Here is a 72,089-nt window from a genome sequence, read left to right as displayed (position 1 = left end):
GAAATATCTCTGCTTAGTAAAATGAAGAGGAATGGTGACATATATGTCCATACACAGAGACAAGAACGACTTTATTTTCAAAGATGTTGCTGTCAATAGTTTGTCTTTGCATGCTGCATCCTTTTTGCTCTAGAATAGGATAGGACCTTTTTCATAGGTACAAACAGCCATGACAGCCACAGGGCTGCCATCACGGAATGAGAGAAGTCCAGGAAGTAGGTCACTGAATGGCACAAGGCCTTACCTGCAGAGGGTTGTTCCAGTGGGAACTTTGAGATTTGCCACCAGTGGCAGAGCCAGCGATACTGAAAACTTGAATCTGAAGGGAGATGTGAGAATGTTTTCGCTGCTTCATAGTCACATTTGTTCAGACAGCCAGAGACAGCAAAGATGAGGGACTCATCTAGAGGATTTGTCTTATCTGAGGCCCGGAATGTAACTGTCCCAGATTTTATTCATACATATGTTTTTTAAAAGATTCAACCTTCCCAAATAGCTGTACCCAAATGCTGAAACAGCTTATATTGAAAATAGGAGCTGCACCATGGAAAGGGGACCCAACAAAAGATCACAAATTAGGTAAGAATCTGCTATTAACTGCCTTGTAGGCAGCAGTGAGTTGGTAAATGCTCCATGGAAGGATGATGTGCACCGGTGGATCTCTGCAGTGAGCTTCAAGGACAGGGGGAGCTCAGAACATGGCCTGAAGGTGTTTGCTGGGGCTGTGCTCTTCCTAGTAGGGAACAGTAGACCAGAGACTGTGACTGAGAGGTCACTGATGCCCAAGCCATCATCTGATGAGTGAGGACATGGGTTGGACATGAACAGCCGATGAAGGGAAGAAGACTCTTGCATGTTTGATTTGGTAGAGATGAGGAGGGTCTTTTTCCCTCAGCAAAATTTAATGCTCCCTCAAATGCGCAGCAGACCAGGGCCTGCCACTGTTTGCTGTTTTAAATTATATTCTTCCTTTTGGCTAAAAAGAACCATGAAAAGCATCCTACTCCAAAATGTAGCTGTAAATTCAGCATTAATAGTGCAAGAGAATAGGAGAAGGATATTTTTTCCTTGCTGAAGTAACAGGATATGTAAATCTCCAGTGCAATTGAAGCAGGACTGAAAGGAGGACTCTATAAATGGGATTAAAGAAGTAGATAAATGCAAAATATAAAGAAAGGAAATCAGACATTTATGCACAGAAAAATGAAAATGTCTAAAGCAGAACAGCCTGGGGGAAGTGATTCTAGTTTCACATAGGTGTGGATGAGAACAAAACAGTGGTGAAAGGAAACGCCCTACAAGGTGACATGCATATTTACTGAGAAAATTAGTTGGGCTATGGGGTTTATGGGTCTAATTTTGCATTGTTCACAAAATTTGCAAAACTTTTTGCCTCTAACCATCCCTGCACAATTAATTGATCCCTGCCTTCTCTTTCTGAAGAAAGCTTAATTCTTGTTTCCTCATTGTGAAATATAGGTTTGATATTAACGAAAGTTTTGAGAGAGAACACGATGTTCATCAATATTATCTTTCATGGAAATTACTGAAAATCCCCTCCGTGCTTTTGGTCAGGTGAAGCCACTTTGTTCTGGCTGCTCATTTGGATGCTGATAGTGGTGCTCTGGAAGGTACACATGCAAATGGCAACATAAAACAAAGTGTCTTCTCTCAGCCCAGTGCCCAACTAAATTCTCTTTGGTATTCCCAAAGTTTGTGGGTGTTTTCTACTCCACCACTTTCAAAATGTCAACTGCTTATTCTGTTTTGGGATGAAAGGAAAGTCTGAAATGTTAAGCCTGATATTTGTTCATGTGTGTGCAGCAGAGGTAAAGAGTAATCAAAGCTTAAAATTTTCTTTGGTTGGACATTGTGTGTGGACATTATTTTAATAATAAGATTCTGTGGCATGGTTGAAAACATTCTTTCACAGCTGTTGAAGTGTTAATCCAACATGGAGAAGAGAAAACTGAAAAGACATTTCAGCCATAGGGTTTATATTTATACATAAAATTAGAATACCATTAAAGCTGACAGCATGTTTACATCTGGATCCTGTATGATAGCAGCTGATACATTTAATCTGGCATGTGGCATAAAACAGGATTAGATAAGGTTTTCTGCTTAGCCATGCTTCTCTTGTGCAAAAGAATATTTATAACAATGTTCTCAACAAATCACATTGTAATGCTGAATACTGTGTTGAAATGCAGTGTGCATCAGCAGTATTTTCCAAAGGTTATGTCCCTGTGATTTTTGCTAATTAGCAATGAATTGATTTTGGGGTAGAAGATACGCTCAGGAGGATTTTTGGAGGTTTGATTTCAAAAGCCCAAACCAACCCAGACCATTCCCCACGTCAGCTTGTGTGAACGCGTCTGAAAAAATAGGCTGAAGCAGGACCTCACATAAGATTGATCATTTGGAGTTTGATTATGCAGAACTGAATAAAAAAAACATGTTAAAATTTTGGAAAAGACTGGACTCAAAATTCTAGGTAAGGGTCCAGGTGCTATTTTATTATTCGACATTTCTTATCCAAATGATTCAGTCTTCAAGTCCTCCAGAATGTGAAACTGCACTGACACCTATTTGCACAGTCCTTAATGGCTGGTGATTTCTGTGTGCTTTCCTTCTCATCTCCTCAGCTCCTACAGCCCTATCCTCCCAAAACTGAACACACAGATCCTGAGCAGGCATTTTTATGAAAAGCCTAACTAAATGGTAACCATGTGTTCAGAGGAAACCTTCTCCGTCATACTTTAGTGCAGAGCATCTCTGTGCATGTCACTAAAATACCTGGCAGTATGTACTGGAGGCTGGAGTGCCTGGTACTGTGGTCCCCAGACAAACAGGAAAACCCACAGTGAATATGTGAACCAAAGGTAGCTGTAGTGTGTAGTACTGATCACTGTCCACTGGAACTCGCTACCCAATACCTAGAAGTGCTGAGTGAGGGGAATGGACACTAAATATACTTTCCACCTGCCAGTCAACAAGAGTGATGCCTGAACATGTACTTCAAGTACATATTCAAATCCACTTCTAAGTAACAGAGACATAAATGTAGTTAAAATACATAGGGATACCGTTCTGCTGGTAATTGTCTAGGCTATAGGTACAACACAGGGTGATGTTTGATGCTGTCAAAAAAAATTTAATTCACAACCTAGAGAAAAAATGTAGCTGTGTTTTCATATAAGTCTATTACAGACTGGAAAGATATGTGATTGATTTCTGTAACCAGTAGAAAGCACTATGAGCATTACTCTGAATAAGAACAAACACTAAACATTATGAATATAGAAATAATGAAATACAAAAGGATTTTTATTTTGAGAGAAAAACAGCTTATTTCACTACGTATATTGAGTGCATATATAAGTCATGTAGTCTAAATGATGAGAGAATTTAAGCACCAGAGACAGGTAATAAATAAAGCCCTAAAAATGCCTGCTCTGGCCTGTGCATCTCTATCATGATACAGAATCATTCAGTAGAGAGAAAAGTTGACCAGACACTGACAGGAAATAATGAGCTTATCTGTTAAAGGAGTGGAGATGATGTAATATTTAATATGACATTCCTGATAACTAGTCAGGTATATCTACCTGTGACAGACTTCCAAGGCTATTTGTAATTGAATGTAACTGAATATCATTACAAAGCAATGTAAAAGGAAAGGAAGTCCTGCAATTCTTTGTCAGGTGCAGAACACCTTCAAGTCTGAAGATACAGTCTCCATCTTGAAGAGCTTACAGGTCCCAATTTAGGACTAATTTAGATTAAGCAAGTAGCTAAGTATTTCTCAGGGAGAGGGCAGTTCATTTTCCTGACACTGAGAAGGGCAGGTATCTTCCAGTCCTTCCTGTCTCTGGATCTCTGCCCCTGCTCACAGCTATCACTCTCACCCATGGCTGTGCCTGAGCACTAGCACCTGTCTGACTCCAAACTGAGCTGATATAGTGCAAGGCAGCTGCACAAAACTAGTTCTTTTTTTTCCTCTATATTCCTTGTTTGTGGGCTTAATGAGCTGGGTTGTCCTGTAGTTCATTTCTCAGCTGTTAGAGGGCTGGAAATTGCAGCTCTTGGTAGGTAAGTTCTTAGTCCTCAGTGCACAGTAGTGGCCACTGGATGTATGGGGAAGACAGGGATGGCAGGGTTTCTTATAGTGATATAACAATGTGATTTCTGACATGTTGAATGATTGTTTTCTTCCTTAGTGTAGGCTCAGATTCCCCACATCTGCACTAGAGCAGTATCTGTTGGTTTTGGTGCAGTTGGTGTAGGGCTAACAGAAAAATTAAGATGATGATGTTTGAATCTTTCATGGAAGACCTCTGGGGCATTCACATATGTGTAAAATAAAAAAACATCTCTTTTTCTGTTCTTGCCAATTTTTTTTTCCTCCATAATTCCAGCAAAGATGGAGTTTCTCCAAAAAAAGAGCATCCATTTCTTAATCCTGGATTTATTTAGAAAAGATATATAGAACAAGTAAATTGGCAGTAGGTGGCATGTAAACATTTAGGGATGCAGACTAAACTGTGGTATTGATTTTTACTTATTTTATTTTTCCAAATATGTCTTGGTTCCTGAAGCTGAAGGGAAGTATATTTTGGGCACTATTACAGGGTAGATGTGTAAAAGTAGCATTTTGTCTGCAACAAGTAGAGCTATGGTGCTTCTCTTTTTCATTTACAGATACTTTCTGTGGCTGCTCAGTCTTGGACGTCCAGTCTTCCCATAATTTATTAATTTATTTTTTAAAAATTGCAGTAGCCCTACAGTTCCAAATCCAGCTTTATCCCCAGCCCTAGTCCTTGTCTGGGGCTCAGGCTGGTCACTCCCCCAGCCAGGGACCAGAGGATAAGCTCATATAGGAACAAGTCTTTGGGCAGCATGGCCTCTCCCTTCATAACCTCCATCCTGCAGTAGTCCAACCCAGGGCCAGGCTTTGTCTGTCTCCCAAGCCCATCTCTAACTCTAATGGGATAAGAGCAGTGAAGGCCCAGTGGGATCACAGCCGTCTCAGAAGGCAGCACGCACGGCAGCCAGGATGGGGAAATCTGCACCTTCCTGCCCACGTCTTTTGTCTCACAGTTGAATTACCATCTCTCTCCCTAGGAAGAAGATGACTAGAGCTGTCCATCTGTTCGTTTGCCACCAGTCAGGCCTAGCTCCAGCATGTCAGCTTTATTTTCTTTGCTCCCACTGTCTTGCTCCTCCTGTTTACCAGGGAAGTTCTTTAGACTAGTCCAAGCTTATGAGTTTTGTTCAGTGAGGCTTTATTTCTGCCCTTTGCATTGTGTTGGATTTTTGCAGCCACAGTGGAGGCTGAGCTGGTCCTCAGTTACTGGCTCTGTGAGGAGCAAAGACCCCCACACTGAGCATAGCTGGCTCCTTGCCACCTGCTCCTGTGATAGAGGATGGGTGTCAGAACAAAGCTGGCGGCATGAATTGGCATGATGAGGTGAGAAAGTAGGGTGCACGGTGCTCCAGCTGATGCTTGCCAATGTAATTGCCCTTCAGGCAATAATTCTTGCCAGTGTGATGGCCTCCAGGGACTTTCTGCAAGCCAGCATAAGCCAGAGCCACTTCTGCTTCCCCATCACTCAGCTGCCATGAGTGTTAACCTTATATTAATTCAAGACTGAACTCCTAGCTTCACATTAGTCAGTTTTTCATAATAACAAGTTGAGAGAAATTGCTTCTTCTTTTAAAATGCTTAAAGTGGAAGGAAAAGAAAGCACTAGCAAGGCTTGGAAGGATGATTTTGGGAGAAAAATCTTTTGCATTGGTGCACAGTATAAACACCACGAGGAAGGTGTACTCATCTGGTTCTTGCAGCCTGCTTGGCACTTGCTATAGTAAATTGGTTATTCTTAAATGAGCAGAAGCAGTTCTCAAAGCCTCTTTCCCAATGTGTTACTAAAAATGACTGGGAATGTCAGTCAGTTTACGGCAACAAAAACAGGAAAGCAAGAACTACTGTAAACTTAAAGCAGAAAATAACACAGAGACAAGACCTGAAAAGAGCTAAGTCAGCTCCCTCAGTTGTCTGCGATGAAAAAAAATATCTTTAATCTTGGATTCCAAGAGACAGTCAGATCCTCACAGTAACAGTTAGCTCTAGCAGGTTAGAGCTGGTTGTATCCATAGAGAATTTTAAACCTTTCCGTCTCCAGAGCTTCACGTTTCACAAATGTTTGAGTCCCAGGACACTGCAAAGACCTCATCCGCTCCCTTCTGAAGAGCTGGGGGGTTGAATACCAAGGAATAACTAACTTGTCATTACACTTTCAAATTGCTCTCAAATAATCTTCTCAGTTGATTCTGTTTTGTGAGCGTTTTTATACTACTGTGTTCCTTAGCTCTGTATAACTGCTATTAGACAAATAAGTTGGGTTGGGTCACGAAATGTACCTCCTTTCTTTGTAGTTCCCCCTCTAAATTGAAATTTGGAGGTCCCCAGAGTCTAGCCAGACTGAATAGCAGGTAGAAGGTCCATCACCTAGAGGGATGAGCAAGAAGGTCCCTTGTGTAGTGGCCAATAGGGAGCATCACTGGGATGGATGGGGCAGATGGGTCGTGAAGCACCTGGGTTGGGGGCACAGTGCCATTGTGGGGACCTCCCCACAATGCTGCCCTGTGCTAAACTTCTAGCCTGAATCCTGGTTTGATTGGAAAAAGCCTGGTCATTTTTAACCAGCTTTCCAAGCACTACTGCTGACTGTTTAAATTGTTGAATGTTTAAAAAGCCCACAGCCAGGAAGTACTGGTTCCTACCAGTGCAGCCTGTGGGATGTGGCAGTACTTCTGTAGGATTTCCAGCACATTTTCAGACCCGCAACACATTCAAAGCATAAATCTCATCAATTTGCATCAACCATTCCCCTTTGCAGTTTACGGCTCTGTAAATGCCTTTAATAAAAACCCTACCACAGGAAACGTCTTAAGACAACCGCTATTTCACAGCTTCACTACAGGTTCCTAATGTAAGTTAATAAGGCAAACACAATACCTGACGTTTGCAATGATAATTGCACAGGCCTCACCATGAGTGATGGCTAAATCCGATTGTGCGTGACTTCCATTGCGGAGCGTCTGAATTACAGCGTAGGCTGAGGCCTGAAAAATCAATGGCTGCTATAATCACTCAATTAAAGCCTTTGAAAATCATTAGCAATTTGGTAAATTTAAAATACTTAACCATACATCAGTTTTAAACAAAAAGTGCCAGACCAGCACAACTCCATTTGTTACACCGGGGAACTGCTGCCGGAGGGGTAAACAGGAACAGCATTAGTGCTCTATGGCTGAGTAGGCAAGTGTATCACCGGGGCTGAAAGGCTGAGAAAGACACAAGTCACCTCTGTGAGCTTTACCTGATTTACAAAGCTGAGCTCACCCTTCGAGTGGCCAAATGCAAGTCAAAAGCCAGGAAAAGCCTTGCTGGTTTACAGAGCAGTAGTCCCCCACAACTGCCACAGGTTTGGAGAACTCTGAGACCTGAGCAGCAGAACGGACCATGCAAAGGAGAAAGGAAGCAGAGCCATCAGAGTCCTTTGTTACCAAGAGAAAATCGTTGGACCGCAAAGCCAGCTTTCTGAGTGGGACTCATGAATGAATCCAGTCTATAAGAAGAGGAAAAACAACTTATTGGTGCCAGGAGCCTAATATTTAATCTCATAAAGAAACCAGAAACTGAACATGATATTTTACTCCATCTGGACTAAATCTACCCATCTGCAAACATTTAACTTTGAAAGATAGTTGAAAATATCTCTTCTTAACTTGCATATTTGTTTTCCTTAACAGCCTGTTCTTCGGAATCAGTGGCATCTAAGAGCAGCACCGCTATTCTAAATATATGGTCTCTCTTTCTGAGATAAAAAGAGGCACTCGAAGACGATGAGCAAACTGAAAGACACTGGCCGCTGCACCAACGCCTCCTGTCCCTCTAGGGCTGTTGGACTTTGTAAGTGCTATTTAACTTTGGGAGCTTAGTGAACTGGGGAGAGATGGAGTGTGGGGCTGGGAGCAGCTATTTCAGTTATCCGTTGCAGCTTCTCATTTTTAACAATTTGGGGGGAAAAAACCCACATTTTAAAGCGAGTTGCCCGTCCTTAGAGTGCAACGCAGCGGCTGTGGAGCAGAAAGGCAGCAAGTCCTCCCGCTGGCATCCATCCCCACGGGCCGCGGGGTTTCTCCCTCCTGTACCCGGGGTGACGGTGTAGGAGGACGCCCGAGGGCTGTGTGACCCTGTGGCGGCCCCGCTGGGGTCCCGGTGCCCGCAGCGCCGGCCGTGCCCGGGGCCGTGCCGGGTCGCGGCGCCCCCGCCCGCGCAGCGCGACCCCGCCACCGCCGCCACCGCCACCGCCACCGCCACCGCCACCGCCACCGCCACCGCCACCGCCACCGCCACCGCGGGGCTCGGCCGTGCCCGGTGCGGCAGCGACACCTCGCGGCGCCCGCGCCGCCCCGTCAGGGAAAGCCCGCCCGGGAGGAACCCTCTCACAGCGCTTATCAGAAAGGCCAGCGTTTGGCTTGATTTGTCCTAGCTTTAGTTTTTCTTTACGGCAAAGTTCAGACACTGGTGTTTCCAATAAGGATAGTTCAGGTAACTTTACAGTAAAAATATCAGTTCTATCACCGAATGAGGCTTAAACGATACCTTAATGTTTTTAGTTCTTCGTTAAACCTGTACTTTTGAAAAAAAAAAGTAATTTGGAAACAGTAATGTGTAACAGTGAATAGAATAAAAATGTCGCTTATATGGAATAACTGACCATTCCAGTGAAACAGCAGCACACCAGCTTCCCAGCTAAGAGGGAAACCAAGGCAACAGCAGAAGAGCATGGAGTGTATTAATATTTCCCCTCAGAAACAGATTGCAAGTTCAAAATAATCTGTCACTCTAATTCCACTGCCTATAGATTAGGAACCCTAGCTACTGGGAACCTTTTTTCAATATGTAGTCACAGAATCACGGAATATCCTGAGTTGGAAGGGACTCATAAGGATCATCAAGTTTGGCTCCTAAGTGAATGTATGGGGATCGAACTGCAGCCTTGGCGATATTAGCTCCAACCTACTGAGCTAATCAAGAAAGTCCCAGCTTAGTTCAAATTTTCAAAAATGTATACTTAAAATGCTGGAATACACAAACACAAGCCTAGATTTCTGTGCTTGCAAGAAGCTGCCTTCCTCAGTGTAAGAATTGCTATCACACACCACTGTACATCAACAGTAGCTTTATTTCACTCCCATTTGTCACTTCTGCATTTCCAGCCCCACTGTTGCTGCCTGGCTCAGTGAACACACGCTAGACTGCAGATTTCCAACCCAATTGTATCCTTCAGAGATACATCCAATTGCTATGTTCCGAGGAATGGTCTCCCACAAGATTTGTGATTCATCCCTGTCTACTTGTATGATATCCCAGAAAACTAATCTCCAGGATGACAGCTCATTCAGCACTCTGGAAATTTACCCACGCTGAGCTCCTCTTTAAATAATGACCTGACATTTGTTCTGTAGAGGGAGACAAAGCCCAGACTGATGAAAACAGCTGGCAGCTCCTTTCATTTGTGCCATTCAGAAGCCAAATGATAATTTGTCCTTGGGGACCCATCACTTCTTGGCAGACAGGACATGTCCACTGCACTTTGCTATTACTTTTGCCGTTACCTCCCACCCCCGGTGCATGCAGCACACAGAGAGTCAATATTCAAAGGCAGACTAAACTAAAGCTGACTGTCAGGAGTCGTGAAGGATTTCATGATACTGAGAACTGGGAGGTAAGATCACAGATGAATTTGGTGCTGATAAATACAAAGCAGTTGATATTGGGAAAGACAAATTTGTCAGACCTACAGAAAAGTTTAAATTACCTATTGCTCAGAAAAAATGTTCCAGTCTCTCTGAACACAGCTTAATGAAGACATTAGCTATGCAATAATGGCCAAAAAGGCAGATCATTCCAAACTAATAGGGAAGCACAAGAAATCAGAAAACATTATTCTAGATGAATTGTGAGTTCACCTTTTGCATACAGTGTGGAGTTCTCATTCCTTTAAATTAGCTAGAGCAGAATTATGAAATGTACAGAAAAGGGTGTCCAGGATAATCAGAGCATCCTCCATACAGGCAGAGATCAAACAAATGAAGATGATCCAGCCTGGAAAAAGGAGGTTACTAGGAGCTGATAACAATGATGGTACATAAAATCCTAAATGGGATCAAGGAGAACAGATGTAATTATTCATTATTTCTCACAGTACAAAACTAGAAGACAGAAAACGAAGTGCTTACATAGCAGGTTGCATGAAATAATCTCCTAACAAAGTATTTTTTTCACACAGCCAATACTTAACCTGTAGCATTTACTGTCAAAGGGTGTTATGAATGGTAACAATTTAGAATGTTTAAAGATATATTTACCTTGAACAAAAAAGTTACAAAATGCTTCCCAATACTTGGAAACACTACATAAAAGGATAGGGCTGTCCACACCTTAGCTGTGGAAGACCAGTAGCAACAACAGTGAAACAGAGACAACTCTGTGTATTTATATTCATGCATGTGGTCCCATCACATCTTACACCTCTCTAGGTGCAGAGCCTCTGGTCGCCAAGAGGGTAGAAGATATGTGTATTTTTCATACCGTGCCTCTTATTCTGTGTTCCTGGCAGTTTTTATTTCTGTAGATATCTCAAATTGTTGCTACTATGTTGGATGCCATTTATTCTACCCAGCAACAGAGGTAGTCATAGCTGCACTCCAGAGACATGCACGCAGAGAGGTGGGGAGAGACAAGCTGAAGCTGGTTTCTCTCTTCAAGGATAAAAAAGCAAAAGCCCCCCTTTTGCTGCAAATGTTTCAGCATTATCTTCCAAGTGCACTATCTGCTCTGGTACCTAAGCTGAATGCATGGAACAGTTGAACATCTCCAGTTCTCATGGACACTGGCAAGGCCAGGCAGCAGTACAAGCACCCATGGTGTTGTTTCAGTTCTTCCTTTAGAATAGGTGCTCCTGTTGTCCTGGGACCCTCTGCAGCCACTTTCAGTCTGGGTTGGTTAGTGAAGGAAAGGGAGCTGTGGTTCAGCCTTGGAAGTTACAGTGCAATACAAATGCAAGTGGTGCCACCAAGGAGAAGTCAAAGGGACACTACACAAAGCAGCACCAAGTTCTCAAATGCATCTGTTTCCCTGGCTATAGCACCGACTGCAGAAACACAATGCTGGTTTATGGCTGAATCAAATCTCCTTTTAGTCACGCTACTGTCATTGTCCTTTGAAGTTATTTTAGTTCAGGATGCCTGCATAAGCCTTCCTTCTTTCACATAAATATCCAGTGCTGACTTTTGCTGAAGAAAACGCAAGATCTTGGATTTCACTCGTCAGCCTGGAGTCAGGAGTCCTTGCTGCTTGTGCCCATGCAGATGAAACCACAGGGGTAGAAGACCACAAGATCAATGTAGAAGCTGCTGTGGGCTCAGCTTCCTCCCCACAGTGCTGTAGTGACCTGGGCAGGGCCATGGGGAAGCCGTGCAGCCGAGGCTGCCCTGCGGCTCAGAGCTGCACCCAGCCAGAATCAAGCCCCTCAGCCAGAGCCCTGCAGCTCTCCTGTCATGGTGCAGGCAAGTGAGAACACCACTGCGAGGCCACAAACCTGGGTCCCACAGATGAAGAAAGGAAGAAGCTTGGTCTCACCGTCTGCAATACCCATGGCCACAAATAGGTTGGTATAGAGCAGGAACTGGTGTGCCACAAAGTGTGGAAGAGTTTCCTCTTCCCCCAAGAGGCAGGGAGGGAGCAGAGCACCAACCAGACCTGGTTCAGTTGTTGTTTTCCTTATGAGGCTGTGCAAGCCTAGCTCGTGGCCTGGGTTACCCTACAGTCTTGCCTTCTATGACTCCCTTCCCTTCCTGGCTGTAGACTTCGAACAATCACTAGTCAACATTGATCAGTGAGACTGTAAGGTGCACCACACATCACTAATTCACCACAGAACATGAAGCAGCTCACCAAGAACACGTTAGCACAGAAATAACAAGGCTAATATATATTTGCCTTTCTGTTGTATGAAATACATTTATTTTTAATAGACTTACATTTACTTATCCCTTCTCACTTGATAGGACAAAGTATTTGCTCTGAATGTAGCCACCGCTTGGCTGAAAAGGTGTTTGCCCCTCTCTGTTCCTCAGCAGTGTCACAGCTCAAAGGCTGGGACAGCCAGTTCCCACATGAGATCTCCTTATGCCAGATCATTGTGGAAACCAGCTTGGGCAGCTTCCCAGACAGGTGCATGTGTTTCCCCCACAAATCCCAAAGACAACAGAAGACGAAATGTCCATCCAAAATGGAGAGGAAGAGGGGATGCGCAGTATCTTCAGCTGGTCTTTTCACAGAAATGTCAGTTCACTTTTTCCCAAATAGAGAGCCCAGTGACTGGTGATAATAAGATAGAACAAAAAATTAAAACTATACAAGAGGATCAGTGCCATGCTTTGGTAGTGTCCAGTATTCACCCCAGTACAGCCAGGAAGGAAATAGTTTGAAACACCAGATGCTCTTTGCAACTGGTATTTTGGATATATTTCCAGCAGGGATTTCTTCCCTCCCCATGAAAACAGACACACATTCTCATTTAACAACTAATTGATTTATTTAACAATACAAATTTCTTTCTACTGCATGGTTTAGCAGAGAGAACTTGAGAAACAAAATTAGCTTCTTTTCTTTTTTTTTAAAGTTTAAATGTTTACACAAAAACAACCTTTACTTCAGTAAATATAAAATTTACACACAAAAAACTACATTAAAAAAGAACATAATCATGACAAACCAACAAAAAGAAAAAAAGGATGGGAATTCAGTGTAAAGGATCCAATTGCAAGGAAGGCAAGATGGGGCAACACTAACAAGGCATCCCATTTGTACACCTAGGTATCTGAAGTTGTAGGTACAATACAAAACCAAAATACATTAAGATTAGAATTAAAACCTGTATTTTTATACCATAATATATTATGATATAAATATCTGTAAATTCTGTAGGCAACACAGTTAATGTGTGAAATACATAGTTTGCTCTCCACTGGAAGGTCACTGGAGTGCTGTAGGAGCACCGTGTCATCCACGAGTGCACTAATGGTCAGCAGTGAGCAGACTTTGACGTCCAGCCCGGCTGTGATAGCCCCTTGTTTCTTTGCCAATCTGTGCTATTTCTCACACATCCAATGACATGATGAGAAACTCTGGTCACCTTCAGCAGTGATTTCCAGCACTTCATCTCCTGGCATTAGTGTGTTACCTGACTTAGGCATATTCACCTGCCAGATCCCATTTCTCATTCCCTTTTGCACTTTATAACCTGAACTCTAAAGCTATCTTGTAGCTACCAAGAGAGACTGGCTTCTAGGTTGAGATATTTGGGATATACAGTTCTTCAAGCCACCTTTAGGAATCTGTAGAAATATTTAAAGTAGGGTGGACAATTCATGGTCAAAGGTTATGTGATACAAAAACAAGGGACCTGTATAGTGATGGTTAACTTTAGACCTAAATCTTTAGCATTTTTTCTATTGCTTTAATATTTAAACTTAACATTCGGTTTTCATATATTAATTGAGCAGAGCATCTTATTGATGGAAGTGCTACATTATCTCCAAAACCACCACGTAGTCAGGGAGACTGTAAAGTTTAAAATTAAGTGTAAGTTTAAAAATCATTTAAAGAAATCAAGTCTCTTTCTTTTTTATAATCAATATTGTGACTGGTAACCTATAAAAGCTTAAATTATAAAACTATTAGTGACTCTACTTTTTAAACTGTATGTACTATAAAGCTGTATTTTTGTTACTTACAGATGTTAAAAAATTTCCAAGCCAGAAAGTGAAGGGGGAGAAAAGTAGTCTAAAATAGTTTTGCAGATTTTGTTTTTACTAACAAAGGTTTGTTTCCCCCCAAACTGTTTTTGTGTCATAAAAATCTGATTAAATTTATTCTACTCCTCTCTTTTCTGGGCAGATGATACAGTGTTCAATCATGCTTTGGAAGACCTTTTTCAATGGATAACTGTAGTTCTCTAGATCAGTAAGTCTAACTTGCTTTACTCAGAAACAAAAGCACCAAACTATCTCTAAACCTGGCCCTTGTCCTGCAAAAAAACTTTGTAGCAAGACTGAGGCAGTCTGTTCTGAGAGCAAGACTGGCCCTGAAGCAACCAGCTACATTAACTTCTGGAGCAAGCATATGCAATGCTCTCATTTCAACTTAAGAAAAACCTGAATAGTACTAAATTTAAGAAAATTGTGGAAATTTCACTTGTTCTGTTAAAAACAAAACAGGGAAAACTTAAACAATCCACAGGTGTGCATTAAACATTTAATAGCAAACCCTTGCTTATGTATATTAATTTAAAGATTATCCACAGGGATCTGTGATACATTGGCCCTGCCTTGTTATTATAATTAAATTTATTAAAATATTAATTTAAAATAGGAAAACAAAGAAACTACTCCATGGGGAACATGTTTATTGTGTTTGAGATGATACACTGGGTGCTCTCTGAGCTACAAAGGGAAAAAGGAAATCCTTTCATTACAAACTGACAAAGGTAAAAGTTAAAACAGTTTTCACAACAGCATGTACCACATATTGGAAATAGATCTGGGTTTAATACAAATGACATAATTCCTAGTAATCTACAGCTACCTTTAATAACTTCATACAGATAATGAATTAGGCTAAAATGCACTATAATATTTGGTTGACTTCAGGAACAGTATCCTTAGTACATCACAAAATACATTTTGATATCCCAAAGAAGCAAGACTTGCAAGTAGGCATTTTAAACATAACTAATCTACAGCTACAAACTTCTACTCTTGATAGCATTTACCTTTTTGGGGGGGGCAGTATCCCAGTCTTCAAAAGGATAAAAGCAGAGTAGAATCAGTATAACATATACACAGAAGTCCGTATTGTAAAGGCTATAAAGATTTGTTGCACACTGCAAAGTTGCCTTCTGCACCTTCACACTGCACAAGTAGTTTGTCATTTATGTTGCATATCTCTTGGTCCACTGTCTGGCTATCCTGTCATGTTCTGCTCTGTTGGTCAGGTACTGAGTGGCTATGCTTCCAACCAGAGGGTCAGCTGCAAAAGGCAGGAGAAAATGCATCAGAAACCATTAAACAACTAAAACAAAAAAACGAAAGCAAAATGAACACATGATTTGAAATACAGCATCCTTTCCAAAATATAGTGTTTGTTAGATCAGAAAATGCTGTGAGATATAGTGGAGCTCTTATCATATGACATTTCCAAGAAAGCACAAGAGGGACAATGAACAGAGAAAGAAAACAGCAAAATCTGTTGTGGTTATGTGCATAGGAATGAATCTTGCCCCAGCCAGGTGCTCTGCCTTCACTCCTGTGGAAGGGCCGCTGCGTGCAGGGGACATTCAGCGAGTGCTGCCTGGTGTACTCCTGTCATAGACTTGTACAGGAGTGTGTGAGGGCATCAGGCCTGCAGCACCACACCGAGGGGACACAGTTTGCTTCAAAAGTCATCAGACCTTTGTGCCAAAGAAGCTCATCCATTTCTCCCTGACTATGACCACTTTCTATAAATGAATTGTCACCTCAGCACTCTTGCTCGGTTCCTGCCCTGACTGCAGACAATTAGCATTCCTTGTGTAATGACACTGGTGGCACAGTTGTTGCTGAGAAACTGTACTGCTACCAGAGGAGTTCCATCCCTCCCAACAGGAATAAGGAATTCTCTTTGAAAAAGGGAGAAATCTCTCTGAACACCACCTCCCTTGTACTTGCAAGATAAAACATTTTAATTGCTGTCTTAAGAGAAGAGACTTCCTATGGCCCCTTCTGACATGCAGGATTTACGATTTTTTAACTCAAGAGAATGTTGTTGCTTTCCTGGATTGACCACTCACTTGCTGGAGCTCCTGCAATACAGACCTTCAATGACATCAGCTTATTTTCTCCATCAAACCTTTGGAAAAAAAAGACTTAATGCTATTCACATTCTGTTGGGCTATTGGAGTGAAAAGCACCATTAAATGTGGGACACCACATCCAATCAGGAGTGTTTAATCCTAAATTTAAAAAATACTAAATTTTATTTAATCTGCATGCAATCAAGTAGGCAAATTACATTCCACAGCAATGGAGTCAAACAACTAAGAGCAGACACCCAGTGAACTATCAGCTCCTTACCTGGGTTGCAGTCTGTCAGAAGAGAACAAATAGACAGAAGAACCTTTGAAATAGTCAAAGCAGGGCTCCAGTTGTCTTTCAGGATGTCCAGACAGATGACTCCTTGACTGTTGATGTTGCAGTGATAAATCCTGGTACGGAAAGTAACCTGGAATCAGAGCATGAGAGACAGGGAGAGAGTCATTCAGTGCTGCCTAGGGATGGTGCCCCTTGGCTCTGAGCAGCCACAGCACCCACGGTGCTCCCAGTTCTGCAGAACTGCTGTGGAGGCAGCTCCACTCTGCTCATCTTCTAAACCACAACTGTTTGAAAGAGGAGTGAGCATTGACTGCAGCCATGGCTGCCTTGAAGGAACCTACCATTAAGAGATTAGGTGCATAAACTGCTTTCACACAGGCCCTCTCTCTGGTACCCACAAAAAATTTAGGACCTACTTTATAGTACTGTAGGTATTTAACAAACACACTGGCATGTCAGGAATGTTCTGATCACAAATGTAAATTTATTGTGGTTTCTGAAGGTGAAGATATTGACAGAATTTGTATGCATGTGCAGTATTAGTTGATCTTTTTCTTTCTTTAAAAATCATAAATACAGACCATGAAAATATTTAAAGAATAACATTTAAAACTCAAGTATAGTATTTTTCTTGTTAAATTAGCAATGAAATATTTGTCTTACCCTTCATTAGGCAGGATATAATATACAGCCAAAACAATGCTATTACAGTAACTAAATCCATCCTGTTTTTAAATTATTTCAGACTAATATCGATAAAGCATGTGAGCATTATTCTGCACAAACAATTATTTGAGTGTTTTAATTACATAAAGCACAAGAAGATAAGGAAATTTTTCTTTTTCAAACTGATGCAGTGGGGGAAATCCACAATGTTTCCTGAAAATTCAAAAATTATCATGCTCTAAAAAAACCACCAAACTTCAAGATTTGACTGAGGAATTTGTCTAAAACTCTGCATCACTTCATTATAACATTCTTATGTCAGAACATATTAAATGGTGTGGGTTTCAGAGACGTGTGAGATACATGGAGTGTATATTATTCTTTATGCTGTAATCGCTCTGGGAATGAAAAAAGGTATTTGATTTATAACAATGTTAGAGCCACAAAAAACATTAAATTGTACAATATTGTGTGGTAGAATGTATTTAGTTTTGTGAGTGTCAGCAGTGTTTTTTCTGGTGACTCAGTCAAGAATTGTAATTCAGCAGTAAGGAAGGGGAGAAAGGAAAACTTTTAACTTCTTTGATATCCATTAATAAATTATAATTTGTTAAGTGTCCATACTATTTCTGAGCAAGGAATTGACATTTTAGTTTAAGTTAGGATTAGTTTAATTTAATAAAAAGAGCTTTTGCTTAAAAATATTATCAAACAAGGGTGCTGATCTTAGCAGTAGTAAATAGACATTTTATAATAATGGAAATCATCATAGCAATTTACCCAATTTGAAGTCACAATATAACACTCTAGTTGTCTATGTAAACTGATTTTAGCTTTTTAATATTTTGCTAAAAATTACATGACAATATTTAATATAGAATCTGGCTTATAACATAAAGACTTTATTATACATATATTTTAGTAGCTGGAATGAGAAGAAGCAAGAATAAGTAGGTGTTGTGTTGTTTTCTACTACAATTAAAATTTCTTGAATCTTACCTCTTGATCAGAATTATCATCTCATTTATCACTTGGTGAAGCTTGGAAACAGACTGCGGTAATGAGGAAATAAATTAGATAGAATTTTTCTGAGACTGCAAGCCAAGATTTTGGACCTTGTAGTTTTCAAGGGACCATAAACAAATCTGATATTCGGAAAGCGATGTGCACTCACTTGGCTGCAAGTTACATTCTCCTCATCTGTGAAAAAATGGTAAACACAGCAAAAACCTTACCCTTACCTTTGGTGGTTTGAATGGATAGTCAGATGAAAATGTGATATCCAGGAAAAAAACGCCTCCTTCATATACAGAACCTGGAGGTCCAAGTATAGTAGATCTCCATTCATAAATGTTATCTCCTTTAGGACCGGCACTGCGTAAAGAACAAAGAGGAGAGAAAAATAAAGTCAGATGTATCTCAGTGAGAGGTATTTTATGGATTTTCTTCTCCATTCCATTTTGTTTTATAAAAAACACCTGCCTATCTTTCACATCTGCCTAATTTCCAGCTGGTTTCAGTAGGCTCGGTGTTTTACACTTGCACAAAAGCTGAGTACACTGCAATCCCTTTGGAGATACAGTAATGAAACGGACTGATTGTGATCTACTGGATTTTCACTGCCTGAAACAGATCCCCAGATCTGCTTTCTTGAGTATGTGGTTGCTCTGAGGTTCTACATCATACCCTTCCAGTGACATAATACTCATACACAAAGGAGTTGTACATCTTGACCACATTCATCTTCTCCAAGCATTTAACAGATCACACTTTCATAAAAAATGGAACTTTCAAGTATATTGATACACATTTATTGTCACTTGTTTCATAGGCCAGAGTGAAATGTTACACCCTTGGGCAGCAACACCAGGGAAGGGAGAGAGAATCAAGTAACATGGAATTGAGCTTCTTACAGCACTCAATTTGTCATTCCAAATAACAGTTTTCTTCAGGATATATTTGTGTTATGCCTCTGGGCAACCGGCAATGAGATGAAGAGCCAAAAATAGTTTATTTTAAGAAGTACAATACTGAATGTGCTTCTCACTAGGGGAAGGGTTATTGCATAATTAATTATTAAAGTAAAGCTTTGAAAGAAAGGATAATGAACCAGCATTTTCTTGACTTATGAGTTATCATTAAGGTTATTATCACACAGTAACCATCTAACCTTCTTGCAAAAAAAAACAAAACAAAACAAAAAAATCAAATATGTAAGCAAGTCTGGGTAGAAACTAACCTAACCTTCCACAAAAGGGCCTAAATTCAACATCCTGAGATCCAATACTGACTGCTACGGAAAACAACACAGCTGAGCTCACACAGACATGGTAGATTCATCACATCTATGCAAGTAAGTCAGTAACATAGCACTGTAAAAGATCCTTTCAATTCTCCCCTCCTCAGCATCTTCCCAGGCACCACCTACATCACATAGACAAGTGGTGAATCGTCCTCATCCTTCCCCCTCTGTGCTCCCAAGGAACAGGCACAGAGGACTGTCATATGTGATTGCACATGAAGCAAGTGACAGGGCACGGCACCACACTGTAGCCTGGGAGTTTCTGGATTATGGAATTGCTCAATACTCAGAGGAGCCTCCCTGCAAGCCCTCCAAGTATTAAGGCTCCTCCTATGTAAGTCACCTCACATATTTGTCATACATATGTTTGCAGTCTGTAACACGGCATGTTGGACATTCATCCTTACTGTGTAGTCAAATGTGGAGACAATCATCACAGACAAGGAATATGAGCAGTCTGCATTATGCATCTGCAATCCCCACACCAAAAATTTAGCTATTTTTACTTTAAAATCATATTTGAGAAAAAAACCAAAAGCTGAATTTGATTACAAATTCCCTTTCAATTCATAATTTTCCAAGATAGTTTTTATCTTGTAGACATTTCATGTATCAGGCCTTTCATAAACAGGACAAAATAATCATGGAATTTGGCTGACATCCTATTTAATTAAAAACAAAAAATTATTTGATGAAGCAGTAGCTATTTTCCTGTTGCCAGAATGAAAGTGGGTAATAATGGAGTGCTGGCCTCCAGAGCACAGCTAGGAAAGAATAACTACAAGTGATGTCAAAATAAAGTTTGGAGCTAAAATCACTCATCCTACCTTTCTATTTGCAATGCATGCATACAAGTGGAAGAAAGATATTTGATAATTTTTAGGAAAAAAAAGGGAAATCCAGAAATAAAGAGGTCCATTTTTGGTGATATAATGAACCATTTGTACCCTCAGTCGCTCCAAAAGATAATTTTATTCATGCTCCCTAAAAAGCAATTAGTGTAAGAACTGAAAATATTGGGGCAATAATGACAATATTTAAAACCCACACAGGCCACTGAAATATTTCAATTAATTTTTGACACTCATCAAGCTTACAGCTAATTAGTATTGTGCTTGAAAACCAAATTTCTATGGAGCAATTCAATTTCAGCATTATATGTCCTAATAGTTTAATGCAGAGTTTAATGCTCTTGCCCTGTGTGTCAGGTACCTTTCTTTCATATACCTCTAACAGCTGGATGCAATTCAATCAGATTAATGAAATAGATTACTTAAATCAGTGATATATTTCAGCCCAGTGAATCACTCACAATTAAGTGTGGTACCAGTCCAGTGCCAAACTATCTGGTAATCACTTGCCAAGTCAGAGCAGGGGCATCTATCAGCTGGTAGCCACAAGCTAAGTGCAGTGGCTCTCTGCCTGCTGCTATCTGCTGTCCCCTTCCACTACCACTAGCAACGCATAAAAGGATTGGGCCATAACACAAGAAAGGTAACAAGGTCTCAATCTTGTAAGAGGAAGAAAACGCTGTGTTTGAAACCCATCCTAACTGCTGAGGAAGAATTTCTGCAATGTCACAGAAACATAAAACTATAACAGTAACCACACTCAGGTACAGGAGAAAATTTTAAACATTAAATCATTACATCTGAATGAGGTTTGTGAAATTTCTATTTAACAGTTGGTGTCTCGCTGTCAGTGGTGTAAAAGGTACCCCTGCTTCGTTAGCAGCCTGAAAATCACTGCAATTACTACATTATTGGTGTGAGAAGACACACACAAGACATCACAGTTGGCTCCTACAACCTGTGTATTTCCACTAGGGATCATCCTCAGCCAGCCATACTCGACTTTGTCTTCTGTATACATATCAAGGTAATCTCTTTTGGAAGTAAACAAACCCACACTCTGCAACTCAGCAGAAGATACCAGACCTATGCATTGCAGTCTTAACCTCTGCAGTGATTTCCACGAGGACAGGACAGTGGGGTTACACTCACTTGGATGACTGTAGGCAGAGCGGAAAAGTGCAGTCCTGCCTCGGTTGAGCACAGAGCTGCAAGAGTGTCACTGCCTTGACTCTCCTGACACCCAGCAGAAATACTGTCCTCTTGTTGGGCACTAAAGAGGCTGGTATAGGAGACACTTCTAGAGGCTGTACTTGAGCTCTTCATTCCCAGAAGCTCTCCTGATGTTCAAGACATTCACTGTCCTATTGCAAGCACAGGCTTCAAGCATCTCACCTTAAACCCTGAAAACTATGAGTGACAGCCTAGGACTCTTTCTCACTGTCTGCCACACTGGATAGAACACCCCAGGCAGAGCATTACAGTGGGGAGCTTACATGGGTTTTTTCCCCCTTCTTCTTTCGCCATGAAAAGACGCAGCTCCTTATGACTTCCCCCATGGAATCCATATGGACACAAAATTATCTCCTAAACACAAAATCTTGATGGAGCAAGATCATTGTCTGATGACAACCTCAGTGGTTCGGCCACACAGCATACCTGTGCAGCACACTGTTAACAGCCAGCTGTCCTACATTAGCTTACAGGACATCACAAATTCGGTAAAGGCACCAGCAGTATATTCTCAATAAAAAACCCACTTGCTTAATTTTTTTACAATATGCACTAAAAAATCTCAGACAAAATAACAAAGCAATTTAATTGAAATGAAAAAATATTATTTGCAAAATTAGGGGGATTTACTTCATACATTAAAGCTGGATTGATTTTTAAAAATAGATAAAGTTAACTGGTTGCATCTGCTTCCTAAGTAAATATTCATTATGCCACTTTACTGAGGGATATATACCTGATCCAGATAAGACAAAGGATTTATAACCATGCCCTAGGCAAGCTAGTCCACTGAACAGATTTAATTTACAAGTGTGACTTCAGATTGTGAATTTGAAAAGGCATGAGGTTAAACTTGAGAAGCCCGTGGGTTCACACCAGGTCCTTCAAATCTAACTCTGCTGAACCCTGGCTCTCAAGTTTCATGAAGATGAAGAACAGCTTTTCCAGTACAGTGTAATGAGCATTCACACGGATGCAGCGGCATTCACACCAGAAAGAAGCCTGTTAAAAGCCCTGATGCAGAGGTTACAGAAATCCAAATTCAGCTTTTGTTACAATTCATTAAATCGAAATGCATTGAAGCTGCCCATATGGAACTAGCTGCAGGATGAGAAACTAGGACAAGAAATTTCCAATCTACATGATGCTAGTAGCATGTTGCTTTCTGCACTTGCTAAATTTGCTTCTGTCAACAGCACTCCTCTGAAACACGGGGCTCTAAATTTGGCAACAGAATGAAACTTCACAGTACTGAGACTGCGATAATTAAGAAGAAAAAGGGCGAAGGAAAATGTAATTTAGCTAGATTTGATGTTAACTCTGTGTTATGCTTTATTATGATAAAGAATATGGGTCTGTAATAGGGTACAATTGGGGGGGTGGGTGTGTTTGTTTTTTAGGAAGCTTCTGATAGTGAACTCTGTCAGACCCTAAAACAGTCTCATGTCATTGGTACCACAAAACTAAAGTACTAGTCTACATCTCAAGAAAATCATCGGAGTGCCTATATAGCACAGATTAAAGTGGTGGAACATTTTCCCACATTCTCCTCTCAAAAGCTCTGCCCTTAGGTCTGATACCCAGGCAGGCAGAATAATAGAACCACAAAGGCTGGAAAAGACCTCTAAGACCATCACAAAGGCAGCAGCTAACAAACCAAATGAGGCACCTGGAGTGAGAGTTAGGTAGGAAAGAGCTCCCTCCATCCTTCCCAAACGTTTATCTCAAAATGAGATTTAGCAAAAGTAAAATCCCTGAAGCTCTTCACAGTCTGCTCAATCACAACAACTCTGTCACAATAGTATAATTATAATTTTTACAGCAATCTTACAGTGCTTTAAGAGAGGAGAAAGATTTTTTTTATATTTTTCTTATTTCAACTGAAGATACTAAGGAAAGGAAGAAGGAATGCCCTCAGGTACGATCCACAACCTCGTGCTTCATAATGCTACATAGTGAAGTTCTGCAAAATCCACAACACAGCTTCAGAAACTGACTTTTACAAATCCTACCATAAAAAAGCACTCAGAACGTTACCAGCACAAAAAGTTTTGTTTTGGACAGCAATGTCTCAGCTAAAGCTGTTGGATGATGTTCTAGTTCAGTACCACACCACTAGAGACTAATGGGCCTGCAACAGATTCTGTCAGCATGTACAATTTAGACAAATACACAGATCCCATGTGTAGTGAGTCTGTATACCTCACCATCTAAGCTTCTGAGCTTGATGGACTCATTTCCAGTGAAAGGAGAATGCCTCAGGTAACTCCAGCTTATCACAGAGGTGGAGATTCATATCTACCATGCAGGATATCTAGTGTAGATGCTAATGCTTGCACCTCAGACTTCCCAGACAATCTGGATAGAGATCAGTGACTCTGCAGCACAAGGAACATCTAAGTACTCTCTACAACCAAGGTTCACCATCTCCCTCTGGTGACACCTACTTTTTGCTGATTGCATGGGGAGCCTGGCTCCTAACTCAAGTCACTAAGCTCAGTACTAGAGAAAATCCTCCTCACCCTCTATGCAGTGAGAAAAGGTTGTCTAGTTCTGTTTTCACACACTATCTTGTAGTACACTAGCCTTTTATCTAGCTACAGATACACACTGTCATGATGTTGGTAATTAAAGAACAAAAAATAATCTCACCAAAGGATCTCTGTCTGGTGCAAGCTGTCTGAGAGTTATTCAGTGAAGCCTGGAGAGAGCAAAAATCACTTACCACTAGTCGTAGTTTAATGTTAAACATGGGAAAAGAAAGATGCTCAGATTATTTTCTTGCTTTGATATTTTCAATATCTTCTAGAAAATTTGTCCACTACCCTTTTTTACTTAATTCTCCTTTTCCAAGTGTGGAGGTATTCTTGTATTTTTGGTTACAGAGTGCAAAAAAGAAAATGAACATTAACTAAAAGGCATAAGTTTGTGGGTGGCTTTCAGCTCTGTGACCTGTGTCAAGCATGCACAGAAATTTCCATTTTCTTTATTTTTCAACACCTTGTTTACAGGGCTCTCTGGAGTACTTATTCTTAGTGTTCATATTATCAGCACCAGTGCCTAAGCTCCTCTGCTTACAGAATCTGGATAGTACATCCTCTAGACACAGAAACCATACTGGTTTCACTGGCAAGAGCTACAAGTATAGCAATAGTTTTAGGACTACAGCATTTTTCTAAGGTTGGACACGTGGGTTGTCTGTAGCAATTTATCAAAACCATGTTGAAACGCTGTTTGATATGGTGCTCACTATTATTAAGGTTTACAGGTTACGTGCAATCTTTTACAAAGAAAAAATTTCAGTCTATTGTGTTCTTCATATAGCTACAACTGTTCTTATTTTACCTGCCACTGAACTACCTGCTACATCTGTTTGCCGAAAAAGGTTATTTACTGCTTCTAGCAGATCCACACAGGCTCTGTGGAAATGAGGACACACAGAGTCTAGTTCGCTCTAGAAATCTTTTCTTCTGTCACTTCCCTAAGGTCTATCATGCCCTTAAGATTGAAATCTAGAAATTACTGTTTAAAAAAAAATAAAACCTATTTTTTACTCATGGATCCCCTGACACTTCAGCTGGTTGTAAAGCAGTGCAGGACTTCTGCCTGAGGACATGGTTCACTGCAAAGCAAATCCAACTTAAGAGCTCCTCCTGCCAGATCAAAAGCACCGTGGCTACTCAAAGCAAAGTGCTGATCCAACCTAAACTAACTTGGCCAAACTGTACACATTTGAAAAACATCAACGGATTAGCTTTGTGCTTAATCACGTACCAGTTGCTCTCGTGCAGTCAGCGTAGGGCATAAACCTTAGACTGTGTGCTCTTAGAAATGTAATCATGTTGCCTCTTTGGTTCACATCAAATTGTGCCATGAGGGGAATCTGACTGAGAGCAGATCTGCTACTGGTCATGCTACAGAGAAAGACATGTTTTAGAACCTTCAGTGCTAAACTTGCCATTAGCAGAAGAATATACACTGTTGTTACCAAACGAAGCTGAGTAACAAATCATTTGCTAATTCCATCAAAGGTGTAATATGTAGATAACCCAAGTTATGTAGTTTAGAATGCTGTCAGTTTTTCCACTGCCAAAAGCCCCATTAAATTAGTTCATTGCTACAATAGCTCAGCATTACTTTCCTCCTTGTAGCTCAGCATTACTTTCCTCCTTGTACTCCTGCTAGTTCCTAGGACTTTTCTTGCTACTCTTAAAAGTCTGCTCAGTTTCTTTCCATTTTCCAGAACAACTCTAGCCAATTATGGAGGCAGAATTCTTGTAATTTTTATTTTGAAAAATAACTAATCCCAGAACACAGTTTGCTAAATTAAAATAGGAACACTGAATTTAAACCATGTAACAAAATGTATTAGATTGCTTCTGTCTATGCTCTTGACAGAGGAGTTGTACCCAGGCAATACACAAAAAAGTTTACCAAACATGAGTTGTTTATCAAAACAGAAATCTCAGGATTCACAGGCATGAAGAAAGTTCCTGCTGAACATTTGGTTTATTTTAAGTAACTTGAAATCTGCATACAAGTCCCTCTCACGTCTACACAAGAGAAATTATCCATTAAAACACAGAGCAGGACAGCCAGTAAAGGGAAACATTTCCTGCTACTTTGCCATGTGTTTATAAGAACAAAGCTGTAATTTAGCATAAAATAAAAGATCAGCTCCCTGTAATCAGTGCTGAAACACCAATGGTACTAGTCCCAAAACGTACTATTTTCTTGCTGTTGGTATAAAGCTCAATTTGCACTAAGGCCAAATCACTCTCTTGAAGAAATGTGACTAGCAGCTACACAGTTCTGAACTCCCTAACATAAACCAAACTCATTTGGGATACAGGTATATTTTATTCTTCAATGTTTAGCTTCCATAGCGATTCTTGCAATTCATACTGAAAGAATCACACCACACCTGAGAAATTGTGCAGCCTTAGTTTAAGGCTTCTGTCCACAAACACAAAACAGAGGCGCTCAGACACAAGATCATTTGCCTAATGCCACCCAGAAAATGTGTGCTGTGGAGTGTGACTGCAATGTAAATCTCCCAAATCCCAGGCCACCACTTTACCCACTGGACTCAAGATTACATTATTAGTAGATCATTCAACGGGTCTGTGGCATCCACGTGTTTTAGACACCAGTCATCTCCATCATTCACTGCAAAATCTTCAGGTCAGAAAGCTAAGTGACACTGAGAAATCCAGTTTAGGATTTTGTACCAATATTTTCAATGACACCTTTAATGACAACAAAGAAAACTTATTACTCCCAACATCCTTTAAGCACACCCTTCAGATGCAGGAAGAAAGAACAGTCAAAAGAATTTCACTAAAGGCTCTAATTAATCTAAAAATACAACTGACTCTAAAAATGTAGTAAACTTGTAAATACTCATGCCTAGGAACAATAACTCGGCAATTTTCAACAGACTAAGCCTGGAACTTAACTAAGGTTGTTCAAATGAAATCCCCTGCTATCAATCTACCCCAAACATCTAAACATTAGGCAATTTCAAATTCAAAAAATCTTCTACTGCTCTGCAGATTATGTTTTTTTTTCTAAGGAAGGTACCTTCATCCAAAAATTGAAAGGAACACCTCTGAACAGTGCTTTTCAAGATAGAAAGCACATTAGTAATTTAGTGAATCACCACCATCTGACAATTCAAACCTAAAGGCAGAGTCTGTGATTAAACTTGTGAACACTGTTAATGTTGTGGAAAAACTTTTTTCTGATATCATAAAAGGATAAAGTGCAATTTACAGAACACAATTTATTCAGGTACTTCATGAAGGACCAAGAAATACAGAATAGCTGAGAAGTCTCCTTCACTGAAATGTGGGTGTATCCACCTGTCAAGAAGATGAACACCCAACATGCCTGGTGCTCCCACAGCGGCACCTCCTCCGCCGCCTCCAGGATGTCAGGGATTGGGCTTCTCCTTCACTTCACAGCAGTGGAGTTAGAAGTTGCCTTTTCCCCTCTCCTCTAAAAATATCAGCTTTCAAGTTCAGCAAAAAAGTTCCAGCTTGCCCACAAAAAAGTAGATGAAAGACAAAACCAGCCAGACAGATAGCCTGCTTGCATTACCACACATTAATAGCCTGAATAAGAAGCAGCTACTTAGGGATTTAATGACCTTTAATATATGCATATTAGTTTTGTACTTTTAGTTGTTTCATACTAACTTCCCGAATGTTAACCCGTAGCAATCACTGAATATTTTCCTTCAAAGGAAGTCTGTATTTTCATCATCAAAGTTCTTGGTTCAGCCTTCCTAACCTTCTAGCACAGGTTTTCTCCCAAATGTAATTCTATCATTACTTTTAAATACTTCCTCCCTCTTGCCTTTATCCATTTCCACATCAGGCTGTACAGACTAACAAACCAGAAAATGCTGTGCCATAGCTCCCTGTGTCAGATGACTAACTTGACACCATAAAAGCCTAATGGAAATCTCTGTAACTATTAAAAGGCTATATTTCTCAAAAAAACCAAAACAGTCCTTTCCCAGTTCGTACACCAAGGTCTTCCCTACATCACGGATACTTCCTCAAGTCTGGCTCCATTCCAAACATGCTTGGGGTCACTATGTGGACTACTGAAATTGAAAGCAGTTACCAGTTTTGAAGGGGCATGAATCTGATTAGCCAAAAAACAAGAACTCTGTTCAACACAACAGTCAAATGTTTAGAAGGTCTTTAGTCTGGTTTCCACCACTGGTTAACAAAATTTCCTACATTGAGGGTTGATTAAATGAGGTTTTCACTTTTTCCCCCCACAAGATTTGTGCTCTAAAATGAACATCAGAATTCTGGCTACGGGCTTTAAACTCTGCTTAAAGCAAAATGATTACAAGCTTTACATTCAATGTTGGGCAAGAGTTTATCATTGTTAACAATTTTTATATATTTAATCTATTACTTGATATTAGGTGGTTTCTTTTTTACCTTTGTACTTTCAACAAAACAATTCTGCAAATAGGCTTTTGTCAATCTGAATATATTAAAGCAAATCTCTGGGGTATAAACATTCCAGGAGACCTGAGTGCATGGTGACTGGTGCTGTCCCACAACCAATTAACCCCAACAAAACCAGTCCCCTCCCTTGACACCTGTAGTGGTGCTTGTGAAATCCCATTCCAAATTGCTCTGTGTGCTAAGTGGGTTGAGAAGTAATCCATGACTGCTGCCAGGACGCCTGGAAGCAGCAGCTGGCTGCAGACTGGCATGGATACCATCAGCACAAGAACTGCTGCAGTGGAGAGTAGGGCAGAAGTGGGCGATCCGCAGCAGCTCAACCTGAATTGGCCTAAAACATGCTGGAATTACTCTGCAAGTGCAATTCTGCATCTGCAGTGTTCTATTTATAAAGTAGAGGCTCAGGATCCTCTCTCTAATTCTTCACCATCCTACTCTGTTCATGTGGTAGGTAAGTCGTAGAGTGACCCAACACCGTGAGCAGTAACCATCCTGTACCAAGCATAGGGCAGGCTTGACTGGGGTGCTAAAACATTAGCCCAGCAGTGTACACTTCACTGAATATGATTATTTGGAAAGTTTCAAAACAAAAGCAGTTGGGGATAGGAATCTGTTTTGTATAATGCAGAACTAGGCACAGCTGAAGAAACGCTCGGTACAGAGAATATATAAATGTAATTTGTGGATAAAAAAGCATTAAAAACCCCTGTGAATACCAGTTTTAGTTCCAGAAGCATAGCAATTCAAAGGAATAGAGAAAGCATCATGCATACAAATACACAGAAATCAATGTCTGATATGAGTTCATTTTATTCCACAAAGGTGTACTACACTAAAGAAAAATGTGAAAATGATAATCATTTAAGGGAAAAAAAAGTCAATAAACATCTAAGTGAAACAAGTCTCACTCAGTAAAATCTGTTTATTGAAAAGCCAGATCCAGCCTAACTACTGCTCTCTCTAACAATATTAATTTAATGAGTATTCAAAGCAAATATTCTCTGTGGAGTGTTCGGAGCAGAGGCTGTTTGGGTTAGCCTTCGGAGAAGGGCTTTGCGCCCCTCCTCTAAGGGAGCTGCCACTGCTCAGGACAAGCTAAGGAATTTGTGACCTGCACAGAACTCTGCTGTAGACCTTGGACCACTGGTACCACTGGACTAAGATATGCTTCAACTTCATTCCAAGAAAAGTAATTTTCTCCCACAGCCCAGATTCCAGGCAGCTGCTTGGAGAGTGGCCGTTTACCTCCTGCAGTAGGATACAGCAATTCAGACCTGGGGCAAATCAAAAGCACATGGACAGCACTGACCCTGGGCGCAAAATCCTTCTCTCCCACGGCTCAGGTTGCAGTACCAGTTGCGCTGCATTCAGGAATCAAATAACGCTACAACACGGCCACGGAATGACTGTGATCTTAAGAAGAAAAGGCTCAAAGTGTGTATGGTTTTTATTTGAGGCTATAACCATGATTTATCAGTGGAAAGTATACATTTAATGTCTACCATTGCAAAGTTCATCAGTTATATACTAATTAAGTATAATCTCTTCCAACATGTCCTAATATTATATATTGATACATAACTCCACTTCCTTCATATCCTCAGTCAGTATAATTTAGTGAACATCATTAACAACACATTGGCTTACATTTGCAATCTAGAAAAAATACTGTCCTTTCTGATAACTAATCTCAATAAAGCTTTTTCTTTGCTGTAAATGCCTAATTTTAAAGTGCAGCACTGTTAGAAAAATTAACTTAAGACAGGCTGCCTGCTCATAATACTTAAGAGATTCAGAGTTGAAAGGATAAATATTTTTATTAGTAGTTAGCCTGGCGGGATTGATTACTTATGTACTGTGATTTAGATGCTTAAATATTTGCAACAACAAAAAAGTAGTAGTAAATATATCATTTAGATCTTAACCATTTTGACTGCAGGTATTTAAGAGGATCAATATTCTGGTTTACAGACAGAATAATAAACATGACATGGCAATGACTTGATAAAAGTGACTGCACAGGTAAGAGACAGAACAGGGTATAGAAGTAGTCTCCAAAGTCTCTGAAATGTAATGTCTGAACTTCAGAAAACCCCACAAACACACCTTGCCCTATAACCAGCATGTAGACAGGTGCTCACAAAAGACAACTTACAAAACTAACTCAAATGGCAAGTTTTCTCTCTTGCTTAAGTCTTCCTTAATGAAACTTAAAAAACAGTAGCGGAAAATACAGTAGTAGCAACAGTAGTAGTAGTAGTAATAGTAATAATAATAACAACAATAATGATAATAATAACGAAAGGATCAAACTCTGTGGCCTGGCTCTGGACCCCTTGCACCCAGACATGTTACCTTACTTCCCTGGAGAAGGTTACTCATCAGGTGCCCAGCTCTAACAGCAGTCCCAAGCATCACTGGCATTTCGGGCCAGGCAGGGGGATGTAACAAGCCAGTCCCACTCCAGCAACTCCCAGCTGTGGTGCAGTCCCTGAGGAGCACAGCAAGCTGCTGTGGGGCAGACTGAGAGACTGGCTCAGGCAGGGAAAGCCATAAAGAGCTCTTTAACAGCTTGTTCCTCCTCCCCACTGCACCAAGCAAATGCCAGCAGAAAAGATAACCATGCCAACGGAGAAATGCTGGCATTTTTTTTGGTAGGAGGTAGTTTTCCAAAGGACTACTCAGAGTCCCCTCAATAGCCCTTTGATAATTTGTGAACATAAAGATCTTGCTTTTCAGAGTTATGCTTCATCTCCCTCCTGTTCCCCCTACAGCATAAGCAGAGCAGCTTTCACAGGGCAGGACTCCATAGGAGCTGGAAGCTAATTACCAGATGACTTGTAAATCTTTTCAATCTGCACAACTTCATCCAGTTTGCAATGCTTAGCATCAGCTCTTTTGGAACCTTTTCATCCTTACTTTTGTGTAACAAATTTTCAACAAGCCAGGAGTTCTTTGTTCTCTCCTAATAAAACAACCTAAAATGTTAACACTTCAGCATGAAATTAATGAACTAAACACACTTTTCTGGAGATATGAGCAGAAGTACAGGCATTTCCAGATTTATGTGAAAATTTATTAATTCTGGAAAAAGTCCTTTAGGCTGTGTTTTTAAAATAACTTCAGAACTATAAAAATGAATACAAACAACAGCTGTAAATTATCTATGTGTTTTGCCAAACATATGGCCAGTCAAATGTTGTGCTTATTGAGGATAACTTACAGGAAAATCTTATAGGGGGATGAAAAGAGAAGTGGACCAAGTCAGACATTTGCTCAGATGCAACAGTTCTGTCCACAAAGTTTTACTCCAAGTTAAGTGTCAGTGGCAATGCAGAGGCACTCTGCAGAGCAGAGCATTCAAGTCTACAATTTACAAAATGGAAAATTATTTTCAAATGCCTCCTCTTGGGGAATATAGTGAATAAGCTGAAGAGTGAAGAGTTGGTTGAGTATTTCTGCTCCTGCAGTACTGCTGACACAGGAGACTCAGTGTGATATAACCTATTTTAGTGGGATACATACCAAGTAACTATATGGATGTAGTCTGAAGCAGGAAAATAGACCCCACTCACACGAATCCTCCAGCTGTCAGAGCTGGGAGAGGTCTGAACCAACACAGAAGAAGGCTGGTAACAACTCCAAAGGTGCAACTGGTTGCAGAGCAAATGCCTGACCATGCTCTGACTGTGCTATGGAAGAAAGGACGACTCTGAACTACCTAGGGAATGTGTCCTGTGCCCAAGGCCTAGAGGCTTTTTGGTAGTTGTACAGCAGGAACATCCTGTTTAACATCAGAGTTGCTTTATTGAAACCTTTTTGGACAAAAGAAACAAAGCAAGAACTTTCACCTTGGGCAAAACACACAGACTGCTAAATGCCACCTGCTCTGGAAAGACTGTGTCATGATTAAAACTGGAAGCAGCATCTTCACTTTTATTTGTACAAATTCTACCCTGTTATATGTTGTAGATTACATTGTATAAAAATACAGTAGCCAGTTTTAAATGTATTTAGATGCATGCATTTTAGCTAATAAGCCTCAAATACATTGTACTTCTTGGCAGTCGAAGATCATCTGCTACAAATAATAGCCTCTTTCCCCCCTCCAAAAGACTAACTTAAGCACCTAAAGTATTGTTCTCAGGATATGATACTCAAAAGCATTTAGGAACATTGTTTATAAGAACTGACACTACAGAAGGAACAGCTATGTCCCAAACCAAGTGACACTTAAATCACAATCTTCATTGGAGCTGCTGTTGCAAGTAAACACTGGTATTAACTACAAAACCTCTGTGGCTAAAAAGAAAAGTGGCAAACATAAAATTAGTGGCTGTGTTCACACGTGGACGACTATCCAGGAGGACTGTGGTTACATGAAGCTGCACTTCTGGCAGGCACAGAACAACATGATCCCTCCTTTTCCAATATAGCCACAGCTCCCAAGCAGCAAAACTCGGAAACGACTGATCCATTCTACTACATTACATCCCTCATGCCTTTGGAAGAAAGGAAGTAAAAGGCTCATTCATTCAAAAGAATTCAGGATAACAGGGCAGAAGAGTTCCCCCCATGTGCAGGAGTGCAGCTGCAGTACCTAAACAACAGTGCTGCTCCTGAACTGTGAAGAACTCAAGGCCCACATGGGTTTGCCACATGGGAGCAAAAAGTGTAATGCTAGAGCAGCAACAATGGTTTTTTTCCCTGATCAGACTAAAAGTCAAAAACTGTTTAAAATATATTCTATGATGAAAAGTACTGCAAAATCCAGTACTATTCTCCTGCTGACAGTCAATGCTGAAGAGATGAACCAGTAATTTCTGACTTTTTCCTTAAGCTTTCCTTGCATTAAATGGGAATAGTCACCCTTGTCAGCTCTAAGAAGCCCACCCTAAGCTTTTGTGTATTAAAGATAAAAAAAAGATTTACCCTATTTTCCTCCAAGGTACTTGGCTCCCCGTGCTATCCTGAATTCCTTAAACACTTATGAGTGCTTCTTTTCTTTAAATGTTAACAAATTTCAGTCATTATTACAGCAATTTTACAAGTGTGGCTTTGTGAAAAGATATATCTCCTAATATGCTCTGAAATAGCCAAACTACAACACTTCTGACACACCTCTCAAACACTTCAGAGAAGGCACCACCCTTTAAAGATCTGACCTGGAGAGACCTCCAGCACCCAACATGACCTCATTAACCACTGACTCATTTGAGTCATGGAAGATGTAGCAGTTCACCTTTGAGACGAGGCACTAAACCACTTGAAGGTATAAAGACAGTGATTAGCAATATGAAGTGGAACATATCATGATGCTCTATTTTTGACGATGCTTCTTCTTTCTTTTATCCATTTTGAAAGCTTTATATATACTCTGCAGATTGTCGTTTCTGTGCTTCTTGGATCAACTAAGTGGCTATGCCAAACTTTCCTATGAATAAGAATTACATTAGTCACCTAAAAATCAACTGCCTACACAGTCATAAACTAATTCACTTAGCTCAACTATACTGGAGCAACAAATCCTAACCAGATCGGCACTGTCATGGGGGAAGAACTTTATGGAGCACAGAAAAGGGTGAACTCAACAGGCTCTGGGGAGAGGGTACCATTGGGACACACCTTGGAAACCCTCCCCAGGCAGCAGCAGAGGAGGGAGCCATCTCACAAATATCCCAGCCTTGAAAATCTCTAATGCTCTGAAGGTCAAGCTCCATCCTCAAACCCATATAAAAACCAGGAGGCAATTTCGTAGGCATTTCCAATAAAGTGAAGCCTAACAAACTGGCACAGGTTGGATTTTAGCTTTTGAATAGTCTCTGGGCACAGTTCCAAGCAGTGGATCATAGAGTCAAGGAACAAGGTGAAGCAAGTATGAATAAGAGTCACATTCAAACAACATGGTACACTCGATATGCTAAGCACAAATAAACTAAACATAGCTGTCTATTTGCCATCAGAAAGCAGCCAACAGAAAAATAAATCACAGCTTTCAAACACTGACTTCCCTCCACCTTTATCCACTTGTTTGATTAATTTTGACAAGGTTGGTCCAAAAAACTAATGTACCTCTTCTGTAGACTGTACTTTTCCAGCCTCCTCATGGTTCAAATTTTCAAGCTCTTTACACCTTCCCACTCCCATTCACAGCCTTCTCAAGTTCCCTTCAGAAATGTAAGAAAATTATGTCTTCTGCTAAAATCTCAGCCAGCAGAGATCGACCGCAGCTCTCCCAGAATGTGCCTACATTTGCTCTACCTCTCTGCCTCAGTCTGGCTCAGCTGAATGTTCCCCATTCCTTCTCAGAGAGATCTTCTTCTCCTTCCCTTGAATATGCCCCTAGTACTCCTTCAAACTGTTACTCTTCTTGCAATGAAGACAATCCTCATCCCATAAAGACAAAATTCCTTTTCCTTGACAATCACATAGAGTCAAGGAAGAAATATTAATTATAAATGACATAGTTATCTGCTTCATATCTGTTGAAAATATTCATCAGATAGACTGACAGCAATACCTAAGTGTCATTTGCCACTGCTGATTCCAACTCTGCTTGAATTACTCATCTTAGACTCATATTCAAACTGGAGAAGTTATGTTTACAAAATTTTACTGCTGAACATGCCTGAGATAATCACATAACAACCAGAAACTACCAGAAGCTATTTTTTCTTCCTGAATTTCTAGTCAAATGAATGCAATGACCCTCTTTGTACATGGCAAAAGACTTCTTCATTGGTTTCTGTCTGTTGCATACTAACATGAAAATAATCTCTCATGTTTTTCCTATAAACTAGCCTAAAGAGGATGATACACTGCCTCTAGATGTTTGCATGTTAATCTCAAAACTACATCAGTGCAAATCTTCTGTAGTTACATGAAATACTGTGATCTGTTAACAGTGCTTATATTTCTCCTGTCAACATTTATTTCTCCTTAAAAATCTTTCTTTTTAATACAGAAATATTTCAATAGTGAAGAATAGAAAAGGACAAGGAAAATGACAAGGAAATATTATAGGAGATGATTAAATATTCATAAACTAGGTAATGCTAAATTCCAAGTTACACATGACAACTTTATTTCTTAACTTCCCTACAAGTTCCTGACGTTCCCTTTAACTACCTGACTGTACACTTCATCTTAACTAACAACTTTAGAGACATCACCTTTTAGTAGGACAAATATTTTGTATCTATAAGTGTATAGATATAGATACCTGTAGAGCAAACTGTCTGTACCCAGCTTCCTGCCAGTCAAAATAACAAAATACTCGAGAACATCTATGGCTCATATGCTGAGTTGAGTTCATCACTAACATCCCTTGAGAGAATTATGAGGAAGACAGTTCCACTGCTAAAAGGAATTACATATTATACAATTATTAACCTTGATAAGAAAGAAGAAGTCTTGGAGAACAGTGAGGCTATTTTTCTAGAAAAGACATGAAACTAATGCCAATGTCATAACATAAGGATGAGGCAAATATACCAGAAATAAAATATTACAAGTTGTATCAAGTGCACATCAAAACAGGCAAAACCAGCATCCTCAGTTTGAGAAACAAACAGAAATTTAAAGAGATTGTACAGTACAGGACAGTTGTACATATAATTTTAGAGATATCGCAAGAAGTCTGCTTAACATAAAAATGCATATGCATACTCAGATTTGCAATTGTTTTACACTTGGACATTTGTAAAGTTATCCAAGCAGCAGCAGCACCTTCATTCCTTCTGAGCTTAGCAGTCTGAATCCTCATTTTTTGTAAGAAAGCCTAAAAATGGTATGGCATAAAAAATCCTGATTTCTTCACAGTAAATTCTCAGCCAAACACCCTGAGAGTTTGCTTGCTTGCTCTCAGTCCCCTGACCACTACATTTTGTACACTTGTCATGCACAAGGGGTTGTTTCCCTGAATCCTTTCAGCTACATGACACTGATGTTACTTTTCTGCAAAGTAGCTAAATCAGAGCTTGAGACAATGCATGTTAATACTCAAATATTCACAAAAAAAGACAAAGGACTGAATAATTTATTCTGTAGACTCCCACAAGTGAGAATGGCTTTCATCTGTAAAGATACCATCTCATCATCTCCTCTTCCCCCATCTCAATAAATAACACTGTAAAACATCTTTTTTTTTGTGAATACACAAACAACAGAAACATTTGCTTTTTTTTTTTTTATTTACTTTTCTCAAACACTTTACTTTTATTTTAGCTGAGGACTTAGATTCAAAATACGGCTGTATTACTGAAGAAGACAAAAAGTTATCCCAGCAGTGGCACATCTAACCTAAACCAGCTCTCCCTGCTAGACAAAGAAAGTTCTTCGCCAGCCTGAGGCTGGATATCCCTGTCTTGCAGCACAGACACGTTCACAGAAGACACATTGGCAAAAGCACACAAAACACAGTTAAAAGCTACAAAAACATTCTCAGGGATTTCTGCACAGCTACTGAATCATGACTGAATCCTTCAAGAACAATCAGGCTTCAGCAGTAAAAACAAGCAACTAGTAAGGACGCAAGAGCAGCAGAAAAACTCCACCAGTGTGTGGTGCATGTCAATAATGCAGAAATATATTAAAGCTGCTTTTTCCAAAACTCACCTCAGTGCCATACACTGCTCTGCTCTGGGAATATATGACACAGCAGTGGCTGAGGGAGGCATGAGCAGGCCTTGTTCACGGTGACTCCATGAATGAAATCTGGAAACAAGTCAGCTTGCATCTGAATGCCACATCAATCCATTTCCCTGCCTGGCACAGGACGAGTAATGCTGAGAAGTTAAAGCTATCTATATAGTGTTTATTGATCCAAGCCTGGGGGCTGTGCCCTACTCTGTAACTCAAAGGAGTTTTCAAGGTCAGACATTATCTCCAGATTCAACAGGTCCCATGGGTGTTGTAACAACAGAAACTCAACACCAACAAACCAGAAAGACCCAATACCCCAAAACTACACCCTCAAACTCTATGTGGTAGGTTTTTTATTTACACTTTCCTCAGAAACACCAAAAATAAACTCTGCTGAGGTAGGGAGTAATTTGGTTATTTGATGAAGTAAACCCAACCGTATCACCTGACTCACTGCGTTCCAAGAACTGTCACCAACTGAAGATACTTGCATGGGATTTTAAAGAAAGAAAAGTCTGGCTGGAAAAGGGTCAGTACTGTTCCCTCAGCTTTTGAGAGCCTACCTTCATATGTCCTGCATCAAAAGGATGGACAAGATGCCCTATACTAGACCCACTACTTGTCTTAGATGGGAATACCTGTTGAAGGAGGTTACAGATGTCATTGTTCTGGCAGAAGTACCACGCACCCAGGAACAAACAACATTGAGTCTGAAATTTGACTCCAAGACAACATTCAGTTTCTTTTCTGCATGCTGACACAATGTTAACTTTTGAAGCCTAATTATGATCATTGAAATTTCAAAAAACTCACTCCACTGTTGAACAACAAACCAAAACATGTTATCGGGCAGGGATTTGTTCAGAGCTGCCAAGGATACACTTGGCATGTCCCACTCCTCTGTTCGTTTCAACAGGGCTGTTCCAGGACAAACACGCTTTCAAAAGATTTAAATAGTCTGGAGCAGCTGGATGCAATCTTGATTTTTACTTAGAAGAGCAGTGTACAAAAGCATGTCCAAAAACGAAACGAAGATTGTGTGCTCAGGTCCAGCCTGGGAGGGAGAATTCACATGACTGCTGAGGAGCTGCCAGCGGGGGTCTGTGGGAACTGGTGGAGAGGAGGGGGGCAGAGAGGACCACATTCCCAGTGGTTACGGAAAGTCAGAAAGAGGCTCAGTTTTATTATCTGGGAAATGTTACAAATGTCAGCATCAAGAGGTCAACTAAACAGAGCCTTAAAATGATAAATGAGAGCATCATAATACACAGTATTACCGTCTGTTCCTAAAGACATAGAGTTTATGTTGGCTGGAACAATTTTAGAAACATTCTACGCAGAACACACTACAGGAGGATATCCTATTCTCCCCCTTCCTCAAGATTTACCAGAGACCTCAGCTGGATCTCAGGCAGGGCATGTAGGGAGAAGAGATGATTTCTCAGCTTCAGCCTGGACTAGTCACTGCCTATGTCAGTCTGATGAGCAGGTTTAGCTCTTGAGCTGTTAATGGCTTTTAGTTGCAGATCTAAGAAACATGCAACAGGGCAGGAGAGAGGAAGGCAATAAGGAACAATGAAGATCCAAAACTCAGGACATTTTTCTGTTTAAATGCTTTCCAGACAGATGCTCCCCTGAAATTAAATGGAGGAGGTTGAAAAGATTTCAGCGAAGCTATTTTAATCTGTAACTTTTCACAGGACATATGCAGGGTATATAACAGTTGGTATATTTAGTTGGTATTGGAAATATTTTGCTGGCATTAGCTATGCAGAGCATTATTAAAATGAGCAAGCGTACTCAGTCTCCCTTTGACCAAATTTTGTTCTCAGTCTTGTCTGAGGCTTGACTAATGTCACTGAAGTTAGTGGAGTTGCTTTAAATCAATACACTGTATTACACTTTAGACACTAGTAAATGCTAGTAAGAAATACTTTACTTAATTCAAAATTCATAAAAAGACAGCAATTTGTGCTTTAATCTAAAAATGCGTACATATAAAGTATATCTTCATGTATAGCTAATGAATTAACATCAATAATTAACATTTAACAATTAACAATAATTAACATTAATAATGTATAACTAATGAATTAGTATAGCTAATGAATTAATAAATAGTGTAAAAAGAGGTAATAAAACTGAAAATGAAACAGACCTCCAGTGCCTTAGATAAAAATCGATTTATAATTTTTTCAGATTTAATATTTGTTTTACAGAAAAATCTGTCTCTCAGAACCTCTACAATCTCACCAAGTAAGATACAAAGTCTCTCAGAATAAGATAAAATCTCTTAGGATAAGAAACCAAATCTCTTCAGGTTAATTCACTGTTGTTCGGAGCAAAGGCAAAACCCACAATCTTATTTCCTTTCCTGGTAAACAGATTAGATCCGCTATTCAGCTACTGTGTTACATATGCATGTGACAATCACTGGCATATTACTCTAGCAGTTCTCAAGAACACATTTCTCTACCAGTTAAACAATCTTTCCCGAAATAAACACATCTTTTCCGTTATCACAAGCTATAAAGCAGTTCAAGAGCCCTGAAATGATCTTTTCATTAGTTTGAGATGCTTAAGCATGTCAGTACTAAACATCCCATATAAGCCTTATGAGGCAGGAAGCGTATAAATCCTGCCCTCCCATTCCCTTAATGAGAATGCCTAATAAAAATGTAAACTAATTCTCTTGGCTGCCACTATCCTGTCTACTGAATGAAATCTTCTTTTCCTCATTATATATTTCTATAACTTAAAAGCTACAGTATATTTATGGCTGTTTGAGATTACTCAGCCAATGCCACAAGCTGACACTAGTTTCTTAACTTCCCTTTTTCTTTTTTTTTGCCTTGACTGAGGCCACAGGGGATTACCTACCCTGTTAGCAAATCTATCAAGTCAGTACTATAATAACCTCACCAAAGTCCACAGTCCACCAACAAAGCAATCTCAAAGCCCTTAGGCTTGCAACATCTCCTTGTTGAAAGTATACTTCAGTATATTTGAATTATCTATTTGATTATAAACATTGATGGGCTTTTAAACTCACATGAATATTAAATATGCTTAAACTGTGCTTTCCTTCCTCTGTAAACATCTCCTAGTCCTTATTCAAAGAAATACAGACAGTGCTTCTCCCCACAACATTTGTCACTGTTAGTTGCTAGGTGGTCACTTCCGCCCCCATTCTACTTACAGAGGTCCTTGCTCAGCCCTTTTCCTCCATCTCTGGGGTCTTTACAGGGAAGTAAGAGCTGAGGCAGGCAACAGCCTCACTACCCAGCAACAGAGAGAAGAGACGGATATTTCAGCTCGTTATCATGCCAGACTGAAGCCAATCAAGAATGCCAGCAGGACCTTGGGACAATTTGAAAAGCTATGAAAGAAAAAATAATCTTGAAGCATCCAACTAAAAGCCAGTGGTTATAAGAGAGATCCCAGAAACCCTGGAATGATGCAGAAAAGCAAGTTGTTTGGCGAATGGATCAGGAAAAAGCTGAAGCATGGACTATTCTCAGACATGGCCAGCAATTGCAGCTAACCACAGAGCAGAGCCATGCCACCTGCACCAGCCTGCTTTTGCTCCCTGGGGAAAAGCAGGATCACAACACATGTTTCAAGGCAAAGAGGTTCCATGGTGGAAGCTGTCAGAAAGAGCACATAAAAGATGAGACTGTTGGAGAGGTGAGCTGCCCTTCACCCACACAGTGCTGGAAGTGAGAGCAAGTTTGCTTAGTCCTGACTGGCTGTTGAAATTGCTGTCAAGCCTTCTGTAAGGAAGTGTTTCTCCAAGCTCACTCCTGAAAGCACACATCTTGCCAGGGGCCCAGTAGGGAGAAGGCTGCCAATCTGCTCTTCCCTTCTGCAGCAGATTGCTGCTCCCACAGCAGGGTCAGCACAAGAAAAGAAGTCCTTGGGCCTCAGCTACCCATGGTACTCCCAGAGGACACAGCTGGACAAACTGATCTTTTAGGTGCTTCTCCGCACTCCTGCTGGGTACCCTCCCTCCAAATGCCTCACATTTGCCAAATGGACTGGCAGCCACCCAAGCTTGTTCCTGGCTCTCCCAGGTAAACACTCACTGCCAAGGAGATGTACTTTCCCTGGAAACAGCAATCCTCCCCCTCCTTGTCTCACATCTAACAGGATGAAAGAGTGTGCCTCTGTGGCCACAGAGTAAGATTCCAGGCAGAGGAGGCGCTCAGGAATGGAGCACCTGTGAACATCAAGAAAGATCAGGAACTGAACACCACCACTCTTTTGTGGGTTGGTACAATAGGAATTAGACTATTTAAGGAACAGCCTCTAGCTCATTTGTTTACTGCAAGGGGCCTAATGCATAATTAGGCAGAGGGCCTTGCCCTTCAAAGTCTTTCTTTCAGCTTGTGCTCTAATCTTTTGATGAAAAACAGACAGCAGAAAGAAACTTAGTGCATGTAATATAAGCAGGTCAGGTCTGGTGGCATGCTGATACTTCCCTGTCTCCAAGGAGAGGACAGCAGCTTGCTGCTTCAACCTCCTGCTGAGTTGATTCAAGCAGTGTCTAAAAAAAATAAAGCTACAACGCAGTGCATCCCAAACTGGGGGACAGGCATAGGAGAACATCTCATGCAAGTTTCATTGTGCAGCCCTACCCACAAAACATCCTGCACCAACCTCTCTGGCCCTGCACAACTTGAGTGTTTCCTCTCAGCAATCTCTAGCTGAACTTTCTGTTTTTTCTAACACTTTGTGTTTATGCAAAAAAAAGAAGCATTTTTCATTTTACTTGAGTATTGACATTTTCCTGGAGCACTAGAAGACATAAAGCAAGGGAAGAGATTCTCCTGAAAAACACTCTGCCAGTCTTCCTGTCCCAGGACACTCCTGTTGTCTTCTCCACACAAGTGCAGGCCAAGGAGGGGGGTCTCTCTCTCTCAGGGGCACTGGCCATCTTGCCTTGGCTGTGTTAGACTGGTGTATTCATACAGCTCCTTGCAGGATCCAGTGACAGCCCTGTACTAAATGGGCAGCCTTTGAGATGAAGTTAGGCCAGCTGGTGTTCCCTTACAGTATTCATCCCTCTGTGCAGCTCTGCCTTTTGCCAGCCCCTATCAGGCCTGGAAGCTCACCTGTGCCTCACGCTCTTCACCATTCTCCCAGCAGCACAGGAAGGGGAGCTCACTGCTACCACCACCTCAGTCCTGCTCTGTGTTTTCCGGTGTTGGCAGCCGCACACCCCAGTTCACACGGCGAACAGCTCCAAGAGGAGACAGGAAATTGAGGCAGGCCCCTTGGTAGATGCCCATTGTCTGCAAGCCTGGTCTGTACTTTTTAAATAGGCACATCACTCCACGTAAGAGCTTGCTGAGGCCACAGTGACCCTTACCACAGCCCTGCCCACACGAGGGCTGAGGCCCTTCTGAGCTCCCAACTTCTGGCACTTGATGTTCTGACTCTCTTCCATATCCACAAAACCGATCTGACAAATGTCATCCAAGCTGTTTTGATTTGAAAAAACACAAGTGGGATGAAATTGCCTGCAATCTCATAAAGGTATGTTTCAGGTGCTGAGGGCAAGCCAAAGTGGTCATTTTTTTATTGCAACTGATTCAAAGCAGACAGAGAAATTCGCATGCCTGGCACTGAGGTAAGACATCAGATCTATTTTAGATGATCTGCAATGCTGACATTACATTGGGAAGCTCAGCTCTGTGCAGAGGAAGACAAATTCTGCAGTGACAGCAGCCACTTGTAACACAGATCCTCAAGTCTGCTTCTCACAACCACTAAAAACTACATTTGCTTCCATCTGGCATTTTTCCCACCCTCCTGGAAATGCCACGGTTAAACAGCTGGGTTTTTTTCCCAAAAACTTGTGATTTAAAATAAACACACACAGTTTCTATAAGAAATGAGAACTTAATCCGGATTTCAGTGATCACACAACTGCTGGAGGAACAGTGCTCAGCACCCAGGCCAGGCAGACACACACACAGATCACTGGCAGCTGAGCAGCCACCTCCAGACACTGCCCATTCCTGCCGGGTGCCTAAAAGGGACCGATGATCCTCTAGGGTGAAGCATCCTAAGGCTCATCTCCTCCCATCATCAAGGATATGCAGACATTGCCCATTCAAAAACAGGAGCTGCCAAGATAGGGAGTGAGCGAGGAGGATCTGCAGCAGCAGTTGCTGGGGGTTATAACCTGCTCCTGCAAAAAGAGGACACTTTAAGACACTCTGACTCCTGATCTGACTTTTTATTCCACCAGCCATCCAGATTACAGCCCAAAGCATTCACAGAGTACTGTGAATTTGACCCTGCTTTGGGTCATTGCCCATTTACGTGCACTGCTAATGAATTCAACAGCTGCAAATCAGGCAAGGAAAAAGGGGGGTTGAGAACTATGACTGCTTCATCTGGCTTACACCTGCATTTCTGGCATATGTCCATAGTGCATCCAAATCATACTCTCTTTACTTTAGATAGGAACCACAGGAATCGCCCATAGGAATCATGTGGAAAATGTTCTTAATTGACTTCTACCAAGGACAAAGATCCTCTGTAAGACACTGAAAGGGGTTAGTGCTACCTCCCTATACAGAGTAACAGCATGAGCTCTGTTTCGTAATTATATCTGACCTGGAGGTCATCAAGACAAGCTATCCAGACCTCTTTTTCAACCAAACAGGAGAACCATTAGTTACTGTAGATAAACTCTTTGGAGCAAAAACTGTCCTGAACACGTCTTTGTTAGGATCAGTACAACAGGGTCCCCTGACAAGCATTCCAAGAAATAAGTAAAAGGTATTTGCAGTGTTGAAGAGGCCTGTACAAACAGGCAGTGCAAACGAACAAGAGCCCATGTTGTATTTCAACCCTCTTACTTACTGGGTAGTGCTAAGGTTTGCCCACCCTTCTCCCACATGGGAGCCCAGAGACACTTCTACCCTGAGCATGACACGCTTCAGCACTTACTGATGACAAAAGAAGGTGCAGTTTACACTTACTTTTACAGCTCCATTAAAAGGTGACCTGCAAATAAAAAAAAATCAAGCACATTTAGTATTATGTGCTGAATGCCCCCAAATAAACAGGATTAGATGAGCATTCAGCCCTCATGTAAAATTTAGGTGAAAAAACTGGCACCAAATGTATACTTTGATTTTACGCTCATGAAACAGCAATGTAGCAAGTGGTTCCTCACAACTTCTGGCTCCACACTTCTGCCTCTTGCTGCTTGCAGACAGCACACTGGGATGGAAGTGTGGCAGAAATATTATTCCTTTGAATGGTATATTTCTGAAACTGCTACACGAAAGCTGGCAAAGGCAAGAGGACAACAGGCAGGTCTGACATGCCCTGCTTTCTCTCTCCTCACCTTGGCCAGGTACCAAAGGCCATGCAAATGCACTGGTCAGACAGTGGGCTAAACCCCATGTGGAGCCATTGGTGAATCAGACATATTTGAAGGAGATGTGGCACAAATATTAGCAGTGCATTGCACAGCTACAGGTAGAGCTGTAAAACAATGAACTCGGTAGCTATTTCTGACTTGCGGTCATGCTGGTTTCCCCTCTTCTTTCAGTGTTTGGCCCCACTTAACTGACTCCCCTCGCTTGAACCCAGCCCAGCAAAGTATTTCTGCATGTGCTTAAAACCCACAGACCGCAATGGGAAATAAGCACGTGCTTCAGTACTTTACTGGCTGGGTGTTCAAATGAATGACCTCTCCCACCAGTGCTCTTTTGTACCAAATTTTGAATCTTTATTATCAGTTACCGTGTATAAAGGGATGAAAAATCAGCCCATAAGTAACTTGATTGCTTTATAGTTATGCCCATTATTCTGATTTAAAAACATATGGACATGTAAAAGAAGATTAAGGGTTTTCCTCTCCTGATATTCTTATACTGCCCTCCAGCACACGTGAGGAGGCTGTTAAGCGTCATGCTGCAGTTCTCAAACAACCTTGCTCTCTCCCCCAAATCTCATTTGCCATTTCTCTGAAGTGAGGCTTCACAAAGAACTACATTAACCTACAGAAATACACTGCAGAGGTTTTCATAAAGTAGTTCAAATAAGGTCTAGCACCTAATTTCAAATCTCTTAAGTAAACAGAAGCTTTGGTAACCATCATCAAAATACAGTCTGGTACATACTCATTGTTTGTTGGTTTCTTTAATATGGCTTTTTTATTTTTGATTATTTTTGAAATGTGATACTGCTTTACAGGTGTCCAAGCTGTTAATGTAAATCCTCAACATCATCCTACAACTAAAATTCTACTGTAAAGTCTTTAAAGATACTGTTTTGTAAATACAAGTGTTAAAACAACTAGAGGTGTGCACACTCTACATCTAAATGTAGAATTACAGGCAAATTGATTGATATTAACTAGAACCATTATTTAAACTAAGAAACCAAACAAATGAGTTATACCAATTCATGCCAACAACAATTCTTTAGTTTTCTGTAGACTTATAAAGACATCTGCAATGGGTTAAGAAAGAATTTAAAAATAACTATAGTGTCAAGCAGGAGATCTTTTAAACTAAAAGTGCAGGTGACCTAAGAAAGGGGGGTAGGTTATGCCAAATTCTCACATTTTAAAAGAGGCAGATGATGGAGCTGAACTGAAACCCCTGAACAAAAGCTGCTTGGTTCATTATTTCTCCTTACCATCCTCTCCGAATAAACCCACCTACCTGATGTCTTTTTGCTTTCAGCTAAATACACTGCTGACATGAAAGGCAGGTTTCCTTTTGCCTGGGAAAAAGCATGCCAGAGGACAGTGTGCAGGCAAGATCATTCCTCATGTGCAGGCACAGTGGTGTTATGCCAGTGCTGCAGCTGGAGCATGACTGACCACTGACAAAATAAAGGAAACTAGCCAGAAAAAAAAGTGCATGGTGTCTGCACCACAAAATAAACAACAGAATAAAACCCTAAACAACAACTTTTTAAAATTTCATGTTGCCCATAATAACAGTGGACATCATACTTTAGAAAAATATGCCATCCCAGGAGCCTCTGTAAAGTAACGCTGGCATGGTTTTTTGTTGTCTGTCTGCTCTGGCAGCCTCCAAACAGTCCTTCCGCTAATATTTCAGCATACAATTAAAAGAGGCTAATTGTGTACAGAGAAACACATGCCTGAAATAGTGGCACAGGGTCTAGCTGAGCCTTGGTCCTTCAGCTCACAACTTCAAGAAGTTTTCAAGCAAGCCAAGAAGACAGCAGAACCACAGCACAAACTACAGCAGATTACTTGCTTAAAGCTGCAACAGGCAGAAGTAAGACTTAAATGAGGCACCCTCTCTTGAGCAATTAGAAGCATAAGTGATAAGGAAAAAAATACCTAAGACATACACACTGAAAGATTTAAACATTTTTTAATTACTCTTTCAATTTACATTAATTTCATCTATTTTCAAACCAACTCTCAGCTGTTAGACTACCAAGCAATGCCACCTAGCGATGCTAGCTGAAAAAAATCATGCTCTATTCTTTCTTCAAAAGGTTCACTCTCGCAAAATTTTTATTAGTGGAACTACAGTATCAAGAGATGTGAATTTTTCAGCACCTATAAGCATTTTCGAACCTGCAGCATTAACTTAGCAAAAAGGTCTGAACCGTTTTAGTTACCCTGAAGTGATCTGCGGGACTGACAACACAGAAAGAGAGCTGGGTTAATCACATGAGAATTTAAACATGCACACCATGTAGTGTTGAAATGATATAGGGATACAGTGCAAAGCCCAATTAATGACCTTCCAGATTTGGAAAGAGCTACAGATAGTATTGGTATGATGAAATATTTTACCTAATTTCAGAAAATTTCTGTTAGTGTGTGTAAAATACTTGCTTAAAAAAATGTTACCCCAGACTTACAATTTCAAGGGAGAAGAAACCCTGTGCAGGTTTAAACTTCCTTCTTTGAGAGGTGGAACCAGTCAGTCATCTGCTGGTGATAGCTGTGAGCTGTAATTAGCTTCTGCTGGAAATTGCCAGCAGATGCAACTAGAAGTTTAAATCAATTGGCTCTGCTTCCTCCTTACAAGAAAACTGGCGTTTCAGGACTGCATTCCATCGTGATGCATCTAAGAAACCCAAGCCAATTTGACAAGAAAGGGAAGCGTCCCTTTTCCTGGCCTGCTTTAACCCTGAATTCACTGCATGTTCCTGCAGAGGATGTATCATTTTTTCTTTTCTTTTTTATTTTTTTTTTATTCCCCAGAGAAAGTAACTATGATTATAAAACAAATACTTCACTGGAAAAAAGCCAGTGTTCAGCCCCAATTATTTACACTTCACAGCTGTGGAGATGGAAGAGGGAGAAGATACAAAAAGTTAGAAACAGTGAACAAAGGCAACATGGTGAAAAGTCAAGCAAAACCCTGAAGTACCAGTTCTGCAGCTGGTCCACACTCACCCCAAACACCATCAGCTCCTGACAGTTCGGCATTTTGGCTGCACCATACTGCACCTTTCAACAGTTCCACAGCAAATGCTGCACAAGCACTTGCACACTCTGCTTTCCACCAGTTTTCTGCATTTGATCAACATTTCATTATTTCAACATTCAGGGCTTGATGAGCCTGTAGTGGTGTACAGGCTGTGTGCTCTTGTGACGTGTCCTGGGCATGTCCTCCTTCATATCCTTTGTCAAGCAGTGAATGTTCAGTCATGACGAGTAAGTAGTATCATTGCTTTGTATAAGCTTTGTATAAGCTTTGATGGGATTTAACTTCTTGTATCTAATTCGAAGGCATACCTGAAGACCTTGAACAGTAAAGAACCTTCACTTCCCTAAGGCCACCACTAATTTGCAATGACCATGCAAGCAAGTGTTTTTCAATGAGATGGTATCTATTAACCAGCTGTTGTAACTGCTCCTCAGAAATAACGACTTCTTAACAAATCATGTAAACATCTCCATCAGGGAATGCCCAAAGCCTGCACATCAATGGCACACATGCATACCTGCCTTATCAAACCAAGTGGTATACAAAGAGTAAGGATTTCTGTCAGGCTGCCTTTCAGTACCCACTTTATCTGTATACTACAGAACTTAGCTGATGGTGTCTTCGGACTCAGCAGAAAGTAATGTGATTTGAGATATATAATAAACTCACATGCAAAACTAATACTAAATACAGCACTTACACAAAAGCTTAATGGAACAAGGAGGAGTTTAGTCAAGCAGAAACTCCAGCATGGAAAAGTGGCCTTTTTTTTTTACACTAGATAAACTGGTCACATCGAAAACTACTAGAATTATGCAGATCTAGCTACAACAAAGTGATCCTAGCAACTGTTTTGATGCATTTCCTGAAGAGACATGCAGTGACAGCACAGCAGAACTGCCACAACCACTCTCACTCCAGCTGCCCCATATATGTACAACTTTCTCCTAAATATCTTTTAATACTCACTTTGTAACCCTACTTAAACAGGTCAGCTTCTCAAAAAGGTATGTGGGGGTGTTATTTACCAGAACTTTTCTATCAAATTAACCGGAAAAAACATACATGCACACACTTGAGTATATTATTCTCACACAATATAAGATTTTTCACAAAGTGGGTTTAAGAGCACTCTTAACAATTTTATTTCCTTTTAAAAAAGCCCATTTTAATATCAAACCTCTTCCAGCATGCTAGATGGTTTTAGCTAGATGGGATCTTTTCCCCTCCAATTATTAAGAAGAAAAAATCTTGTAGATCTAATCCTGCCTCCAGGATATCTTGTTCTTTCTCTTTTTTTAAAGCTAACCCCTAATTATAAATTTAGTGTTTTGCACAAAAGTGGGATCTTTCTTAAGCTGTCTTCTGTTCTGCTGTCCTCTGAACTGCAAAGCTGTTTCCCAAGACTTTTATCATGTCTTTCTTGTTAAACAGTTATTCTTCCTATTAAACAAGCAATAGAACAAATACTGGTTTCCTCTTTAAGCATTGGAAAAGCAAAGTTTCAGCCAACAAATCTACATAGCCAAGAATGTTAGCTAATGTACCTTCATTGATTTCAAGGCTAAAGTAAGTTTGCACCACATAGGAATCTCATTCAGGAGCTGAAACTCTCAAAGACATATGCTCTTCACTGAGAAAGTGAGCAAGAGATTAATATCTGTACAAAGAGGAGCAGGGAAAACTGGGCTCATACTTGCCCAAGCACTGAAGTGCTGTGGAGTGCTTAGCCCTCTAATACCCTGGTTTCACATAGCCTGGCTCCATCCCCTGGGTGGTGTGGGGCAGTAGGACACAGACCAGCAGTCCAGCTGGGAAGCAGGCAGCTGCCAAACAGAACATGCTGTGTACAGCACCTGCATCGTTCTCTGCCTCTCTAAGACACCATTCACTCAAAACCGAACATCATCCTCACCCAAAGTATCTATTCGGGCAGAAATACAGCTCACAGGCTTTGCTACTCCCATTGAGATCTCAGCTCGGTTTCTGTATGTTTGTTCTTGTCTAAAGGGCAGAACAAAGAGAATATTTGGCTTTTAAAATGCCTTGGAAACCACAAATGAAAAATTGCATGAGAAGTTACAGCTTTAATTACATCTCTCAAGGGGACAAGATAGCATTTTTGCGTCCCCATCTTGTCTTCTCTCTGCCCTGGAAACTCATAAGATGATTGGAGGTACAAATGTTTGTATTTGTAGGGGGGAAAAACTACCTTACATGAAACTACATTACATCCTCAGCAGATCATGTAAATAACAGGAGATAAAGTCTCACAGAATTAGTTTACATTTGAAACATTTTCAAAATATTGTTTTAACTGGGTATAATAGACCACCATAAGATGTGACACACAGCAAACACAGGGCTGCAATTACACAGCTGGCAAACGGCCAGGAAGAGATAAAGGCCCAGGCTGTCACTTGCTAGACAATATATATGGCTATTTTGGCAGCCAAAAACGAACGTGATAATTGAGCCATGACACATTAAAAAGGCACACAATTTCCAAGGAAGGAGTTCCTGAGCACTAAACAGGGAGCATCTATAGTGTGCTTACAGAGAATCAAGATTTATGAGTAATAACGAGATAGGACTGATGACAATTGAGTGGTGCAAAGCCAACCTTGTTTCATGCACGGCACCAGTGTATGCAGTTATATATCACAAAAATACATGGGTGAGGCTCACGTTGGCCATCAGAAACAACAGGAATCTGAGGAGTGTGTGGCACTGTCTTAAACTGTTTCTCTGCATATTTTTTATATTAATAAGGATTTTATACAGTAGTATTTTTGTCTCCAGAAATTACAGTGCACTCGATTTGACTTCCAACATCAGGAAAAGCCACACAATTCCATTTTAAAATAAAGATATATAGTAATGCATGAAGAGTAAATAACTCTTCTGAATCATACTTTTGCTGTAAAGAAAAATGACTGTTTTAAGACACGAAGAACCTTAACACTGACAGCAGTAGCTGTTTGGAAGACAAAGTCCAGGAGCTTTTCTAGTGTTTCACTGCATGTTTTATTAAATAATCTAAGGACACAACAAACAAACAAACGTAGCAAATGAAGACACGGTTTTAAGTTAACACCCAACAGCTATATAAAGCCTCCTATAAATGCGCTTCATCAAATTAACATGCTGACATCAATTGCATTTCCTTCTTCAGTAAAGGATTTGAAAGTCTATACACTGTCAGCCCCCAGTCCATTCATTCACTTTCCTACCACAAAGTGTAGGTACTTCATGACATAAAATTATGCTTATATAAAAGGAGGCTAAATTTAGGCTCTGTAATAGGAAAATCCCCATGAAGAGTTTACCTCCTAATCTTATTCTAAACTTAACCACATTAAAGATGTATTCAAATAAAGAAATTGCATGTGTAGGTTCCCCAACCAAAAGTTGCAGTGCATCAAGAGAGCTTAAAAAAATTGTGAAAACCCACTTGTAGGTCCACTAGCACCAGGGATATCCTGAAGACAATTGCACAGTTCTCCATAATGGCAATATCAATGAAACAGAACTGACTCTGGTGATAACAGCAAAAGTTTTAGAAATGATCCCCCGCACTAAGCATCAAAGAAATTGGGGAAAAAAATTTAGAGACATTAAGTCAGAGTCCCTTCATTTCTTTTATCAAACCAAAGTGTCAAAGTGCTCTAAACCATGCAGATTTCCCCAGAACAAACTCCCCACCCACCTCAAACACCCAACAGTGATTTCATATCCAACAACCAGAGCAAACTGGCATCGCCATACTGGGCCAAAATGAAGAATCAGCATCAATACTAAAACCAGTACAACTGCAATAATTACATAATCTACTTCTACAAAATTATCTTTAATGGCTGCGATAGTAACTTCATTAAGTGTCAGTAAAGGAAATGAAAAAACTTAAAGATGAGGTCAGAACATGCACTTCTGGCTGCTTCCTCAGGAGGTGCATCAAATATGTTATTCCTGTCCAAGGAACAGTGGAATCCTGAGGGTAGTTGTTATGCAGCCCCAAAAAGAAAATGAAATCATGACACGCATTTTTCTGACCCACAAATTAGAAGAAGTAAAAGGAGACAATTGAAAGAATAAATTAGTTGACCCTCATCTGAAAATTTCATACTATTGCATGCATAAATGGCATATTATATTAGTGAAATATATTAAAGTATAGTCTTTATTTTTTTTTTTGGTCCCCAATACTTCAGCAGACACACGGGCATATCATTCCATAGGCTCTGCCAAGTGATGTTTAGTGGCAGCTGAAACAGGGCCAATTCACTCTCCCTCCAGAAAAGCATTTAAACACACACACGTTTCCCAGAAAATGTGAGAAAAGTGTGCTTTTTCTGACTCATGGCCACAAAGCAGAAAGGCAGTAATTAAAAAAGTAGAAACAAAAAAGGAATGAAGAGAAATAAGTCCCAGTTAATTAACATAGCTCATAAACTTGCCCCTTGCCCAAACATCCTATGAAGTCTCACAGATCTTGTATCCAGCCTGCTTGTGAACAGGCAGTTATGAAAAGAGTTTCATGGAATTAAATTGCAATCAAAAAGTAAATTTTCATATAGATTAGGAGAAAGTATGATGGAAAACTGTTTTAGGAAAATAAACAAACAAACATTAGTAGCTTTGCAGTATGAGAACATTCAAGGACTGTGAATAAAACTGTCTCAGGTAGAAAAGACTGAGTAACAGATGAAGAGGAACACTACAAGTAGGCAGGTTATTTACACTTACTAGGGAAGCAGGGATTGTTTCTCACTATGGCTACTTTAACTCCAATCAACCTTTGGCCACTAATAATCAGTTGTAATTGCAAAAGAAAATTTGGAAATACAAGGAATTACTGGAAAAGTTTTTAATCTTCTGCTCCATAAGGTAGTAGCTGTAAAAAGGTATGTCCCAGTATAATGCAGAGCACTAATCCTCCCCACAAAGCAGAATACCCTGGAGTAGATAATAACATTCTCTGCAAAGTAAATCCTCTCTTTATTTATACTCTGGTATGGTTACTCAGTATTTACATTTATTCAATAAGCCAAAAAATTACTCAGACTTATTTTTTCTTTATATTTCACTTTTAGAAAAACAGCAAAGCTCTGAGCACCTGGACCATAATTAAATCTATAATTCATCCAGCAGCATGAAGACTAATACACAAATTAACTCCACCTGCCAGAAGAATTAATAATACTGAGAACAACTTACTGCAGATTCTAAAAATGAGAACAGAAAGGTTTTATATAAAGCTTCTGTCTTTCAAACTTCCCTTTAGAAAATCTTTTTCCCCAAATTTCTATTCCAGTGGTGATCCACACTCCAACATAAAACTTAAGAGGCTAGAAAAAAAATCAGAGAATACTGCCAGATTGAGAGGCACAGTACCCATTAGCACAGTCACTTTGAGTCACGCTACAGGCAGAGCACGGCTACACCACTGGCACACTGGGCCAACACTGCTCTTCACCCAGAGAAAGAGGTGCCCAGGGTTAGTGCTGTGCTGTTGGCTCTGGAGCAGAGCCAGGCACTCCAGAAACATGTTCACTCCTAATGGAATTTTCAGCCTCTTGAGACCACAAACTGCAGCTGGTGCAGTTTCAAAAAGCACCCAAGATATTGCAGTTTATCCACCCACCGTAAGACAGAACAGCACAAAGGTGTGTTTCTCTGTCCTGTTCTGCACTGTTTGATGGTCCTGCTCTGCACACAGACCAGATAAAAGCCAGGCTTGCCCCAGCTTAGTAGTTACACACTCCAGCAGTGCCAGGATGACTCATGGTGCTTTGCACTCTGCCAGGTGACTTTGAACCGAACAGAGATGTTGCATATGGAAAGTACGAGCCGATGTTCATCAAGCAGTCACTGCTTACGGCACCTACTGCAAAACTAACCGGAACTGACCCCTCAGTTTTGTGATTGGCGAGCAACTTCGGAAACAGATAAGAGAATTACTTTCAGAAATAACATTGACTGCACTGTATGGACTGCTCACTGCACAATTCAGTGCTGCCTTTTTTTTTCCCTTCAGGCTTCAAAAGCCCATGGCTCTTTCAAAGTTAACAAATATGGAATGCTTCTGGGCACAAATGGATTTGGACTAAGACCTGGAGCAATACGGTCTCTCATAATTACCTCTTCTTCACACACTTTCAAGAAGGAGAAAACTGATGTTTCTGTTGGTGCAGCAGTATTTTTTCAAACAGCACTCTTATCATCCCACCTCCTGAAACCAGCTGCTATCACACTGGTGGGCACGTGCCATCCTAACTGGAAAGCTGCCCAGCCTGGATGGATGATTTTAGAGAAGAGGTATCCAGCTTATCTCAGGTGTAGGAAGAGGTGTGCTCACCATCATTCCTGTCTCCTTACTCCCATGTTTGAAAACAAAAAGAGAGTGCAAGCACAGCTAAGTCTGACAAGCCAGATAAGAGATTTTATTGACATTTACTTTAAGGTACGACTGAATACAGGAATAAAGAAAAATTAAGCACACTAACTTGCATTTGTCAGAAAACAAAGCAGATTTACCAAAATCTCTCTTACAGTCCTGCCTGAATGAAAAGTAGGCAGTAGTCATCTACAACACAAACATCAACCACAGCCTGCAGATTAATTCAAAGGCAATGCAAACAGCCTAAATAGCATCCAGCAGGATGAGAAGTCACATTCATTCAATGAATGACAGAATCCTGTACTTAAGCAGCCTGCAGATGTTACAGGTACTCCTTAGTTAGAGGGGAATGACCAGCCACAGAGCTCCCACCCTGCTGGGATTTGGGCTGTATTAGTTGGCAGCACCATATCAGGGAGCTCAACAATGTGATGTGCCCACAGCCATGTGAACCAAGCAGCCGAGAAACCCAGAAAACTCAGTCCCAAGTTCAAAGATTTATTCTTCCAGCCTAGCTATTTGCAAGGACAAATTAATTCTGGCTAACAACTTCTAGGTTAGCAAAGCTCTCTCTGTTTCAGACTACGGAACTCCCCCCAGTGCTTAAATAGGATACGGACCCAAATATGGATATGGAATTCAAAATTTTCAAATAAAGTCTCAATTTGAGGGTTAAAATGTCACCACATAATTGTTTCATTAGTAATCAGCTAATAGAAGCAGTCAGGAAACACATTTGATCCATTCCACAACCCCTCTGCCTAACTCAATGCTTCACGTCCTTTAACTTTGCTCATCAAGTGCCATTCCAGGCACAAGCACATGCAAGGTGCAAAATTAACCACATTCCATGAAAAACAGAAGGTGACACCATGCAGAATTTAAATAAATAAATAAATTAAATTTTACATCTCCTTCTCCAGCATTTGAACTATGCTGGAGTGCAGTGACAGACCTGCAGAGACTGGGATATGGCTGGTGTAGGGCACAGCACCAACATGGTCCACAGGACCTCTGCACTCACTGCCTGGAACAAAGTCCTGAGCCAGAAAACCTCCACAACCCAAACAAGACACAGGTTGTTGCAACCATTTCCCCTTAGGAAAGGGATAGAGATAAATTTTGAGGAGAATGTGAAAACACACAATAACTGTATTAACAAGCCAATAGTAAAGAACTTTGTCACTGTTTGCTCCTGAAGGGATAGAAGGATAAAGGGGAGGAAGGTTAGATAAAGGAGAAGAAACCTTTTCCATCCCTCCAGCCAATAACTGCCTAATGGAAAGGGCCTAAAATAGCAACCCTTCTAATTGTTAAAAAAGAAAAAGCCGCAAACTTTGGGATTTTTCCCCTCAATATTCTAATACCTTTTTAAAAAATATACTATTGAAAACACCCGTAATGTATTTTGTAACTACAACTTCAGTGTTATAAACTCATGGTTCCACAGAAAAAGCTCAAAATATTTCACAGGTGATACTTTTATAACTTGGCATCAACTTGCAGAACCAGCTCCTCCTTTTCACTTCCATTAGAACACTACAGAGAACAGTAAGGATCACCATTGCACAATGCCAGGTCAAATATGGTTTATTAGACCTTCAACCAACAATTATTTCTAGCTTTATCTAGACATTGTATGTAAAACACAGAAAAATCACACAAAAGACAAAAAGTGCAATTCACGGGAAGTAACAGTTCCCAGTTCCTTCTCCCCAAATCAGAACTATCGAAGTCTAATTCTGTACAGAAAGAAAACAAAGTGATAACAGAACATTTATCTGAGTAGTACAGCTCACATCTCTCTCTATTTCCTCCACCCCTGACCCCACCTTCACTAATTTCTAGTAAGACACACTGAGCATTGTATGGGAACTTTGCCCAGAATGTCCTTTATATCTGTGAGAACCATACAGTGCTCAGCCTACAATAGCTGGTTTAGCATCAATAACTGCTACCGTTTGTTTGTCTTTGAACTGATAAGAAATTATTTTGCTTCTTCTATTCCTAAAACAAAAAAATCCAAGCAGGTTTAACAAAAAACAAAGACTTTAAATAATGGTAGTCTGCTGTATTACCATGAAAAATAAATAAGCCACCCAAACCACTTTAAAGTAAAATGCTTTCACTGTATTTGTTTTCAGAGAAACTTACCAGTAACTGATTTCTCCACATATTGATCTATTTAAGGTTTGCTGCTCTGTATTATCAAACAAATCACTGCTCTGTTTTGATGATGTCCCTTTCACTTCCATAACTTGGGGTTGTTTTTTTTTTAAACTAAGTTGTAGTGTGTTTGTTCTGGCATAAGTAAGGACACAACCTGGAATTCTGGCCTTCAGTAACTTCAAAAAAAAAAAAAAGAAGCAGCAGCAAACCAAACTCAAAATACAAGGCAGCCAGGTTGCTGCTACTGCAACTCTTCACACTACCCTATCAATCCAAGCACTGTGGAGGAACAGGAACATGACCTAGGCACTACCTGACTGTATAAAACTTGTATGGGTATCATACAAAATACATTCTCCAGACAAGCAAACACTTTTGCAGCCATAGGCTGTGCTTCAAAAAGTTTGTCACGAGAAGATCATCCTCTCAGATTTGAGTAATGTTTAACCACGCTTCTAGAATTGTAGGTTGTATAGTATTTCTACCTTTTGCAGAACTTTGTTACATCACTCAAACTATGCTTAATATGCAGTAGATTGTGCTGCATAACTTAGATCATTTAGATTTGCTTCCAAGGGAATATAGTCCTTTTTAAAGTGTTCAGTGCAAGTGATTTAGTCTCTGAAGACCTTCATTTACTTTAGCTTTATAGATATTAAACCAAAATGCATTTCCACCCCCCCAAGTTTCTTAAGTCGAAAACTTTAAACAGAAAATCTGGCATTTGCATAAGGGTGCTGGTTTACTGGACTCTCAAGGAGTCTGTAGAAGGAGATGTTGCTAAATTGTAATGTCCCACTAACAGCTTCTGCCACTGATATTCTTGAAGCAGCTACAGATAAGCCTTGGGTATCTATGAACAAGTTAGGATGAGGACAGATGCACAATGACAACAGAGCTGTGTGTCAACTAACCATCCCTGCACCACTTCACTTATCCCTCAGATCCTCCAGCCTGGATGAAATCTCTGATGTTAAGGTACCAGGAGGAAGAACAAACACTAGCTAAAGTATGAGCAAACCCCAGGCACTGACTGCACAGTAGACAAGTCCTTGTTTGTCAGGAAAGGTGTATCAGGGAGGAATCTGCCCATTGTCTGCTACAATAGCTGCAGCTTCACAGCAAGAATCTCCATCAGCTGAACTTATCTCCTATCCCACAGCTACTGATCTATTGTTACACTTTTCCCGCCCCCCAAAACTTTACTGAAATCGAAAACAAAAATAGCTTGCTGCTGCTAACCTTCCCTTACAGAAAGGAAAACAACCATGTTTCTCTTGGTCGTTTGTTTTCCATTTGTCCAATGAAATCTGACCAGTTGATGCTCTACCGATTTACTCTGTCTTCAACATTTTGGTGACTTCCATGTCTAGGCTTCAGAATGAAGTGATAACCTGAGTTCAAACCACAACCACCTCACTCAAGCTCAATGAACTGACCTGCCAGGACTAAGAACCTCTGGCTTTCAGCACCCTGTACTGCTAATCCAGTCACGGGGTGGCTGCAGTGCTGAGCTACCTTTGCTCCAGCTGTGTTAATCGAGCTTCCCAAAGGCAGGCTGTCTTCACACGGAATGTGCACTTGATTTGATTACCGATTTCCAGCCCTGCCCCTGACGGTTTCTGGCAAGGGAGGAATTCACCTCCAAGACAATTGTGTTGTGAATCCTGAGGCTGGCCTCTAGCTTTGCCGTCTGTTCTTTGACTTTGTTGGCCACCTTCCCAGCGCCTGCACCCTTCTGCATGCCTCAGAGAGGAACTACTGAAGTTTATAGCAGCATTAACTCATCAGCTGGAAACCTGCCAGGCTGCTTACATTTTCACTACAATCGTCTGAGCCCTGATTCCAGAGGGTGCTTCGAGACAGGATCCATGGTCAGAGGCAGTAAGTCATACAACAGTTTTCCTGATGTGCTTGGATCCATTTGGAGTGCTGTGCACAGACACACTAGGGCTTATATATGTACTGCAAACTGCCTCTAGGAAGGGAAAAAAATGTCCCTTGATTTTGTTTAGCTCAGTGTTTCAGGTACTTATGTGTCTATGGAACAAAAGCAGAGAATCCAAGTACAGAGCACATGAAGTACCAAAAATCAAGATCTACTGCACAACTGGTGCTATTTATTTCTCAAAAGGTGATACACCTCTGGAGAACCAATGACATGTGTCTAGTTGATTTCTAGTTAGCAGAATATGACAACTTTGTGCAATGAAAGTAGGACTGGACCCAAAATTAAAACGAAGTCAAAACTGAGGAGAGGGGGGAAAGAATAATAACTCGGCCAAAAAATCGCAAGACATTTCTTTTTTTTAACTGACAACAAGACAAAATCTGTACACTTCCAGTGACTTTTTAATAAATGCTGTTGCTGCTTGGAATCAAAGAAACTATATACTTTCCAGGACAATTATACACAAAACCCTGACTAAAATACAGTTTTTTAAATGAGAGGGAAAATCACTTCCCAGTGAGCTTTCCTTTAACAGTATCATTTAAATCTCGTATCAGGGATAGTTTGATCAAACTGGTTTTAAGAGGTCACTTAGTCCATTTCCTGCTTAAAGGTAGAATCAACTGTATCTAAACTGCTCCTGTCAGTCATTTGTCTAAACTTTGCTCTTAAAACCTCTGGTGATGCAGATGCAGCCTGCCCTTTTGCATGCTATCTTTATAGCCAGGTACTTGTCACATCTAAATTAGGCCTCTGTTACAGCAATTTAACTTGCTCTCTGTAACCACCAACTCTGGATTAGCAACAGTTGCATTATTTCTTTGCAGCAACTTTCTTCTGTATCCAAAGATCTTTTTCTTTCTTTCTTCCATTCTTCAAAGTGCATGATCCTAGAGTTGCTACACCTTTTTTGAAGAGCTGCTCCTCATCCAGCCTTTCTTTCCCCATGGATTTGTGTAGCTGATTATGCCTACTAAAGTGCTGTGCCTTGCAGTTCTCATTATTAAATTACCTAGTATTTTTGAGGTCACTTCCTATATTTGCCCACATCACTTTGCATTCTAGTCCTGTCCTCCTATGTGCCTACAACCCCTTCCTCCCCACTGTCAACTGCTAGTGCAGTATTTATATGCTCTAGTCTAGTATTCTTGTCAATAATGAAAACACCAATTGCTAAGGGCTGTAGGATGGTCCTCTACAGACCCTCTTTACACATTCTTTCAGCCTGAGAGTGACTCACCGGTAACTACAGGTCACCGTGGTGTTTCCTCAATGAAATCTTTCCCCTGATTTGATTCTGAAAATGATGCTTTCAATGGTAGTTTCAACACTGTCAACTAAATCTGTATCTGAGTTTCTAAAAGATCTGGCCAGTCTGTTTTTGTAGTAAGCACTATAAAACTAGCAACTGCTTCAGCCACAGTTCTGAACTAGCTAACAGTATAGTGCACTCTCTGCACAGGGAAAATTAACCCAAATTAATGCAAGCAGGCAAGGACTCGTTTATCACTAGCAGTTCCTGGCTCAAACTAAGGCATCGTTTTAAAGTAACAGCATCATTCTTGGCTACCTTAATGGTATAGGTGCTTCTGCCTGAGATGGCAGCTGGATATCCCTGCTCCTGCCTACTTAGCCCTGAACTCAGAAAACATGCTAGAGGAATTTTCATCATGTCTGTATTACCTGTCTCGAAATGTTCCACATCTAAGCAAACCCGAGTTAAACTAGCTCCAGGAAATATCCACACATCAGTTTTAGAGGAAGTCGTCAGGCAATTTTAAATAAAGTTTTAATGTAGTTTAGCTAATTCTCTTGTATTTGCACTTTGTTAATTTGAATTAAAAGTAGTTGTCCCAAGCCTGTAATAGTAAAGAAACTGATACACAGAGGCAAGTGTCTCTGTTTTGCGAGTGTCTCTGTTCTCTACTGTGAGGGAAAGATTGTGCTAGGATCTTGCCACACATACTGCTTATTACAAACTAAATACATATATATATATATATATATACACACACGGTATATTTCAGTCAGTTTTATCACAGAGCCTGAAGAGCCTTTGTACAGTTATACAAATGGATATTCAAAAAGCAGATTTGTCTTTAAATCTAGATTTGTCTTTAAATCTAAGGACACATTACTTGGCAATTTTTTACAAATTTTTGAACAACAATGCTTAAAGAATAGTTTAAAAACTGGTCTGTCAGGCTTTTCTATTATTTCCAGATAAAACTTAGACATAATGAGCATCATTTCTTTAACACAGTAGCTGAATGAAAACTGTTTGAACTATTTCCACAACTCTAGAGTAGACAGAAAACCACAGATTTTTTTTTTTTTCATTTTGACAGAAGTGCTAATGAAAACTAGTGAAATATCTATATGACCTTTTGACTAACACACAGACATTCAGGAGCATGTAGGACTGCACTGTGGACACTGCTCACACAAGTGTCAAACCTGCAAATCTGCAGGCATGAAAACTTACTCCCATGAGTAGATATGTTGATTTGTGTTGCGTAACCCTGTCTTAATTATGCCACTGAGAACACTTGCATGAGAAATTCACTCTGTGGGGGCTGATAAAAAACCCTTCGTTTATAACTCGCAAGAGGTCAATACTAGCACAGAGGAAAAAAAACCTGAGGCATTTTAAGTTAGCAGATCTGTCATAGCTCCTCAATTGAAATTATTTTAAATATTCTCACAATTTAAAACGTTCAGGAGTTACACAATCTTCCACTATTGCATTTTTTTAATAAAAGCATGTTAAATAACAGTACATGCTAGCTCTACTTAACACTTAAACGTTTTACTGAAACGCCTTTCTAAATTTGCATCATCCCTGCTCTTTAAGCAGTTTCTCTGACTACTGACAAATACGGCAAAAGCCACTCTGCACACACAAAAAAAGTTGTTACTACAACTGGACAGAAATACAAAAATACCAGACTGCTGATTGCTGTGCTAAATTATACCACTCTTTCCCGCTCTGACCTAGACTACAGCCTTCTGCTAAGAAAGGGAGAGGCGAGAATGAGAATGGAAGAAAATGCTTAGGAGAAATAATTCTAGACAAATCAGGGCTGCCACCTGATAAACATAACTTTAAATCACTGTGAGCCACCAACTTACATTCAGCAAGTAACAATGAAAGAATTGTTTTAGAAGGAACTGTAGGGCTATGTTCAGAGATGGACAATACTAAAAAGTAGAATTTCAAAATTCATTTGAGAGTTACTTCAAACATGTTCTTATGGGAGCTGTGAACTCTCCTCATTGTAGTTTTATAACTGCAAAATTCTGTATAGGCAAGGAAGTGTTAGAAAAAATCATATGAGTTTGTGTTCTCAGAGCCATTCTGCAAACTTCAGTTTTCTTTTCCTGTAGCATGCATTTATTACACTCAGTGGTGAGAAAGTGCTGGGCATGGAGAGACAATAAAAAGCATAATGTGACAGAAAATACATTATCACATAGAGTTTGGGTGATTTTTTTAAATTTTGCTCATTCAGCTTCAGCACAGGCAATTTGTAAATACTACTAACGTAACTCTCTCTTACATAACTTAATAAACTTCTCCTTCCATAGGGAACCATTCAGTGTTCACAATTGGGGTTTTCACTGCAGAGGTGAAACCAAGAAAAATTGATTATTTTTTTCTCTGTGAGACTCAGTATTTAACAATATGAAGATATTTGCCCAACAAGAAATTAACAGAATAAACACAAAACCGAGGGACTGTCATTCATCTGAAAAGTCAACAGCCTGAGCGGAAAAAAAAAATAGAACATGTGAAGATTTGGGCACACACTTTGTGTGCTGTATAGAGGCCTGTGACTTGACTGCATGTAGAATATTCTTTCTCCTGATTTCACAAAAGCAACAGAACGCCTGGCTTTGACAAAGGGGAGATGGAAACTTACTACATTTGAGAGACAAAGGAATGGATTGACTTATTCATATCCTTGTGTGTGTGGCAAAATGCTTTGTGTGAACAATGCCTACTCTGAGAGGATGGAGGAAAAATCCAACAGAGTTCATTTGAATCACCTATTTAAACTGTTTAAGCAAACTTGGAGAATTTTTTTTTTCTTTTTCCCCTCCTTAGGGAGCCTTACAGAGTAATCACATGAATCTGCTTCACTTTCTCACTGAAGTAGTCACCTCCACGGCAGAAGTGGAGCAAACCACAGCTGTGCAGTAACATCTTCAACAGGCACAACTGTTTGCAGAGTAAACATTTGCCTATAACCTTACTGTAGACAGAGTATGTTAACAAAAGGAAGGCTTCCACCAGCTTAGCTGCGGCACCTTCCTCACAAACGTAAGGCTGCATTCGCTCAAATCCAGTGCTGCCTCTGCACGTGGAAGAGCTGCACCACCAGCACAATGGTTCACTGCTCCTCCTTATTTTAGACAGCTCAACTGAAAGAGCTTAAATTGCTGGTCTGAAAAATACCTTCACAATATTGCTTTAAATACACACTGCAATGCTTCCACGTTGATGGAATAACAACCACAGTAAGACAGTTACAAACATCTGGGTTCATGGGTCCATAACTAAACCAGTAATAGCATTCGTCTGCCAGGGTTTTGCAGGCATTCTTCTTTGTGTCAAACTCCAGACCATGAGGTTGGCAACACTTTGCAGCATAGAATTAGCCCAAGATGTGGCAGTAATGAAAGGGACAAATGCAGTCCTTAGGAAGCAGAAGAATCCTGTATTAAAACAAAACCCCTACATGTCTGACTGCCAATTGTGCTTAGTACACATAGTTTGGAGTGTTATTTTAAAATAAGTAATTTTAAAATTACTCATAAATCGTCAACCTAGTTGCAAGTCTAGGAGAGGCTACAAACAGCAAAATCATCAGCTGATACCTCTTGCAGTATTGCACAAGAAATCACATTAGTATATATTGGCATACGAGATTAAAGCCAATTGACAGAACAGGATATAAAATACTTAAATTCTCCCACTTGCCTGGGAAAGATGTAGCATTTCAACTCAACTCTTTTTAAACCACATGAGTTATGCCCTGAGTGGATACACTGAATTTGGTGTTTGCATTCATTTCTGACAAAGTTTACACTAAAGTGGATTTGTTGTAAAATGGGTTGTAAACTATAAACTAAGCTGACACGAGTGTTACTAAATTCAACTTCAAAAACTTTTCCGCGAAGATGAACAATGATTAATTTTGGAATGGAAATGAGGAAGAGTCTGCAAAGAAGACCGGGAGTACACATTTTTTGCTATTGTGGATCATCAGGGCAGCCAGGAACAGCTAAAAGAAGCTGCAATCAATCACAGTACCCCTGGGAATGGCCCCACTTGTGCCAGCCCTAAAATCCAGGAAGTATAGTGAGCGTTGGAGCCAGAAGTGTCCTGCTCAACCTGAGCTGCAGCCTCCAAGTTGAGCAGGTGAGAACAGCAGCCTCAGATATAACCTTAACTATAGAGCAGTGACCTCTGATCCAAACAGTTTTATGCTATGAGCTGAAAATAGTTATTCCAGATATGTCAAACCTATTTAAGAGCATCTCTGTAGCCCAGATTTACCATTCACTACGTGCAAGACCTTTGCAACATTTTCCTGAGAATGTGTAACAGTGGGGTTTGGCACACTTCCACACCTTGAAGTATGTATAAGTGCTTGGCCGTGGTTTGAAACTGAGCTGCCTAGGAGCAATAGGGCCAAGATCTTTTTAGCTTTGCTTTATGCTATTAAAAGCACAAAAGAAATTAAATACAGCACACTGCACCAAGTAGCACAGCTTTGAGTTAAGCCAGCAAAAGCAAGAAAAAATGGAATCAGATACCTGTGTCCTAAGTTTAGCTACGTGTCCTAGTGCTATGGTGTATGTTGGACAGTAACTGCCTTGTTTCAGTCTCTTCCTTTGGACAGGAGAAAACATGAGCAGAAAGCAGCACTTAATTTTCCTCCAACATCTTTAGTGGCCTAAGACCAAATTTTATTGTTTTGGATGTGTTATCTTTCTTGAAAATCACACTGAAATCACAGGAATTTAGTATTATTGCCTGTTAAGGAGTAAAGCTATCAGCATAAAGATTTTAAGTTTTATACTTGGTACGCTCGAGATGCAGTTCGTATTCACTGATCACAAACACGACAGCATGATGCATAACAACGTGGTTTTTTCAACAGTTCATTGTCCAATTAACAGAATCAGAAATCAATCTTTCCTATTGAGACAGGCAAGCAAAAAATTACTATTTAGTCAGTTTTACTGTGCCTGTCATTCTGCTCTCCCAGTGCCTAAAACAGAAGTTAATGCGCAGCCCAGGCCTGCTCAGCACACCCAGGAATGGGGCTTTCTTGGGGCCCTGGTATTTTTATAAAACATATGTTACAACAATAGCTGTGACTGTGGGAAAATTAACTGCTGGGGAAACCTACACCTCTTCTGCATGAGAATCACAGTGCAACCAGTCACTGTCATTTTGAAGTAGCTAAATTAGCCTCAGGTCACTCAGATGGGGTGACTCCACGGGCAGTTACATTGGCAGGTGAGAAATGGCAGCAGACATCAGTGTTTAACATGATATGCGAGAGCTCAACATAATCTTCAGTATTTCTACTGTATCCTGTTAAAGTAACATTTAATGTTTTATATGTATTAAAATACATTATTGTATTTTAAAAATTGTTACTTTTTTATTACTTATGTAACTGAGTAACCAGAAGGACTATCAATATCCAAGAGCATCAGTTGGCAGTTGTATTCTTGTGAAGCTTGAAACATGTGGACTGCAAATGATAAGGGTGTGCTCTAGAACCGCAGGACAAACAACTGTGCATGACAGTCTTTGGGAGAGCTTATTACACAGGGTTTTTATTTTTACAGCATACGTGAATATGCCCAAGTTATACAGGCTTTTAAATTTATTTTTTTTTTACAAATTTACAATTCTTCTTCTTTTACAAGAAATGTAATAAGTAGCATTCTGCTGCTTGTTGCATGATGAACAATGAAGAGGTGTCATATGCCTGCTGTGTCAGCCCATAGCCTAACCTGTGCTACTACACCCTATAAGAAACTATGTTACAAGTGTCAACTGCTCTGCACAAAACACACAGCTGCATTTACCTCTTGATACCAGAAAGGCTCCCTCTAACAACTCAATTTCAATGTAACACTAATCCTCTGGGCATTGAAATGCTGTTCAGATTGTTTCTCGTGAAAACCCCATGCTCTGTTACTATTTCTCTTATAAATATTTTTAATTTTGCAAAAGGTAAAAATGTAGTCATCATAAAGTTGTTATTGAGTAAATCTGCTAAATTTCTCTATAAAAATACCTATGGGGAACAGAAGCATTGACTTCCTCACTGGCAAAAAATAATATTTTCCCCTACACTCCGTAGGAGAGAAACTTGAATAATTTTAGACACATTGGGGGGTTTTCATCATTCTCAACAGCGTTCCTGGGCATCTGGTTGTACCAGCTCACAAGCAAAATGCTCTGCAATATTCTTGTGCTAATACGAGAGAAACATGCTTTTCCAAGGAGCTAAGTATCAGATGGTATTGGAGAATGTGAAGGTGGAAGCTTCTCTTTCTAAAAGCTGTAACTCGCTGTACCAGAAACCGCTACAATTATCTTTTTGGCAACTCTAAGGCAAAGTGTCAGCGTTCTATTTAATTTAAACACTTTCTCTCCTACTGTGCAGATCCAAGTACAAAATACATGACCAAGGCAGAACTAGATCCCAGTAATTTATTAAAAGTTATCTAAAGCAGTTACTTAAAACCAAACAAGAAACACTTCCCTAAAAAACCCCGCAAAAACAAACAAGCAAAAAACCAAGCCCAAAGGCAACAGATACTTGCTCTCTCAAAAAAGCTCACCTTCATTGAAGAAGGAGAGCTGATGACTCTGCATGCAAATACATCAGACTGCTATAGGCAATCTACAGCACAATCCTCAGGATAAAGCACCTTTACCACAAACTCAGTATAACAGTGCTCTGGTTAGTCCCTGCACTCATGGATTAGTGAGACAGAACAGCAGCTCACATTTTATCAAATTCACAAAATGTGCACCAAACCTTTCCGACTATTCAAAAGCCAAACATTTCCAACATAAAATCAGAAAGCATTTCTAGTATTTTTTTAAAACATATACAAGGCTCACTGTTACACATGAGCTATTAAGATACCTTGCAGTCAGAAATCTTACTGAGATGCATCAAATAAAAGTAACATTATTTAAATGTAGCTTTACTGCAAATCTGAACACTGGATGCTCACAGCTAACGAGAATTTTTATGCACCCTTTAAACAAAAGTAAAACATACAAAGATTTAAAGAAATTAGCTAACTATGCTACTATTTAACTTTTCTACAGATCAAGTGCTCTGGTTCCCAACCGTCATTTTATTTAAGACCAAATCACTCAATCTTCCATGCTTAAAATTTCATTTTCTAAAACCTAACACAAGTGTCTCCCAAGTTGGGAACTTCCTTAAAAATAGTCTCTATCAAGAGACTACAACTTTGACCAACCGACACATAAATTTAAAGGCAATACTTCAAGGCAATCTAACATACTAAGAGAAAGCAGATAAAAATCACATACAGTTCTTTACTTCAGAACGGAATGGTAACTCTATAAACTTGGCACTCAAAAAGCCAGTTCAAACTACACAGAAACACTAAGTTGAAAGCTTCAGCATATTTTGAAGTTCATATAATTGTTTCACGAAGGCAGTGACCAGCTAACAACAAACTGAATACACTTTACTGTGTACATCAGTCGCTAATGACTACACCTTCAACATGCAGACAAAATAGCAAACTTCAGTTTCAAATGTTTCCTATGCTTATTCAATCTGCTGTACACAATTTTTGTCTAACAGTCACCAGTCATAAACACTAAGTTTCCCGTTTTCTAACCTGAGCATATTAATCTCCTACCACCATACACAATTTAAGAAGCCATTACATACCTGCAGTTAGGAGGAGGATCAAGGGTTATTTCAGCTAGCTCCTTCTGGATTCTGTTGGTGAAATGAGAACAGACACAAAGCATTTGAGATAGTCTATAGAATAAATCAGGGAATTACACTGCCCTCTACCACCATGCAGTTAAATGCAAGATTGGCTTTGCCTTCAGTAATGCTAACATGGCTGCTTCCTCTTTGTTCTCAGAGGCATAACCCAAATCCCACAGCTGAGAAACTTTGCAGCTTTTTTCCTGCTACACGCTGTGTGTAAACAGAACACTTACAATTGAGTTGGGTAGAAATGTCCCACAGGTATTCAGAAAAGTAACTCTTTTCCACATCCGAGCACTTTTTACCAGAGAGATTTTCTTTTCAAGCTAATATGCAAATGAGGCGGGGGGGAGCCTGCACGGGCAGATTTGACAATGACTTTAAACCAGCGTTACAGACCTGTGACTGAGGCTCGAGTGAACTGCACTGGCAGCAAACACACTCTTTTCACGATATTTTACCTACTACTTCACAGTGTGTTTAAAAAGCGGATTTGCAGATCTGCCAGGCTGTCTCTGTTACTGGAACAATCTCTCTGGATCAACTTTGCTTGTCTCCACACCTTCTGCTGCCTTTCCTCCCCCAACCTTATACAGTAGCTTTATTTACATGACAAAAAGTGATATAATAACTTGAAATAATCTGTGCTTAGCTTTACTCTATTACAACCACTCCCAAGGAGTTAAGATCTGGAAAACGAACATCAAAAACATCTTGTCAATTTAACATTTTAGTCAGGTACCTAAGGGGTGCAATTTCAAAAGACACATGTTAAACTCCTCTCAAAAATATCAAGTAAGACTTATCTTCACAAAAGGACCCATATGAACAGTGCTGTGAGTTTCATGCAAATAGCAAGTGTTAAAACATGAGCTAACAGAAACTGCTTCGGATGTCCTTGCACTAGTACCAATAAGTTCAGTAAGCCCACTGAACTATCTGAGATGTATGGAATTAGACTTGCAACAATTAAGAGATATAAAGGCAAGACAGGAAAACTCAGTGTCAAAAGCCTGCATCTCAGGCTTTTCAAATAAAGATAAGTAACAACAAATTACAAAGCCTACATAGTAGTTCCAGAACTTTTTTTTCTTTAACCAGTCCTATTTCAAAGGGTTTCTTCAACAAGCTCAAAAGTCATTAAAGCCACTCAGTCATTCTCTGCAACAATTTTGACACATTTCAGAAAGTATTTACTAAATTTAAGTCAAATACAAAGTATTTGTATTACTAGAGTGTGCCTAAAAGTCTGAACTACAGCATTCATGCTGAATAAGCAAAATTTGAAGGTACTACAGCTATTTTACAACTTTTCCTGCTACAGGATACTTATAAATGTTTGTAAAGAAAAGCAGCTCCAGGGAAAGGACTGAAAAGTTGTTTCATCTCCAAAGATCACTGGAATAAAGGGATTTAAAGTTTGCATATTTCATACAGAGTACACATCGTGAGAGCCAGACTGCCAGTAACCTTACATGCCAATAACAGTGCAACTAACAGAACTAAACAAGATCTCTGAAGATTCTCATATTTAAAGGTAGAGGCTACCTGTTCAACCTTGTGGTTTAAATCCACAGATCCTAAGGGAGAAAACTCAGCTAAGTTTCTCCTGAAAAAACTGCAGAATGAACCCATTACTTCAAGGTGTGTAAGACTCTCCAGCATATCAACATGAAAAGCGAGCCATGAGGCCCACATCAGCCACTGGGGTTTTGCGACTTCTGTAATTAGAGAGCATTGCCTGTCATCAGTCTACAGACTATAATAAAATACACCAGGAGGACTCCTCCCCATACCAGTCAGGCATGGAAATCTAACTCAGAAAAAGACAGCCAAAGCTGATGCTCTGTCTCGCGTTTTTGCAAATATAAAACACATTTAAGTGTCCACCCGCCCAGTAAGCCTGTAAGTTACCAAGTTCTGTAACAACTCTTCAAAAGACATATGACAAGTCTGTGTAATTGTTACGCCAACAAAGCTTGGATTAATGAAAACACTGCTTGGCAGGCTTCTGTACTACCAAAGTTGGTACTTCACTCCCCTTCGCGTAACTTTACAAGAAGAACCGCGCTGCCCTGAAAAGTGCAATGCAAGTACTGTGACTCCAAATACTGTGCAGAAATACTACAGAATGTTTTACTCTCCCCTTACCTTTTTGCACTTGTAGATAGCTTAGCAGTAGTTTTGCTGGATAGTTTGGTGTTCTTCTTCTGCTGGGTGGCAGAGGGTTTTCGTTCTTCTTGCTCTTCAGGTTCAGGTGCAGGTGGATCCCTCTGATCAGCATCTGAACTACCACTGCTGGTACTTGGACTTTCATCATCTGACCTCTGCCTATCACTGGACATCGTGGGGAACTTTTTGGGGGAAGGAAAAGAAAAGAGGCCCAGTTAATACAACAGGCAGGACTCTCTCCTGTCACTCTCCAAGTTCCACTGACCATTGCCTATCACCAGACATCATAGGGAACTTTTTTGGGGAAGAAAAGAGGCAGAGTTCATACAACAGTCAGGACTCTCTTTTTCCATTCCCCAAATTCCAGAGAACAATTTGAATAGGTGTCAACTCAGTTTCAGTGAGAAATTAATCAAAATATACATCTTTGTCTCATCCCCAACGGCTGAGTTTGACAGCTACAAAGCAATATTTACACTTCGGAAAATACAGATATTTCCAATTTTTAAACCCACTCGCATTTTTTTCATACTTTAAACAATATGCCAATTGTCGACTTTGTTCTAAGGCATGAGACAGATTTAGCAGGGTACTTAGGCAATGAACATTAATAACTTATGACACATTGTAAATAACAGACCTCACTGAAAATGTTTTTTAAAAAGTCACTAATACCCTGTAAATATTTACACTGGAGCAGAGCATTTTATTGGGTCCAAACACCAGATCCCCCCTCTCCCCCTCTCTCCGAGAAAATACATTGCCAGTAACACTTCGGTTGATTTCCGATGGAAATGTACACTTGCTCTGTGCATTTAAAGGTCTGACGCGGGGGGGCTGGGGCGGGGGGAAACGGGGTTTGTTTTTTTGTTGTTGGTGGTGTTTTTTTTAGGAAGGGGACAAACCCCGCGATGCATTTAAAGCCACTGGGGCAGCAGCAGCCCCGGTTATTTACATGGCCAGCAGCGAGAACTGCATTTGGCCACCACAGAGCTGCCGGAGGGGGAAGAAGCATAATTCAAACTGCACCTTCTGCACAGCTCTCCCCTCCGCCGCTCCCCGCGCAGCTCCGCCAGGCAGACCGACATTTTTCCACCGATCGGGAAAGGCGGGGGTTGGGGGGGGGGGGAAGGAGGGGGCTGCCCCGGCGGCCGGGGGGGCCGAGGAGGAGCGGCGGGAGCTGCGGCAGGGCTGGATCCAGGCGGCCGCCCGGCCGCGCTTTGTGGGGAGCGCCAGCCCGGCTGGGCTCGGCTGGGCTCGGCTCAGCTCGGCGGGCGGCGGCGGCGGCTCGCCCGGCCCCGCTCCGCACCGTGCGTGTGCACCAAGTGAGGCGTGAACTCGGGCCGGCCCCGCGCCCCCGGCCGCCGCCAGGCAGCGAGCGCCGAAAACAAGAACAAAGCTCCTCTACCAGCCCCCCCGCCTCCTCCCCGCCTCCCCCCACCGCGCTCGCCCAGCCGCCGCGGCGGCCGCCTCGCCCGCCGCTCCCTTACCTTCGCCGGCGTCCTGTCCCGCTGCTGGGTCGGAGGGGCGGGATGGCGGGGGGCCGGGCCGGGCCCGCGGCGCCCGAGGAGGGGACGGAGGCGGCCGGGGGGCTCTACGGCGGCGGCGGCGGCTCTGTGGCCGGGCAGTGTGGAACATTGAGAGCCGGAGCAGGGGGGGACGGGGGGAGGCGCGGTGCGGCCCCGCGGCCGGCGGGTGGCGCTGGCGGGCCCCGCTCTGCGGCGCGGGCTCCCGCGGCGGGCCGGGGGGCCGGGGCGGGGGGCGGCGGGAGCGCGCGGCGGAGCGGGGGCGGGGAGGGGGCTCCGGCCGCCCCCGGGATCCCCCCGCCCCCGCCCGGCCCCCCCCGCCCGCCCGCGGCCGCCGGCGGAGCTCCCGGCGGGCGGGGGAGGGGAGAGGAGAGGGGGCGCTCGCTCCCGCCCGGCGGCCAACGGGGTGCGCGCAGGCGCGCTCCCGCCGGGGCCGGGGGCGCGCGTGCTCCGGGCCGGGCAAGGACAAAGCGGCGGCGGGGGGGCAGGTTCGTCCCTCGACGGTCCGAGCTCGGCGCCTCCCGTAGAGCCCCGGTCCCGACGGGCTCCAGCCTCCAGCTCGCCCAGCCCTCCCGCGGGAATGGCCGCGGGCTTTGCCAGGCCAGTGCCCAGCCACGGCAAAGACCAGGGGCCGTGGGGTCTCCCCAACCCTTGGCCTTGTCGGCCGCCCCGCCTCACATCTCACACCTCACCTCGTGCTTTGCTCCTGGTGCCAGCACAGGGACACTCAAGAATGGGACAATTGGTGGTTTCTCACCCCGCCACCAAAAAATCCCTGCCCTTGGCACATTGTCACACGTGGGAGCTGAAGAAACACCAGCCACCCTGCTGGGGTGCCTCACCACTCTAAACAGGAGTATTCAGCGTCAAAACCAGAGTTAGTTGTTCCATGAGCAGCCACTGTGCCAAATCATAAACCTTTTAAAGAGGAAAGGGGATAATCGATAGTGGTTGTGGTAGGTGTCACAGGAAGGTGGTACAGAATAGAGATGTAGCTCGTTTTCCGTCCCATCATGAATGTGTGGTGCTGGTGTGCACTGGAACAGCTTCTCATGCCCTGTGCCCGGGCACACCATGTGCCCAGAGCAACCCACTAACTGAGGGAATATAAATATCCCAAACACTGCAACAAAATCTAGTTTTGTAAAAGAAGATCTGTGAAAAGTAGATGAGGTTGTGGATAACCGGAAAGGGTTAACAATTACTGTAAATGTTTGTGCAATTTACATGAAATCTCAAGGCTAACATTGCTGTCCAGTACAAGGGCTTTCACCTTGATGGCTTTTACCTCAAGGGCTTTCATTAGCAACAGCCTAATGACTTAAAACTACTGTGTTTTCTTAGCTTGTACAGGATCACGGGGTCAGAGAGCATATATTATGCTCTGGAGGGAATAAACAACCGGTGTGTCAGGGAATACCCTTCTCTGGGTAGC

At 41.0% G+C, this 72,089-nt stretch overlaps 1 protein-coding gene across 1 annotated transcript; it reads right to left on the bottom strand.

Moving 5' to 3' along the window:
- Positions 1-12,652: 12,652 nt before the first annotated feature.
- On the bottom strand, positions 12,653-70,857 carry UBE2E3 (ubiquitin conjugating enzyme E2 E3). The gene is made up of 6 exons (XM_051787967.1): positions 70,619-70,857; positions 69,108-69,310; positions 66,909-66,959; positions 18,180-18,312; positions 16,255-16,402; positions 12,653-15,172 (listed from the first exon to the last, which is right to left on the bottom strand). Exons 2-6 carry the CDS (start codon positions 69,299-69,301, stop codon positions 15,075-15,077), a joined length of 624 nt encoding a protein of 207 aa, XP_051643927.1. The 5' UTR covers positions 69,302-69,310; positions 70,619-70,857; the 3' UTR covers positions 12,653-15,074.
- Positions 70,858-72,089: the final 1,232 nt, after the last annotated feature.

Source organism: Manacus candei, unplaced genomic scaffold (genome assembly GCF_025592945.1).
Source record: "Manacus candei isolate 608988 ecotype Guabito, Panama unplaced genomic scaffold, ASM2559294v1 h1tg000023l, whole genome shotgun sequence".
NCBI classification, from domain to species: domain Eukaryota; kingdom Metazoa; phylum Chordata; class Aves; order Passeriformes; family Pipridae; genus Manacus; species Manacus candei.
Note: the sequence above shows the minus strand (reverse complement) of the source record. Positions and strands in the feature narration are given on the sequence as shown.

Coding starts and splice junctions, on each gene's coding strand:
- UBE2E3 (XM_051787967.1), bottom strand. CDS start 69,301: ATGTCCAGTGATAGGCAGAGGTCAGATGATGAAAGTCCAAGTACCAGC. Junction 66,960..69,107: donor CTATCTACAAGTGCAAAAAG/GTAAGGGGAGAG, acceptor TTTCACCAACAG/AATCCAGAAGGAGCTAGCTG. Junction 18,313..66,908: donor GATCCTCCTCCTAACTGCAG/GTATGTAATGGC, acceptor TTCTTTACGCAG/TGCCGGTCCTAAAGGAGATA.